Here is a 51,690-nt window from a genome sequence, read left to right on the forward strand (position 1 = left end):
TTTTGTATACAATTTGTAGTTATTTTATTTACCTACTGTTGACACCTAATTGTGTCTCCTCAAAAACCAAACCCAGTGATGAGCACCATTCACGTTTTGATTTACGAGTTCGGTGAAGAGTTGAAGAGTCTCGCAAAGTTTTCTTTAGCCTTGACCGTTTTCCTAACCTTTCCTAAAATGTTTTAAACTAAAATCAATCATTTCGTGTCTTTAGACCCAAAATCATTCATTTTGTGTCCTTAAAACCATTTATTTCGTGTCCAAGTCATAAAAGCGTCCAAACCAGATTATTTTGGTCCATAATCTCAGTCGAATTATTGCTAAGTTGGATGGGGTTTGAAAAGATATTTCTAACGATATATTATAAGCCCAATTCTGACTTATAACGAATAAGTTATGGTCAAAATACTAAATCAAGCCCAAACCGGACCTAGGTCCACCTTACCTTCGACCCAATGATCATGTGAAGGTCCAAATACCATATTCCCAATCCTAAACCAAATAGGACTCTTTTAGAAGTTTCTAGAAGGTTCTAATTTATTTTTTAAAGATCAAAGAGTTTGAAATTGAATAAAACTTCTCTTTTTTGATAATCCTTGTTCCATTCGAATTCAAATACGTTCGGATATGATTTACATAGAAAACCCATCAGAAACCAAACTCCAAATAAAATAGAAAATCCATCAGAAATCATCACGCCGCGTCAGGCATATCACACCGCGATAGAACCAATGCGACGCGATACACTCCAACGCGCCGCGATACAACTGTCGCGCTGCGTCAAAAAGCTATTCTATTCCGATTCGAATTCTGATCTTTTCTAATCGCTGGACTCTCTTTTTTCCTATAAATAGAGGTCGTTTTCCCCTGTTTCAGATCATGGATAATAATCATCAATAACCATCATCTTACTTAACTTCAATATTCTTCGCCTTAGCCTAAACACATCCTTGATACTCATCCAAATCAGTCATAATACCTCCTTCGCGAGATTCGAATACTTCAAACCATACTCGACGTTGCTGAAAGCAAGAAGGTTGAGGCATCAAAGTAAGTAATCTAATTACTAATTATTCTTTTTAGAGTAGAAATTATGTTTAGAACTTTATTTTGATTTCTAGTATCATGTTTAGGATGTTATTTTAATTCCTAATATCATGTTTAGGATGTTGATTTTTAGTATCATGTTTAGAATAATGCTTTGATGTGATTATATTAGTGACATGTTAGGATTTGTAATTTATCAGTTTAGTATCATGCCTAGGATCTTACTATTAACAATGTTTTTATGATGATGATTGTTATATTAATCATATGTTGCTTTATTATTCATGATTTATTGCTATTGCTTAATCACGCCCCTTTTTACAGGTTTAAAGGGAATTTGTACTTGAAATCACGACTAATAAGATAATTAATAATTGAATTTAGGCTTAATGCGATTTTAATTCAAGTGCACCAATAATATATTTGATTGTGCATTAGTAATCAACCAACGTAGATTAAACATGATTATGATTAATTTGATGTATGTATGTTGATCGAAAAGCGCACATGAATATCATAAGAATAAAGTAGAGGCCTATTAAGGGCGGGTTCAATTTTTTTTAGGTTGTATTTGTACAGTCATCCCCGAACATTCAGTCATGGCTGCGGACCATTATGGAGTTAGTGATCTCCGTGATCATGAATGGGGTTTAACCTTCACACCCGTGAACGGTTTACAAGTTCCTAAAAATTGTTGGTGACTCTTTTTTCTCTAGCTTCTTTTCCTTGGAATGGCGCAATGTTTAAAAGCATGAACCGTTGTAGGTCTCAAAGATGAGTTTGAAAAATTCCCTACACCTACGCACATAAAATCATTTCAAATCTTATTCGTTAATTTTCCGTATGTGGCGATTGATAATTTAAATTTAACATTGAATATTCAATCGTAATAATAAATATTAGTACAAAGTACTACTATTTTTTTTAATCTTATGCAATTAAAATTCACACATATATAAACACTACAGATTTTGTAAAATTTTCGTTTAAACAACAAAACAAACCAATTTTTGAAAAAAAAAAATAGAACGAAATAAACTATGTATGTGAATCTAACTTTTATCTACTTGTGTACACGATTAAAATGATGAATGATCTTCCACCATGCTTTGTAAATCAATTGCTAATTGTGTCATTTGATGAGTTGCATACTTAATCTCACCCCTTGCAAAATTAACATTTATAACTATGATCATCGCATTCAAGAATTTCAAACTGTTGAACTTATAAAATACATTTCTTTGCCTACAAAATTTATACACTTATTTGTGTGAGACATTAGAAGGGATGGGTTTTGTTTCGGGGTTTTCTGTGTCCTTCGGGAGAGTTATAATTCCAAGACTGGATTCCGGGTGCCTGTATTTGTAAAAAAACAGAAACTCCGGTTGGTGGGAGTTCTTCATCCAACGATCAATTGTTCTGATATAAAAAGTGCGGAATGTAAATGGGATCAGGTTCCTCTTAGGAGAGAAATGATCATCCGGCTATGGCAAACAACCTCAATATCCGAGTGTTGACTCTCAAGTGTATTCAATTCTGCAATAATGCTCTATGTGCATGTTTGTGAATTGTTGTTCCCTAGGTGGGAACATCTCCCTTTTATAGGGTCTCGAAGTATGCGCCCATTTTTAGGTTACGGAAACCTAGGACTGATTAGGCTGCCTAGGAGTTTGGGCCTTGAAGGCAGCCATTCCTAGTTAGATATCTATCTGCCACATGTCGTGCCCTGATTGGTCCACTTTGAACTCTTCACTGAGTGACACGTGGCAGACTTTGGTTGGTCCACGTGGATGACACGTGGAGGGTCTTGATTGGTCCACGTGGCGGGGTAAAATCCCCTAATCATTTTCCCCTCATAGGGGTGACGTGGCTTTGCCACGTGGTGCCTGTGATAGGTGTCACATGCGGATTGGAGGACGGTTTTTTACCGTTTTCCCTCTCATATTTTTTTTTTAAAATTTTTGAATTTCAGGGGTGCCCCTTGAGAATTCTTACTCATCTATATAAGGGTGGTGCCCTAATCATTTTTTCGAACATTCTCAAGATTTTCAGAAATAAAATCTTTGACTTTTAGAAAAGAACTTGTCTTTTTATGAGAAAAGCATCTGCCGCCCGCTACTTGACCGCCTGTTTCAACAGCCGCCCAAGACTTTTTTCAGGCGTTAACAGCACCTTCAAACTAAAGGTAACCGCCTACTTTTCTCTCGTATTTTACTTTGTTTCTTCTTTTTGAAAATGGTTTCCCAAAAGCACACGGCACGGCCTAGGTTAGTGATCATCCGTTCACCGAGGACGGCTGAATCTAGAACTAGGAGTGTCAACTGCCCCTTGCTGGACTACTCTTTGCGAACTTATCCGAGTCCGATTGTCTCTGTGTCTGTGCAGGACATCATGGCCAGAATTAAGCAAACAGTCAGGCAACAATACACGGACGACTCCTTTAGGGTGCCTCTTAGCGAAGTCTCTGACGTGCCGCCTGGCACCCCAAGTACCCCTAATGATTCAATATTACAAGAATCGGGGGAAGAATTAGAGAGTGAAGTCTCGGGTTCTATTGGCCAGGCCCCCCCCCCCGGCAGATGCTAGGTCCGACAGCTCAAACAGTGAATTTGAGCCCTGTACATCTGGTAGAGTCTCTGACGACTCTGAAGAAATGCACTCTCGGGTGGAGACAGCGAGAGAATCCCTTTCTGTGGAAAAGGGGGAGAATTGGGCCGAGCCGTCTGCTACCCGCCGAGAGGAATTTGCTTCTTACTATCATCACGTTCCCGCGGGTAGGCAGAAAGTAATAACTGATAAAATAGGGACTTTTAGGGTTGAACATGTCATGGTTCATGGTTTTATTTTGTGTGTGCCGGATGCCGAGGACACCATAGTGTGCCCAGAAGGGTCCAGCTACGGGGTCGAATGATTTGGATGTTATGAGGCGGCCATTTAGGCTGGTCTCAGGTTCCCCCTTCATCCGGAAGTAGAGAGAATTCTTAATGGATACCAGCTGGGTATCTGGCAACTGGCCCCAAACTCTTGGGTAAATATTCTGGGCTACGTTGCCTTCTGCGAAATGCTGGAGGTGGATCCTAGCTTTGAGGCATTTGCCCCATTATCTCAGCCGAACCCCAAAGGCAAGCGGGTTCGGATGGTACACTTTGTCTAGCCACAAAGGTTATATGATGACAATAGGAAAGGAGAACAAGTGGGAGGATTGGAGGAGCAAGTTCTACATTGTCTCTTCTCCTGACAAAGTGAAGAACAAACAATATAATAGGTGGAACCGGAACCCACCTCTGCTATCAGGCGGAACTGAATTGCCGCCTGTTCCCATAAAGGCCAGGGATGAGATCTTGAACAAGGGTCTCTTCAAAGTGACCATCCAGCACATTGAGGAGATTGGGGTGAAGGAGGTCATTCCCCATAGTTATATTCCCCGATATGCCTGGCTATCTGATGGGGATTATCTGGCCGCCTGTGGCCTTAGCGTTAAGAGGTCGAGAGGTAGACGACCGAATGTGTTTAGATGTTTTAGTAAGACTTGTTTTGTTTTGTCCTCCTTACTTAACCATTTGAATCTTCTTATGCAGAAAAAGCAATGGAGAAGCTCTCGGCCACCAAGAAGCCAGCAGCCTACTACCGCTCCCTTTTGGGCAAGCGGAAGGACGAGGAGTCGCCTGCGGCTCAGACGCCCAAGGTGAGTCTTTTTTCAATTTGGATAAGATTTGATTTATTTTTCCTGCCTGCTTCTTACTCATGTTGGTTTATGTGCAAGGCGTTTCATCCAAACCTTCTTTATCTTCACAGCCGGACCCGAAGCTTCAGAAGCAGACGGTCGACGATGTGATGACTCCTGGCAGGTCTAGGAAACATGTGGCGGCCCAGAGGCCTGGAAGAACCCATCCTCCCAAGTCCCCAGCCGCCCCTAAGAGTAGTCGGCCCCAAAAGGAGAAGGAGGAGGCCGAAGGTATTACAAGCTTTAATCCTTTGTCTTACCCTTGTAGGGTCAAATTCAATCAGCAGTCGACCAGTACCTCTGAAAGCAGCCGATCTATAAGTTGAATTTACACCAAGTATTTACAAAGTGTTGATTTTCCAGATGCCCCTCAAAGGTCGGATCTTCAACAGCTGGCCAAGACTATGCTGAGAGCCATCTCCCTTGAGGACAGGGAGTCGGTTAGAGGAGTCGGCACCCTCAACCTTGATGCCATCCTCGCTCTTCTCGCTGAGGTATTTTAACTTGTAATTTTTACTTTTTTGCGCGACTATTTTAGCCACCTGTACTAATGTTTTGCTCTTTGCCGAATGCAGTCTATGCTACAAATGCATGGACTTAGGAAGCCCATCCATGAGAAGACCAAAGAGGTAAAAGCTGCGAAAGCTCGCTCCGCCTCTTCTCTAGATACGACCATGTTTTAGATTGCTCAAAATGAAATATTGACGACTGACATACTGTATTCACAGGCAACCGCCAACCTGCAAGTCAAGGCTGATTTAGACGCTGCGAAAAAGGCGGGTCTCTGAGTTGGAGTAGCAGGTCAAGGACCTTAAGGCCAAGCCTGAGCTCCTCAAAGAGGCGGACGTCGAAGAAGCTGGCCTTCGCACTCGGGTGGACAAACTCAAGTCCAGGCTGCAGAACGAGGAAGTCTAACTCGCCAAAAAATATACTTCAAGGGTTGAGGAGGAAAAAGAGGCCCTGGTCAAACAAATGATGGACGACTGCAACGCCATCATGGAGATGACTTCGGGGGCTCTCTTCCTGGATGCTAGCTATGATGGCTGGAAGAATCAGTTCGCTTTCAAGAGTAAATGATAAAATCATGAACCAAGCCCAAGAGGAAGAGGAAGAGGAGGATGAGTCGTCTTATTCGACCGAGGGGTCCGATCAGGAGGAGGAGCAGGATGCTGAAAAGGAATAGGAGCCGACTGAGGAAGAGAAGGATGCGGCTGCTGATACTGAAAAGCCTCCTCGTGAAGCTTAATTCTTGGGTTGTTTTTCCTGCGGACGGATGGCCATGTACTTATTTCTTCGGCCTGAGTGTCGTATGTTTCAATGTATCTTTACTGAACAGGGGTCAGGTTTATTAACAATTCTTGCTGGTTGTACCGATTAACTCTTTTTGTTGGTCATGAGGCCGACTATGTTCATGAATTATTCGTCCATTAGGCCGGTTTAAAATTTTTTGCTAAGTATACTTGCTTTTTGTTTAAATGCTTTTTTCATTATACCGACTGTTTTTGCCCTTGGGCGGCTGTGCGCCTGGTTTTCAAAGGTAAATTGATAGACTTGGAAATTTTTGATACTTTAAGAAGTATGACTGATTTCAAAGTCAATCAATCACTTTGGTGATTGCCCCAAACCAGGCGGGCAGTCGACCATTGGACAGGCGGGTAAACGTTCAGCATTATCCGGCCTTCAGCCTCATTATAGTTCTTAAGACGAACCACGCTTAGCTGCTAAGTTTTTATACTTAGCTTATTTTGTTGATTGTAAACTAGCCTTTTGTATGATACCTAGACAATAGCAGGTGTCAAACGGGATATCTAACCAAGATAGCGACCACTAGTTATAGTACAGGCGGTAGCTTTAATTATCTTGATTTCGCCAACCTAAGTAGGAATAGTGGCCGAATACCGACTGGTGTCAATAAGACAAGCAGTTTTGTTCATACCATTTAGGTTCCATTTTAGGTTATTCAAGCCGAACGACTGTGAGTTAGCCCTTTCGGTTAATCAGTCTTTGTTACTTGATTTTGAGTGTATAGAAGAAGCAGACGGCCAATGGTCGCATGTAGTTGCTTCGCATGGTTAGCTGCTCAGTTTTGGACTTAGCGTATTTTTTCAATTAGCTGCTAAGTTTCGGACTTAGCTTATATCCTCAAATTTAGCCGTCTGTATTGTCCTAGAGCAATAACAGGCGGTATCTGACCAAGATTATAATTGGTTACCACTTGTTTGAAACAGTCGGCAGTTTTTTTTATCTTAGTCTCATTTGATCAATTCAAACGGCTGCGAGCTTATCTTTAACTAGACAGTCGGTGGGGATGTTTGTTTTCAAGTTTATAGAGCAATGTGCCACCCAAATGAGAGATGCTCTCTGCGACGAATTCACCCAAATGAGCGTCGCCGGACGCCTTCTTATGTTGGAGTAGACATATTTTTAATACATTAAGATCATCCGGCCATAGGCCTCATTAGGTTGTTCTAAAGGAACAACACATAGCTGCTAAGTTTTTTTAGATTTAGCTTATATCTACTCTTGTTGGAGTAGATGGGAATTTGTAATAAGGTCGTTTGTACATTGCGCAGGCGGCCCTTCCATTGGGAGGATGCAAACAATTAAACAAAAAGTATTGAAAACAAACGACAACTTTTTATGGATATGCTTTTATTTACAAAAATTTTACAAGTCTCAGAAGTAGTACTTTTTCAAGATGTCTACGTTCCAAGTTCTGGCTAGCTGCCTGCCGTCTGGTGTTTCCAGGCGATAGATGCCGCCTCTTACTTCTTCATAGATCCGGTAGGGGCCTTCCTAATTAGGGGTCAGCTTTCCTTGCTCATTGGCCCTACCGGTTGCCACCATTTTTCATAACACAAAGTCCCCTACTTTCAAGGGCCGCTTGTGTACTCTTTTGTTGTAGGCTCTCGTCATTCTCAGATGGTAGATCTCATGATGCAAGGCAGCATTGCCCTTGCGTTCCGGGAGTGAGTCCAATGCTAGCCGCATGGCCTCCCAGTTAGCCTCCTCATCATATAACATGACTCAAAGAGTCGGCTCATAGTGCTCAATAGGTAAAATAGCTTATGCACCATAAACCATGAGAAATGGGGTTTCACCTGTCGCCCCTTTTTCAGCCGTTCTGATGGCCCATAGAACATGCGACAATTCATCCGCCCATTGGCCGCCAGCTCTTTCAACTTTCTTTTTAATTCCATCTGAGATTAACTTGTTGAAGGCTTCTACTTGGCCGTTTGCCTAAGGGCGGCCGACTGATGTAAAACAATGAGAGATCCGTTGGTCTCCCAACCAATTCTTGAGAGCAAACATCTCAAATTGAGGACCGTTGTCATAGACCATAGACATGGGTACCCCAAACCGAGTGATAACATTTCTCCAGATGAAGGAGATGACATCCTTTGTATTAATGCCTTTGACCACCTCTGCTTCTACCCATTTGGTGAAGTAGTCGACAACAACCAAGATATACCTCCGTCTGCCTGTAGCAGGCGTATATGGACCCGGAATGTCCATGCCACATTTGGCGAATGGTACTGGGCTGTGAATGGCCATCAGATCAGTGGGCGGACGGTGTATGATTTTGCCAAATCTTTGACACTTGTCACATTTTTTCACCATTTCTATGGCGTCTGCTTCGAGGGTAGGCCAAAAGTAGCCATGCCGCCTGATCCTTTTTGCAAGGGTCCTACCGCCTATGTGGGAGGCGCAAAAGCCCGAATGCAGGTCCTCTGAAACCTCTCTTCCCCTTTCTAGGGTGACACGTTTCAACAAAGGTTGAATATAACCTTTCTTGAAAAGTTCTCCATTATGAATTTCAAAACCGGCGGCACGTTTTTTCATTGCGACCATTTCTGAGTAAGTATTCGGCAAGGTGCCGTCTGTTAAGTAAGCCCGGATGCCATCCATCCAGGTTGAGCTTCGGTCCAGTACTTCAATGGGATCTTCTTTAATACTTCTTTTTTCCATAACTTCACAAAAGACTGACCTAGGTGTATCACAAGAGGCGGATGATGCCAGCTTAGAGAGAGCATTCGCCTCATTGTTCTCTGACCTGGGCACCTGACTTAGATGAAATTCATCAAGTGTCCCAGCTTCTTCCTTGACCGCCTGCAAATATTTGATCATGGCCGGATGGGTGGCCTCATAGTCACCATGGTATTGGCTAACAATCAATTGTGAATCAGAGCAGGCGTCAACTTTTCTTGCCCCTGTCGCCTTGCACATGCGGATGTCGGCTAGTAGGGCTTCATATTCTGCCTCATTATTTGAGGCTTGGAACTTGAATCGTAGCGCATATTCATACTTATCCCCTTCAGGAGATTGACATATAACGCTTGCACCACAACCGTTCATGGTAGAGCTCTTGTCCACATATACCTTCCAAACCTGATCAAGGTTTTCAGGATTAGCCAGCCTTTTCATTTCGATAATGAAGACGACAAACGCATGTCCCTTCACTGCCTTCCTTGGTTCGAAGGAAATTTCAAGGCTTTGAATTTCAATCGCCCATTTGACCATTCGGCCGAATGATTCCATGGTTGTCATAGGCCGCTTGATAGGTTGGTCTGTGTAGACCACAACCAGATGCGCCGAGAAGTAAGGTTTTAACTTTTTGACTGACATGAAGAAAGCAGGTCCAAACTTTTCAACCATGGGGTACCGTAGTTCTGCATTTCGTAGAACATGACTGATGAAGTAGACCACGAGCTGGGTGCCGCCTCTTTCAACAAGGAGAACAACATTGAGCGCATGGTCAGAGACGGCTAGGTACATGTACAACACTTCCTTTTGCAAAGGGCTAACAAGCCTTGGCAAAGAGTCACTACTACAAATCCCTAAGTTTCTAGACGCTTTTTGCTCGATGCCAGGTAACAAGCGTTAGCATAAAATTTAGTTTCCGTATTTTTTCGACGCTAATCTGTGTCACAATTGGGTCTTAACACATAAAAGCGTCGTAAATAAACGTGCCTTAGTGCACGTGACTACAGTCCATCCCGGGACTTCAAAATTTTAGGAAAAAATAAGCGGGCTAGCTAAATCAAAAAAATTAAAAAAATAAAAAAAAATAAAAGAAACCGCCCATACAGTACAGTATACCAAAAAGTTAGATTGAAGAAATAAAAAAAATTTAAAAAAAACCCTTTAGTTCGCCATCAATACCCTAACTTTTTCTATGCTCGCTTGCGATCGATCTCATTTGATCTCCTAAACTGCTTGAAATTGTTGAATTTTCGTTCCTCTCTTCAGTATTATCTTTAATTATCGATAATCCCCTCGCTCTTGTCATCAATTTTCCGAGATCTCCTTGTTATAGGCATCAATTTCGTAGTTTTTGGTTGATATATCACTCAAATTAGGTTGCTTATGCTGAATCTCTGTTTATTCATTGCACGTTATGGGAATTGTTTTTGCTTATGGGATTTCGAAACGATCGACGCAGAGAAGTCAATAATATATATCACAGGTCATGGTCTAATTAATTAGATACTTTTTTATATAATACTTTTTATTATTGATTGGTATTTGTTTTGCTTGATTATGTTTATTGAATTGTTGATTTTTTGTATTAATTTTGTGAAATTTTAATTTTATTTAGGGTTTGTGGGTTGAAACTTTTTTATAGGTCCTGATTCTTGAAAGGCGATTGGTGTTGAGAATGCAAATTGCTAATATCAGACGATGTTTTCCTCATTTTACTAAATGTTGTACTCTTAATTGATTTATCACCCTTCATCGATAACAACAACTTCCGCAAATTAGATTGAAGCTATTTGATATTATAGTTTAGAAAATGAAAATAAAGGGGTTTTTTTTGCAGCAAAATAAACTTTATTAAATTGGAGAAATTTATAGTGAAATTAAAACAAAGTAGAGCGGTAAGAAATTGAGTAGGGTAGAAAAGAAAAATACCCAGAATCTGGCTGGGTCTCTTGGGTTCTGCTCCAGGCTGCTGCTGGTGCTTTCTGCCTGCTGCTTTTCTTATTGTGCTGCTTTAGTTTGTGTGCTTGCTGTTGGTTCTCAAGGGCTGTTATTGTTGCTATTTTCTTTGCTGCCTGTGGTGTATAGATTGCTTGCTACCTTGACTAGCTGCTGTTTCTTTCTTTGTTTTTTGGTGTTGTTTCTTTGTTGGTTGTTTATGTTAGTGAGAACAATAATCAAACATGTTTATGTTGAGAATGTTGGCCATATGTGAACAAGTAGATTACTAAAAATCGTACAAGTTTGACTTATGTAAAAATATATATAAATCTTAAGCCAATAGGCTAATATTTAGGACATATCTTAAAATTTGAAGTTGTGTTTTTGTGTTTAATAGGTGACAAAGGAGGAGCTTGTCTAAAAATTATTCTAGATTGTGATAGTTGCTGCACTTAGCGAGTTGGCCGAGGTAACTACCCTAATTCCCAAATTATGTTATATGTCGGATAATTGTATATTATATTTTCGTGTTATATGTCTGGTAGATAGGCCTCCCAAAATAGTTTTATATAATTTATGTTATTGATCATATATGAAAAATGTATTCTATTTTTTTGTGAATGCTGGCATGTATTATTATGTTTGATCACTTTATTTGCCTTTTGTCTCCAACCGTATTGATAAGATTATATAAAAGCTATAGAAGGGGAAACCTTGGTAAAGTATTTACTAACTGTGCTAAAAATCAACTAAGTCATGGAATATGTTGTTACACTCTTCTTAATTATTAAATTTATAATATTAATTACCAAATTATTGTTAGCTTATTATTGATACTCATTAATAATTATTAAATATTAATTTTATACATTTCATCGTAGATATGGATACTAGTTGGATTGATATACCAAAAGGCAAATCTGCCTATTACGAGGGTTGCATGAAATTCTTATAGATTGCTAAGGAGACTCTTATAGATGGAAAAACCACTTGCCCATGTAATAAGTGCAAGTTTAATAAATGGCATCTTTTAGAAGAAGTAGGAGGCCATATTTTATTTAACGGTTTTTATACGAATTATAGAAAATGGATTCTCCATTGTGAGGGTGAAGGGAGTAATACCTTAAAGCCCCCTAGTGATCATGGGAAGGAAGTAGATCGAGATGATATGGATGGGCTACTAAGAGCGGCTTTCGGGGTTCACGGTCCACAATCCACTAATGAATTCCAAGCCCCATCATCAAATGAAACGAATTTTGACGAGGAAGGTTCATATGACATGCATGAAGAGTTTGATTTTCATTGTGAGGTAGATGATGAAATTCCTTCAACTAACACTAATGAAGAAATGGAAAAGTATAAACGTCTTATGGAAGCTTCTAATGAGGGTCTATATGAGGGTTGTACTACTTTCTCAAAGTTATCATTTCTCTTACATCTGTTTCACCTTAAGTGTATGTTTCATTGGTCTGCCGAGTCATTTAATAAATTGATTGAACTAATAAATGATGTATTCCCTCATATTAAAGAGTTTCCATCATCTTACTATGAAGGGATGAAGATAATCAAAGACTTGGGATTAGGATATGAAAAAATCCATGCATGTCCAAATGATTGCATGTTATATTTTGGGGGAATTTGCCGATGAAATTGAGTGTCATATTTGTCATACATCAAGGTGGAAAAGTATGAAAGGGAAGGAGGATGACAAAATTGATAAAGGGAATGAATCAGTTAAGAAAGGTGAGCCAGCTAAAGTTATGCGATATTTTCCTCTCATACCTAGACTAAAGAGGCTTTACATGTCTTCTAAAACAGCAGAGGATATGAGATGATATTTTAACTGTGAGGATGATAAGATCCTAAGGCACCCTGCAGATGGTGTTGCTTGGAAAAAATTTGATGAAAAATATAAGGAATTTTCCGCCGACCCTCGTAGTGTTAGATTGGGATTAGCTAGTGATGGTTTTAATCCATATCGGCTAATGAATACTAATTGTAGTACATGGCCGGTGGTTTTAATTCCTTACAATCTTCCACCCTGGATCTGCATGAAGTCATCATCTTTCATTTTGTCCTTGATTATTCCGGGTAAATATGGTCCTAGTATTGATATTGATGTATACTTGCAACCATTAATACATGATTTGAAATTGTTGTGGAAAGGTGTAAAAGCTTTTGATGCTTATAGTGGAAAATCCTTTAACATGCGAGCAGCCTTACACTCCACAATAAATGACTTCCTAGCATATGCTATGTTGTCGGGATGGAGTACCAAAGGTTATAAAGCTTGCCCTTCTTATGATGATTCTACTTATTCATATAGATTTGGTGGTAAAATTGTCTTTCCTGGACATCGAAAATGGTTGCCAATTGATCATCCTTATCGTTGCGAAGCTCAATTATTTGATGGGAAAGAAGAGTACGGTCTTGATCCAATTCCTTTAAGTGGGACTAATGTTTTGAAGCAGCAAGAAAAGGTTAAGTATGTTTATGGAACCTCGAAAAAAGCTTCTAACAAAAGGAAAAATAGAGGTACAATAGATATTGATGATGATTATCAAGCTGATGCTGATGATGTTATATGGCGGAAGCAAAGTGCATTTTTTGAATTGGAATATTGGGAACATAATCTTTTTAGACATAGTTTAGATGTAATGCACATTGAGAAGAATGTGTGTGACAATCTATTAGGAACTCTATTAGATATGGATAAATGTAGAGATGATCCAGAAGCTAGAAAGGCTCTTGATAAGAAAAACATAAAACCTCATCTTTGGCTTCAATCTCATCCTAATCGGGCTCAAAAATATATGCCTCCAGCTGCATACACTATGTCTAATGAAGAGAAGGAACGATTTCTAAGAGTGTTAAAAAAAGTTAAAGTTCCTGATGGATATGGGTCTAATTTACAAAGATGTGTCAATTTGAAGCAACGAAAACTTATTAATATGAAAAGCCATGACAACTATATCCTTATGCAAGATATCCTTCTAGTTTCTTTAAGAGCATCAAATGCCACAAAAGTTATTGACTTGCTTGAGGAGTTGTCGTACTTTTTCAAGAAGATATATATGTTCACCCGCCATTGACATTGAAGAACTAGATTCCATTCAAAAAAACCTTGTGTTAACTCTTTGTAGAATGGAGATAGAGTTTCTACCGACATTTTTCACCATCATGGTTCATTTGCTCATTCATCTAGTGGATGAGGTAAAACTCGGCGAACCAGTTCATTATAGATGGATGTATCCCATTGAAAGGTTAATATCTATATATCTCCATATTCACTCTTATATAAGAATACTTAACACATATTAATTTTTTTTAATATACATTAACATATATAATTTTTGTTTTTAAGGTATTTAGCCTTTTTGAAATCTCACGTAAGCAACAAAGCACAACCTGAAGGATCTATAGCAGAAGGGTACCTTTTATGGGAGACAATTACATTTTGCTCAAGATATTTAGAAAGTGTTGAGACGATATTTATCAAACCAAAAAGGAATGAGGATGGTGTTGCAAACGTTTAAACTTATTTATACAATTCTGGCGGTCGTGTACTTGGAAAGAAAGATAATGTTCGTCTTGATGACAAAAGTTTAATTTAATGCAAGCGCATCGCTATGTTTTGCTTCATTCAGATGAGATGAAACCAGTGCTTGAGTAAGTAGTACTATAAGCAATTTTAGAGTATAATCATGTTTAACAAGGTAGTAACACAATTGTCCACTTTGAAAAGTGAGTTCATAGAACAAAAATGGCAACAAGAGAATCAAGTCGGAAGAAGGCAGTCGGATGAGAGTATTGAAAGCTAGTGGATAATCAATGAGTTTGCTGATTGGTTGCAAAACCAGGTTATATGCTTTAAAACGGTGAAAACTTGTCTTATTTATTTTTATAACTAATCTATGTGTAACTTTTTTTTTTAATTATAGGTCAATAATCTAGATGATAGCACAACAGAAGGAAAAATGAGAAAGTCCTTAGCCGGTGGTTTGAGTAACCGGGTAAAAAAGGATGAAAAGTGTGGTGATCAATGGTTACAAACTTGATACTATGGATCGTGAGAGATTCTGAAAGACACAAAATTCTAGAATCATGGTAGAAGCCGAAGGCCAAGAGTATTATGGAAAGGTCAAAGAAATATTGAAATTTGACTATTATGGTTCTTTCAAGGCTATAATGTTTTGATGTGAATGGGTTGATGTACATAGACGTGTCAAAACATACCCAAATGGTGGTGTTTGTGTCAATTTTTCAAAGTTGATGCACGGTCAAAATTTACATGACGATCCATTTATTTTCTCATCCCAAGCCAAGCAAGTTTTTTACATTGAAGATGAGATTAAAAAGGGATGGCTTCATGTTATTAAGACTAAGCCTAGGGACTTGTTTGATATACCAAATGATGAAGAGCTTTTAGAATAACATTGTATTTGATTCTTTAGTTTACATGATACACTTAATCATATGAGTTTGATATTTGCTTTTGGATTTATATTCTAGCCATACTCGCTTGATGTGCCTTTGACCTGCTATCGACAACCTTTCTTTTATATATTACTGACAATCTTCATTTACTAACTATTATAATGTGGCCATGTAGGTGACGAATTATCGAGTGAAAAGAGAAAGGGCTGCATCTACTGCCCCCGTGCATATATGAGTGGAGATGCATCACAGGATTCACAGCCAACCAAAAAACAAGTTAATGAGCGAATAACATCCCAAGTCCCAAAGACAACTATTAAATGGGGACCGTTTTCTCCACCAGCTGCCACTACAACAAAGGTTTTACCACCATCTTTGAATACATCAACAAGTGCACAAATGCCTGTAAAAGATAACAAAGTTAGAGCTATATGGAAAAACCCACCAACTGGAACATCAAGTTCACAAAAAGCACTAACATCAACTAATAACTCACATAAGGCACCTTCACCTAAGGTACCAGCATCATCAACCTTATCAGGTTATGGTAAAGAAAACCCACCCATACTTTCATCCATGAGCTTACCTAACATCCCACCTTCTATTACATCAAAGTCACTAAAATATCCTTCTACATCCTCTTTCAATTCTGATCAGCCCTCCTCCTCAAACTTAGTCAATTCAAATGAGAAAAGCAAAAAAGAAGATGTTCATATTGAAACTGAGGAAAAGAATTTTGAGGAAACAAAAAAAAAGCTCAAAACCAGTGAAGTCTCTACGATCAAAGTCACATCCTGATTGGCCTATGACTATAGATGATTTTGATGACAAAGAAGAGGTTTTGACAGTGGGTATGTTCACTTTTTTATTTTTGTTTTTTTTTACATATTCTTAATTCTTTTTTCTTTTTTTTGGGTTGATAGTTTTGACGTGTTAATGAATATATTATTGACCTCAATTTGCAGCTTTATTCAATTTTTAAGTCCCTTGCTTTTGAGCAGATGCTAATGGTAACATTGTATACTTAAGTGGTTCTATTCAGCCTATTGATGTTTGGAGTAATGACGGTGTCAGATTCTATGTTGAATTTAATGAGTTGTACCAACCCATTCAAAAGGTGGACATATTTTAATCCGATTCCTTGGTCACATTGCGAAGATAGAGACGTATTGTCCACTTAGAGAAGAGGATTGGCATACTATTGATGAGCATTTTAAAAAGAAGATAATTAATGAGATGAGAGTATGTATCAACTTTTTTTCTATTACTTGTCATAAGAAACTACTTTTTCATTCATGAATTTATTTATTTTTACTAACGTATAAATACTCTTATTGAAGTTACTTGTTTTTCATGTATAAGGATCGCTTTGAGATTCCCATAGGTGAACTATATAACAAAGCAGTCCTCAAGTGTGTTAATAAAAGTTGGAGGCAATATAAGCTTAAGAAGGATTACTACAAACCAACAGAGAAAACTTTAGAAGAGATGTGTAGCGCTACACCACTGCATGGGATTAGTAGTCAAAATTGGATAAAGCTACTTAAGTATTGGGATTCAGAGAAAGGGAAAGTAATTAAATTTCTTCCTATTGAGATATCACACATCTTGCTTTCTAATTAGAGTTAATTTTGGTCTAAATGCAAATTACATAATTTTATTTATGACTTTGAATATGAGTGCAGTCACTATCAGCATGTGGTAAAGCAGCAGGGGCCTCCCTAAATCAATTACATAGATTCGGTTCTAACAGTTTTGCGAACAAACAAGCTGACCATGTATGAACCATTCTTATAAATGACCATCATATGTTACAAACATATAATTTTAACTAATTGATTATGCAACTTATCTTGTTCATATTTTCATTTATACTTCTTACATTAATAATATATAGGAAGATGAGCATGGAGAAAAGATGAGCTTATTATCTCTTTGGATAAAAGCTCATACAGGCAAGGATGGAAGTTCTCTTCCAGGCACAGTGACCGAAGATTTTGTGGTAAAAGATCTAAATGTGTTTTAAAGCTTGTCATTTTATGCGGAAATGATGTTCTTTTACTATATTATTATTTGACGTTTTTTATAGGATGATGCAAAAGCTAAAGTTGAATAGTTAAGGTTGATAAACCCTTCTAAGTCCCAACAGGAACTTAAAGATGAAGCCTTTGAGCTGACCATGCATGGTGGAGAGATCCCTGATCGTCCTACAGGTTACGGACTTGGGGTTCGAAAGAGCGACATTTACGGGGTGCATGCTTTGCTAAGGAAGGACGGGTCTAGAAAAATTAAACAAAGGACTGTGGTGTTGGATAGTAATGTGAAAGAAGAAATGTCCGCTTTGCACAAAAAAATAAAGTACTTGAGAAGGAAAATGAAAAGCTAAAAGACCAAGTACAAGAGAATAATATTCTTCTTAAAACCCTTATCGGACATTTTTCTCAAATTGTTGGTGGAGTTAATGGTGGAAAAGGTTCAACAGAACTTCTTAACTGTACCAAATCAGTCTTGAGAGTGACAAACCAATATGTAATTATCTCTTTATTTTGATAAAATTCAAGAACAACAATCATTTTCATATATTGAAACTGTCAATATTCTCTTGTGTTGTCTGCCTTGTTATTGCTGGTGGCTGCTCCTGTTGAGTGTTGTTGTGTTGCCTTTGCTGGCTTGTTTGTTGCTGTACATTGCTGCCAGTTGTTGGTGTTGTGGTGCAAATCTGTGTCTGATGTTCTGCTGGTGTATTGGATGTTGTTGGTTGGCTTTGTAGTTTGGTGGTAAGGGTGCGTTTTTTGCCCTCTTTCTTTAAGTAATAAATTGCTTACTTAACAAAAAAAAAAAAAAAAAAAAGAAGCTGTCAATTTATTTTTATCTTGGACTGCAAAGTGCAGTTTTTCTCGGTTCTTGTTATGAGCTAGAATTGTTACAAAGCATGTGTAAAATAAATTGTTGCTAACTTGTTGTAGCCTATAAATTTGATATTATGAGCCTGTTCCCTATGGAACCCGCGGATCTGATATTTTGTGAGTTATGAGGCGTTGATGCTTTCATATGCTTGTCATTACATTCCTTCAGATAATTTTTTTTACCCCTGTATTTCTTCTAACAATTAAATATTATATACTTATTATTTTTTTTTTGAAGGTTATGAATGCAACAGGAGAACAAAGGAAATTTACTAAAGATGGAAATTAGCCTACTATGCACCTTCATTTGTTTATAGTTAGTTAGTAGTTAACTTATGTAGGCTTCAATCTAACTTTTTAATTTAGTTGGCAGTTGATATATGTAATAATAATAATAATGATATTTTGGACATGGCTAGATTTTTTTTTTTAGCATCCATCAGTCAGTTGATATATGTAATACATTTTGGTTTGTTGTCTTGTTTTGCCGGTTTGGTTTATTTTGGTTTGCTTATTTATGTTAGGTTGTTTGGCTTATTGGTGTTTGTAATTTTTTTCTGCTTTGCAGCCCTCTTGGTAATGCAATATTATTTACCAAAAAAAAAATTTATTTAAATTTTATAAAAAAAAAACAATCAAAAAAAGTCTAGACGCTTTTTCTTGTCAAGATATTTTGCTTTAATCAGTTTCAAAATTTTCCGCCACTATTTTTGTGTGCACATCAAAAAGCGTCTCAATTTATTGAGACTGAAAACAGCGTCAACAATATAGACGGGAAAAAGCGTCTAGAAATTTGGTGGTGGCGCTTGAATACGGATATTTTCGACGGTTAGTATATTTTAATAGACATAAATAAGCGTTGATATTCAAGACGCTTAAAAGCGTCACAAAATATTGGGACATAAAAGGGCGTCGAGATTTGTGACACGAAAAAGCGTCGCAAAATTCTCGACTCACTTTTTCTCGACGCTTTATAAAAGCGTCAAGAAAAAAAATAGCGACGCTTTTCAATGTCGTAAATAATGGAAAAAAGCGTCTCAAAAGGACGGGATTTGTAGTAGTGAGTGCAAGTGTTCCTTCAATCTCTAAAAGGCCGCCTCAGCATCCGCCCCCCATTCAAACATAGTCTTCTTTTTTATGGCTTGGAAGAAATAGAGGCACTTGTCGCCTGACCGACCGAGGAATCTCCCCAATGCCGCCAGACAACCTATCAACTTTTGAACTTCTTTTACAGTGAAGGGCGACTGCATGTCTATGACCGCCTGTATTTTTTTTGGGTTTGCCTCTATCCCCCTTTGATTAATCAGAAATCCGAGAAACTTCCCAGACTCAACACCAAAAACACACTTCTTGGGATTGAGCATGACCTGGTGCTGCCTGAGTGTGGCAAATGTTTCTCAGAGGTCAGCAAGATGATCCGCCTGTAGTTTGTATTTGACTATCATGTCATCAATGTACGCCTCTACATTACTCCCAATTTGATTAATGAAGATGTATTAATCATTCATTGGAAAGTAGTAGGCGCATTTTCCAAACCAAACGACATCACAATATAGCAGAATAACCCTTGATCAGTGACCAATGCCGTCTTCTCTTGATCTTTCTTCCACAGGGGTATCTGATGGAAACCTGAATAGGCGTCCATGAAACTCATCAAGGCATGGCCGGCTGTAAAATCGACCAAACAGTCAATCTTTGGTAGAGGATAACTGTCCTTGGGACATGCCTTGTTTAAATCTGTGTAGTCAACACACAAGCTCCAGGTACCATTCGGCTTCTTGACAAGCACAACATTAGCAACCCAATCTGGGAAGTAACATTGCCGAATGAACCCAGCATCCAGCAACTGTTTTACCTCGGCGGCTTCCGCCTAACTTCTTTCTTCACCATGGCTCCTTTTCTTTTGCCTAACCGGCTTCTTTATGGGATCCATAGAAAGTTTATGAATAGCAAGATCCGGACTTATGCCTGGCATCTCTTCTACTTCAAAGGCAAAAATGTCTTTGAATTCTTGTAACAAATTGTGCAAGTCTGCACCCAAGTTTGCTAAAGCAGTCGTCCCAACCTTAACAATTCACTCTGGCCGTGTGTCGTCCAGAGCAATATCAATGTGTTCACCAGCTGGCTGGGGATGGAGTTCATCTGATCGTTCCCCGGTCAGTGATTGCTATTGTTTTTCTTTTTTAATGGCCACCAACTAGTCGGCCTTTCTCTTTTTGTCGGCTGCTATTAGAGCAGGCGCAACATCCTTGATTTCGTTAAGGTCTTTTGGTTCATTGCTCTGGCCGAATGCGGCCACCGTAGGCTTGACGTCTGAGAGGTAGCACTCTCTAGCCGTCTTCTAATTTCCGCTTAAGGAGCCAACAGACTCATCATCCTTCTCAAACTTAAGGAGCATAAGGGATGGGATAATAACAACTTTTGATTCATTTAGAGTGGGACGACCCAATATCAAGTTATAGGCCGTCAGCTCTTCAACGACCAAGAACCGGACTACCATGTGGCGTCCTTCTACCTTCTCCCCTAGCTAGATAGGTAGATCTATCCGGCCTACCGGATGTACAACTCCACCCCCAAATCCAACTAAGGGGTGAGACACCTTGTGCATGATGCCTGGCTTGTACTTTAATTTTGCCAGACACTTGTGGCTGATGAGATCAGACGAACTGCCGGTGCCAATGAGGATTCAGCCTACCTTCTGGTTGACCACTTTGCATTCGATGACAATGGGGTCATCATGCGGCCTCCTAACCTTGCCCCTATCTTTCTCAGTGATGATAACTAAAGGGAAAGTGTCCTTGGATGCCTGCCCCTCATCAACTGAGCTGACATGCAGCCGCCTGATGTAGTCCTTGAATTGGTACCCTGGATGGTTGGGCCGCCTCCAGCAAAGTCGCCTGCTATTGTATAGATCGGTTCTTCATCAATGTCCGAACTATTAGCAAGTTGAGGCTTCTTTTTGGACGACTGCCCATGGTTAGTTTGTAGAGTAACCTTGGACCTCATAATATAAGACTTAAGCACTCCTTTGTCAGCCAGACTGTCCAACAGCTGCTTGAGACTATAGCAGTCGTTGGTGTCATGGTCAATGTCCTCATGGAAATGACAATACTTGTGTTTGTTCTGATTTTTAGTGGAACCTTTCATTGCAGCCGGCTTCTCAATGGTCACCCGGTCTTTGATCTCCATGAGGATAGAGTAACAGTCTTTGTTAAACTCGTACTTTTGGACGTACGGTTTACTTTCTTTGTTTCTCTTCTGGGACGGCTGTTCAGAGTTATCAGCCACCCAGACCTCTTTTCTCTTCTTGCTCTCTTCTTTTTTAGCCGGCTAAGCAGGCCGACTCTCTTTTTTGTCAGACTTCTTAGGGTTCGACTGCTTACTGATATTGCAGAGTTCGGTCGCTTGTATATAGGCGTCCGCCTCCATCAGTGCTTCTTAGAGAGTTGCAACCCTCTTTCTGACTAGATCGAACTTAAAGGTCGATCCGTCTTTTCGACCTTTGAAGAAGTCTATATAGACCACTTCATCAGAAAACCCTTGAATCTGAATCCTCATCAGATTGAACCGCCTGATATATAACCGTAGCCCTTCTCTATATGCCTGATGTATTGCTCCCAAGTCAAGACTTGTTTTCTTAGCAGGGATGTTCATAGAGAAGTTGGATGCAAACAAGTACACAAGCGTCTTGAAGCTGTTGATGCATCCGGCTGGCAATTTGCCGAACCATCGTTGGGCGACGCCCTTCAGTGTGGCCAGGAAGCATCGACACCATGTGGCATCATCCAACCCTTGTAAATACATAAGGTTGGTGTATGCCATAAGATGATCTTCTGGGTTGGTGGTACCATCATAGGCATCCACCAGAACATTCTTAACCTTGGCCGGTTGTGCAGCCTCGCTTATTTCCCTGGAGAATGCAGAAGGTTGTTCCCCAAGTTTTAGCAGACGGAGCTACCAGTCCAAGGGCTGGACATTTTGTGCCGCCTGCCCCCCAAAGAGGGCCAACTGCATGTAAAGTTGCCCATACGACATGTATGGCTGCTAAGGCACATACTGAGACGAATGGATTATCTGAGGGATAGAGTGGACGGACAGGCCGCTTGACTGACCCTCTCGGTTTGACTGCGAATACCTCATTGAGGTATTCTATAAGCTGTCTGGATAACTCGACGTTGAAGCCGACTCAGACAACTGTTGACTCTTCTTCTGCTGAATTAACATCCGGGCATCAGAATAAGTTTTCCTTTTGTCATCCGGCTGGACGTGCCGAATGGCCTTCCTCGTCCCTGTCTCAGGAAATCAGATCTTTGTAAGATCGATCAAGGGCCGCTTCCCCTCCTTTGATATAGGATGCAGAGTGGTTTCTTGGTCCTTGACAGCCTTGTTCCTCCCAGAATAGGAAGGCTTTTTGTCCGACTACTCCTTGTTAGAGCCAACCGACTTTTTATCGATGAGGTCCTTTATCTCCCCTTTGAAACTTGTCGTGAATCTCATGAGTTCGTCTCGGGTGATTGGGGCTGTGCCTTCGGCCACCTGGTTTTGTCCAGTCGGCTGTTTAGTTGGATCACTTGGACCAGCTTGATCATTTCCCCGTTCCTTTATTTCCAAAGGACGGGTGCGCTTGGTACTGAGTGAACCATCAGCAACTACATAGGTGTCAACATCAAAGTCGTCACCGCTGTCCTGGTCTGAGTAGACCTGGACTTTGGCCGAGGGCCGCTTCTCATTAGGAGGTGGTACAGACTCATGTGAAGCCATCTCAAAAGTACTCTCCCCACAGACGTGCCAAATGTTTCGGGGTTTTCTGTGTCCTTCGAGAGAGTTACAATTGCAAGACTGGATTCCGGGCACTTGTACCTGCAAAACAATAGAGACCCCGGTTGGTGGGAGTTCCGCCTCCGGCGATCAAGTTAGAACGTGTTCAGATGTAAAAAGTGCGGAATGTAGATGGGATCAGCTTCCTCTTAGGAGAGAAATGATCATCCGGCTATAGCAAACAACCTCAGTGTTGACTCTCAAGCGTATTCAATTCTGCAATTAATGCTCTCTTTAAATGTTTGTGAATTGTTGTTCCCCAGGTGGGAACATCTACCTTTTATAGGGTCTCGAAGTATGCGCCCAGTCTTAGGTTACGAAAACCTAGGACTAATTGGGCTGCCTAGGAGTTTGGGCCTTGAAGGTAGCCATTCCTAGTTGGATATCTGTCTGCCACGTGTCATGCCCTGGTTGGTCCACTTTGGACTCTTCACTGATTGACACGTGGCGGACTTTGGTTGGTCCACGTGGATGACACGTGGAGGGTCTTGATTGTTCTACGTGGCGGGGTAATAATCCCCTAATCAGGTTTATATACAGGATAGAAAAAATTTTGAATTTAAAGTGGTGATAAAATTTTATCATTAGATATGATAAACTTTAATACGATAATTTTTTTAATGTAGCATTTAATCTTTTAATGGGATAAATTATATAGTTTTTTTTTTTTTTTTTTTTTTTTTGCAAGATAAAAGAAATGATATTTGTTATTTTATATTATTTTTTTTATTTAATCCAAAGTTCAGTTAACTTGGAAAAAAAAACTCCTATATATATACGGTTTTTTTTTTATATATATCATTATGTATAATTTTTTTAAAATTAATTTAAATTTATATATACGGTTTTTTTTTATATATCATTTTGTATAATTTTTTTATATATAATTTAAATTTTAATATCTAAAGATTATCTTTTAGCTGTTAAAAAAAGATAATTTTTTGGTTTTTTTAAAATATTTTAAATCATAAATCACTATTCGTTTTTATTAACTATTTGGAAAAATTCTTAAATCTCATCCATCACTTTTGCTTAGGTGGCGAGTGAATTTTTTAATTCTAAAATATTTTATAAATCTAATTTTTAATTAGTCGAAATAATGCCTTTGCTTATGTGGCGCGCCGAATGCTCTCGAAAAATTTCTACTTTATTTATATAATATAATATACTCCATCCGTTCCTGAAAGTTCGACTCACTTTGCATTTTCATGGTTTCCAATGAACATCTTTGACCATTAGTAACTTCGGCTATGTATAAATAATTTTTGTAAAAAGTTGATATTTGAAAAATTTATCAGTAGGGGAATCTAATAGGACCAAACTTGTTAATTTATTTTGATTGTATAAATCATAAATGTGGTCAAAGTTATTTTATTTTGACCACATTAATAGTAAGTGAGTCGAATTTTCAGAAATGGAGGTAGTGTATTAAATTTAAATCCTTATTTTTATGTATTCCCCTTAAACTTGTGATATTAGGTATGCTATTTGCAAGAAGTGGCTTGAGTTGTTCATATCAGATGATATGAACTATTGGAAATCAATTGAAAGTAGTTATCACAATTTTGAAATTTTAAATTCACCATATTTTTTTAAAATATAAAAACATCAAGTGGTTTGTAATCTTTTGAGATTTAGATTTTGAGATTTGTAATATTCTTGTTTGAACAATTATCAATTGATCAACTTGTCACAATTCAAGCTTTTAGTTTCACCATGCTCTAATGATTTGAAATTTTTTTTGGTACTAAATGGGGTGTGATACACAAAAACGACCCAATCAAATAACGAGTTAAGTTAGTGTTACCCGTTTAGTAAACATGTTGTGTTCGGTGATTCTAACTCGATTATTACATGGGCCGTATTCGTATTTAGTGATTTCCAATCCATTAATATGATATACATGTAACGAATACAAGACAACACAACTTGTTTGCCACCTCTATTAGTACATCATACGGAGTATGATACTTTATATATATACAAATGTGAGATTTGAGAGTAACATTAGAACTCCAATAAAATATTGGAGTATGTTCCGTATAATACACAAATGATACCATTGAAATAAAAAATTTCACGTAAAAAAAGCACTAAAAAATGCTATTCAAAAGCTAATGTCGAACACATATTTAGACTTAGACGGGGTATGAAATAGGATTTTTTACGAAACTAAGCGTTATTAGTAAACTATTTACGAATATAGACGCGTGGCCAAACTATTTACGAAATTGAGCTTCTGAGGTAAAACGCTGCCTCGGTCAGCGTTTTTCCTCATTTTTATTTATTTAATTTGTTTTGAATTATGTATTTTGTGAAATAAAAAATAAAAAATAAAAAAAAAAACTGAATTACACAAAAACGCTGTCTCAGTCAGCGTTTTTGTGTTAGGCTATAACAGGCCTTAAAACGCTGACTCAGGCAGCGTTTCATTAATATGAAAACACGCTGCCTCAGTCAGCGGTTTTTCTTGGTATATTCTTCCAGGCAGACGCAACGTATTCACTCTTCCTCAAAACTAAAAACTCAAACTCTCTCTTCCACAAAGCTCTGTCGTTGCCGTCGCTGCCGCTGCCGCCGCCGCCTGCCACTGTCGCTGCCGCCTACTGCCTGCTGCCGCCGCGCCTCTCCTCTTCTTTATAATCACATTTTTGGTACTTCTCACTTATTTGTTTTTAAAATTTTAAAACCTAGGTTAGTTTGATAATTATATAGTACATTGTTTTAATTTGATAATGTTGTTGATTATTCTAAGTTAGTTTGATGTAAATTGATAATTATGTTGATAATTCTAAGTTAGTTTGTTGTAATTTGATAATAGTTTAGTATAAAAGCCCTAAATTGATGTTAGTTTAGTAAGAAAGTTTATGATGAAATTGTGGGAATGTTTGGTAAAAATGTTGAAAATGTTGATGAAATTGTTGATGAAATTGTTGTTTTAATTTGATAAAATAGCCTACATTGTCGTTTAATTACGAAAATTATGTTATGTAGAATACGTTGGTTGTTAGTGTGAATATGTTCGTTGTGTACTTTGTTTTGGTTGTTATGTGAATATGGTTAATTATGTTTGTAGTGTGAATTTCTTGGTTGTTATTGTGCGAATTGGTGGAGATTCATGCAATTAAGATGTGTTTTTGGTTGTTGTATAGAATATGGCTGCACAAAACGCAGCTTTGTTATGCCGATGGGGGGGGTGAATTTGTGTCTGATGGACCGAATGTCCAGTATAGTGGTGGAAATATGGAACCATTGCCACTTGGACCAGACATGACTTTCAACGATCTGATGAACGAGGTTCATAGCATTATTGTCTTAAACCGAATGAATATACAACTTAACATTCAAATGAGGTTTGAGACTAATAATGCGGTTCAAGTGTTACCTTGTTCTAACGATAGACATTTGAAAGCTTTGAGGAGCGCTGTTTTAATGAGGGGTTATCCACATGAGATATATGTAGAAATAGTGTCTGCGTGTACGCAACAAAGTACTCGACCAGATCAACAAGCTACCTATTTTTCCGGTTACACAGAGTCCTTCTGAATGCCCTCACAAGACATTCCATCATCTGAATATGGGATGGGGTCCTTCAGCAGACTGCTTCATGACGATCGGTTCCAGATGCCGTTGAGTTCTCATATAGCTTCACCTGTATATGGTGGAACATCCACGACAATGTTTGGCCAATCTGGGCCTTCGACATCGAACACAGTTATATCTTCTCCCATGCAACTCCAAAGTTATTCACCTACGCAGCATGATGATCATACATCACCGTCTCAACCATTGGTGAATCATCTTGAAAATCTACAACATATGGTGAATAACGAGTTGTCTCAGTATGATGCGCTCCGGGAAACAAATGATGAGGCTGAGAGCGAAGAGGAGGAACCAATTCTGGATAACATGGATGTTGATTCTACAGACATGGAAGGTGGGGAGGCCATGGTTAGAACTCCTATTCCTTGGTTAAGTCAAGTAAATGAGAATTATGAGGTTGATCAATATTGGGCCGAATCAGGTAGTCATACAACATTTGTGATCCGGGGGGAGTTTGAGAAGGGTATGTTCTTTGAATCTAAGAAACTGCTTCAGGAAATGGTGAAGAAGTATTCTATACAAAGGAACCAATTCTACACCACAGTGACCTCGAATGAGAAGGTCCTTCATCTGCGGTGCAAGAAGAATTGTGGTTGGTCGCTACGAGGCACCAAAAAAAGTGAGCACTCAGATACCTTTACCATAGTCACATACAAAGGCCCGCACCGGGACACCTGTGTCACTGAAGTGTTATCTACAGATCATGCACACTTGGATTCATCCTTAATTTTCGATTTTGTGAAGTCTTTTGTGCAGAAAGATCCATGCTTGAAATTTGAATTTATACTGGAACTCATATCCAAGTATTTTCAGTTCGACGTTACTTATTGAAGAGCATGGTATGCTAGGGAGAAAGCCATAGCTGAAGTATTTGGAGATTGGGAGAGTTCTTATGGCCGACTTCCGCACTTCATGGAAGCACTCAAACAGTCAAACCCGGGAATCGTTGTTGTATGGAAACACAAAGCTCTGGTAGACGATGTTTATTACAGCAACATGGAAGTGTTTGAACGAGTATTTTGGACCTTCGGCCCTTGTGTTGAAGGTTTTAAACATTGTATGTCTGTCATCTGTATCGATGGGACGCATTTGTACGGGAAATTTAAAGGAACATTGTTGGTTGCTACAGGTGTGGATGCAAACTTCCAAGTATTTCCGCTTGCATTTGCGTTAGTCGAAGGGGAAAACATTTCCAGCTGGTCTTGGTTTCTGGGCTGCATTCGGGTTCATGTCACTCAACGGGATGGCCTCTGTGTTATATCTGATCGACATGCTGGGATCATTGCAGTAATGAATGACCCTAACGTTGGATTCACCGAGCCGCGAGCCTATCACAGGTTTTATGTTCGGCACTTGGCTTCTAACTTGAAGACTCACGTGCGAAGAAACGACATGAGAGATATGTTCAAGGTTGCTGCGTACCAAAGGCAGGAAAGAAAACTGGTAGCTGATATGAGTTTGATCGGTCAGGCGTGTACCAAGGCCATACAATATATTGTCCAAGTGCCCTTGCCTATGTGGTCTTTGTTTCACGATGTTGGTCGCAGATATGGGATATGTACTACGAACTTCTCAGAAACATTTAACAATGTGTTGAAGGGTGCTCGATTTCTACCTATCATGTCCCTTGTGGAATTTACATTCCACAGAGTCAATAAGTATTTCACTGATAGAAGGGAATTATCTCAGACTAGATCTGAACAGGGACTTGCATACTCCCCCAAAGTCACATCCATTATGGAGAAAAACATTGCAAAGGCTAGATATCACAAAGTGGAAGCGTATAACCGTCGACTGCATATATATCAAGTTGAAACAAAGAGGGGAGATAGAATTGGTAGAAAAGGAGGCCATAGACATACTGTTAACTTTCAGTTAAGAACGTGCACATGCAATAAACCACGGATCTTCCACCTCCCATGTTCTCATGTTCTAGCAGTTTGTGTGAAGTATTCGATATCAGAGCGGCCATGGGTGGACCGGGTACTGCAATCAGAGGCCTACGCAAACACATACGCTCCCCAATTCAGCCAGGACCGGACGATATTAGGGGCGACGGATTGAGGACCGGCTGGATACGCGACACTTTTCGTGTGTTGCCTGATGGTGCTGATGAGGCCACTATTGCGAGACATGATCGAGCGTACCTTTTTCTGCTCATCTCGGGTGTGTTGTTCGGTGGCAAGAGTGGCAGCCATTTACAGATCATTTACCTGCAGCTGGTAGACCACGACTGGGAGCATATTCGTGGCTACAGCTGGGGCAGTGCTTGTCTGGCGATGTTGTATCGCCATCTGTGTAGAGCATCCCGCCGGGGTTCTCGTGAGATCAGCGGACCGTTATTTTTGCTTCAGGTAACCTACCTATCTGTTAACAATTTAATTCAGAAAGTTCTTACTTAGTTTACAATTAACCTAGTTTTGTGTGTTTGATGTCCAGTATTGGTCTTGGGAGCACATCCATGTAGGCAGGCCAGGTAGGCCTGCTATACATCGTCAGGGGCAGCAGGATCAGGACCAGCAGTATGAGCGGTACATTCCTCCACCACGGCCTTCCGCTGACGAGGCGTACGCTTGCAGATGGGCGGTCCCCAAGCTGACATATGCGCATGCGGCGAGGGGCCTGCCGTACTACCGAGACGCCCTTGATCGACTGACCGAGGATCAGGTGAAATCTTTAATTTGTTTATGAAATTGTTATTTATTATGTATACTCTTAACATATTTAATATGCACTAACCTGTTTATTATGTTACTTTTTATGTGTTATCGCAGATGACACGGGACCCATATGAAGCTGATTTAGTTGCTGCCATGCCTCCACATCTGCTAGATCATCAGGCGCAGTGGCGTTCTAGGGTCCCCCTGATCTGTTTTGAGGTCGTCGTGGGTCACCTACCAGATCGAGTCATGCGACAGTTTGGACTACGACAGACTGTCCCCCAGCAGTGTGACACTAGTGCCCGGCTGCACCGCATTGACCGTCGGGGAAAGAGCGACAGGAACTGGCGGACGGAGCATGCCCAGTACATTGACTTGTGGCATCGACGGTTGGAGTTCGTCGTCACTGGTGACCCCATCCACGGCGTTATGGATCCATACGATCCATACATGGAGTGGTACATGCGGATTACACGACGTTTCATCAACCCCAGCTACACACCGCCATCCGCACATTACCATCCATCCTTTGACGTGATCAGGGGATATGTAAGTGTATTTGATTAACTTATTTTTATCAATTTTAAATTTGTATATAATTCAACTAACTCATCCTTAATTACTGCAGGCGTTGGATATGACGGCGATGGTTGACGCACTGTCGGACGTCCTTCCAGGCATACCTGAGCCGCCCAGAGCACAGGTCGAGCGGGTGCGAGATATGGGCATGGCTACCTTGCAGAGATATGGTCACGCCTATCTCGTCCACCCCCGGGACGATCATGGCGGCCACTCTAGTCACTCACAGTTCGAGGCTGGCCAGAGTAGCTGTGGGGGTGATCCTTCGTCATTCACGGGCGCAGAGGAGTACGACATTCGCAGTTCCGCGCCCCTACGTCATCCTGATGACCCATCTTCCAGCCAGCTGACTCCGCCAGTACGCCCGAACCCATTTACCACGGTCCGTCACTACACCCGTCGTCAAAGGCCGAGAGTGGACATACAGGATAGAGAGCCGTTATACCAAATTGATGAGTTAGAATAGGATAGAATTATCTGATTTATTTGCTGTAATGACCTTCTCTAGTTTGTTGTACATAACACTTACATTACATTATTATTTTAATAATTATTTGAATGAATTTATGTCTTGTTTGAATTTCAAATTCCTTATTTGTCCACGTTTGACTCATTTCATTCAAAATAAATTGTGGATGTGGAGGTGGTGGATGTGGAGGAGGATGGGTGGTGGAGGTGGTGGAGGATGTGGAGGAGGAGGGTGGTGGTGGTGGTGGATGTGGAGGAGGAGGAGGGTGGTGGTGGTGGTGGATGTGGAGGAGGAGGGTGGTGGTGGTGGTGATGGTGGTGGAGGATGTGGAGGAGGAGGGTGGTGGAGGATGTGGAGGAGGAGGGTGGTGGTGTTGGTGGATGTGCACTGGCTGCTGTTGGGGGCCTGCTGTTGCTGCCTTCAGCCAGCAGATAAAACGCTGACTGAGGCAGCGTTTTATGCTTAGGTGTAAAACGCTGACTCAGTCAGCGTTTTTCTCTGTTATGTATACAAAAAAAACGTTGACTGAGTCAGCGTTTTACTGTATTTCCAATTTTTTTTTAAAAAATTTGTATTTCACATAATACGAAATTTTATAAAAAAAAATAATAACCAAAAGTAAAACGCTGACCGAGGCAGCGTTTTATGTCAGAAACTCAGTTTTGTAAATAGTTTGACCACGCGTCTAGATTGGTAAATAGTTTACTAATAAGGCTTACTTTCGTAAAAAATCCTATGAAATATGGAGTAATGGGATTATGGATATAGAATATGTGTCACTTCCAGCAAGGACCCATCATAAAGTCAAAAAAAGAAGACAATAATTACAACTACTAAACCACACACAAGACACAAGTCACACAACAAATCTGAAACTCAATATACTCGTTTTTAATACGGAGTATGCTTTTACCAAATGTGTTCTTCAAAATGAAATTACGAGTAAACAAACAAATCAAACCGCATCCCAAAAAAATAAAACAAACTCAAATTTCTAATCAAAATTTCTGAAATTAGCGCAAAACACAAATTAAGCGGTAGCACCGCTTCCTACAAAGCAGCAAATTATTACCAGTGTAAATAAATACACCATTATAAATGGCGATTACATTTCAATTTCAATCAGATATGCGTTTCTCTCTCCAATTCTCCTCATTCTTCCGCCGCCTTTCGCCGCCGTTTACCGCCGATTATCGCCGCCGGCTATCACCGGCTACTGCCGGTAATCATCACCGTCTTTCGCTGCGGTTGACTGTTAAAGCTTTCTCAAACGACGCCGTTGAGAAGGTTGTTGATAAACCCTCGATTTGTACTGCTGATGAGCTTCATTATGTTCATGTTGCTAATTCTGATTGGCGTCTTGCTCTTTGGCGTTATCATCCTAATCCTCAGGTTTAACTTTTTTTTTTTTTTGGTTTCTTTTTTTTGTTCAAATTTGAGATTTATTTTAATTAGGGTTTTGATTGTGATTTTTGGGTGTTTGATTTTGGTGAATGTGCAGGCTACTGCAAGGAATCATCCTCTTTTGTTATTGTCTGGTGTTGGGACCAATGCTATTGGCTATGATCTATCTCCCGAGGTACTTGGATTTTCATGTTTTTCTTTTTTTAGGTTTTTATTGTTATTTTATGATTTGGTTTATCAATGTCGTTGGAATTTAAGTGTTTAATTGATCAATGTTTTAATTAGTGCTGCGAATTGACAGAGTAATTGGTGCAACTTATTATGTTATTAGTTGTTGATAGGATTGTGAAATATAACAATGATTGAGGTGTTGAGTTGTCCTGATTATTGGTAAGTTATCTGGAAATTTTTGGGTATTCCGTGTATGAGTTGTCGCTGGTGATAATATTGTTAGTGTATCGTGGGGTTTTTCTTTTATACTTCGTAATATATAGTGGTAATGACTAATGAATTGTTTTTTTAATTAACTTTTTTTAAGTTAGTGTTTAGCAGCTCCAAGTGAAGTGCTAGAAATGGAATTTTGAGTTGGTCCATGCCATTTATGGAAAGTGAAGTGATATGTGTGTCAAATACATAGGGATGACTCATAAGGAAAATGTGTCTAAGTAAAGTAAGAGATTCTATGAGTGATGAGCATGGATGTGTTCAAAATTATACATGTATTCAATTCAATTAAACATTGTAGCATTACAAGACTTTATATAGGCATGTACATCATAACTACTAATTAAAATTAAGGAAACATAAACCGATTTAGTGGGTAAACATGGATCCACAAAGCTACTATATTAAGTCAACTTATGATAATAGGCCTTCTTACTTTAACAAACTACCAATACACTACGCTGCTCCGTAGAGCTTGGCACTACTTCGAATCAGAAATTGCTATAAGAAGAAAGTAGTAATTTTTGCATTTTAAATTTCTGCTATAATTTCATAATTTTGCTTTCTTTTTCCCAACATGATGGGCTAGATTTATTCTTCTTGCTTGGGTCATATCCCTGGTTAAAAAGGATTGTCTAGGACATTTTCCTAGCCTCAAATTTAAATGAGGAAGTATTTGGGACTTAGTTTGAGCTAAGCTTGTTATCTTAAAGTTGGTGAAGTTATTTGGCATTCATCGACAGGGCTAGGTATTATATGAAATACTAAATAATTTTTATATTCTTCATTTTGCCAAAATGTCTATAGTCTCTTTTCAGTTTTCCTTGAACAAATGTCATTTTGTTCTTAAGCTTCTGACCCTGTTATCTTATTAATCTACAGCGGTGCATTCTCATTGAAAACCAAAGAGTAATTTATTTGATTTTTTGCTTTTCTTCTAATTTATTACAACCTTAAGTTAAAAGAGAGTCAGTGACTCTGTCTCTAGCTTGTAACCTTCTACTTATTGAAACTAGTTTAATTCTTTGACTAATTTCACTTCCTTTAAATCATTTGAGAGGTTAGCTTTCTGGCTGGTCTCTATATTGCTTGCCTTGTAGTCTCTAGATTAACACCATATGCACCAATTGAAAGTGGATTCTGTGAAGAATGTACTGTGAAGGTATTAATATATCCCCTTCATATATGCATGGTGTGAAGTATCTAAGCTGTCCATATTAAAAAAAGCTATGATGCATCAAGATAGACTTAATTTCATTGTATTTCTGTGTTTACTTGGTTTTTATGCTTTACATAAGGACTTATTTAGTCTACATAAGCTCTACACAAATAACTTTTGGCATTTAAGTGGGGGGTAACCTTAAAGCAATTTTATAAAAAAAATATCTTAAAAGTTAAAACTGTTGTTTTTATCCCCACAGTAACACCACAGCCATTTTCTGTCCCCTCTTGATAACATTTGCGGTGAATATCAAATATGGTTGTCCTTTATAAGCATTATGGCACTCCGATTTTGATAGGGTTCAGGTTAACATGATCCAAATCAAGAATTGGGGCATAGGCGTTTAGGTTAATGTATCCATAGTCAAGAATGCCTTAATGTGAACTGGGAGTGCCATAAAAGGAGTAAAACATTGGAGTTTTGCTGCAAATATGGCTGGGATAGAATGGAATGGAAAGGTGGCCGTAGGGCAGTAAGGGGCACTTTTATGTTTTTCCCTTCTCTCTTAAGGGTGTTAAGGAGGATAATATTCATTAGTAATATGTATATATTATTGTTCATTCATATGCTAGCTTAGAGAGTTCTATGTCATTTTCTTTTGCATGATTAAAACGTCAGTCTTGTTTTTGAAATTCTGCTTTAATTTATAGAGCCTACTTTTCTTGGGATCATGTTGTTAAATAAAGGCTTGTTAATTGGCAAGTGAATAAGATGGGATATGGTCTCTGGTGGTCTTAAAACTATTTAGGTGGCTTTGTTTTTATTTTATCTTTTATGATTATTTTTTTGTGGCAGTCTTCATTTGCTCGCTACATGTCTGGACAAGGATTTGATACATGGATTCTGGAAGTTAGAGGGGCTGGATTGAGCATGCCTGCTACACACTCTAAAGATGTTGAACAGTCGGCCCATGAAATTTCTAGTAAGATGGAGTCAGCAGCTGAAAAGGCAAAAGAAGCTGCGGCTCACTCAAGGCAGTCCACAGCTGTTGAGGATGGGCAGTAGCTGATGCAGACGTCCCAGTTAATAATGGAGCTCCATTGACAGTTGCGACAATGTGGGATGAATCAGAACTTGTTACAAAATTGACAGAAACATTCATGCATTTGTCTCAGAGGCTCTCTGGCTTTCTTAGTGAAGGTCAATCAAAAGTTATGTCTGCAAGACTATTTGATCAACTTCAGAAACTCTTGGAAGATTCTTATTTACTTGAGCACTTCAATGACATAAAGGAAAAGCTTTCGAGCTTGTTAGAAACTAGTGACAACTCTTCTGTAGCTAATCAAGTATCAGATCTAAGCCAAAGGCTAGTGAATATCTTTGAAGAAAGCCAACGCTCAGTCTCGCCTCCACTCTTTGATTTGCAGACCCGTTTCTTCACAACCATAGAAGAATTTCAGAAACAGCTTGATGTGATGGTGAAGTATGATTGGGATTTTGATCATTATTTGGAGGAGGATATTCCTGCTGTGGTGAGGTGACCTTTCTTCTTAATATTTGGTTAAAAACAGATTCTATATATTTAATAGTTTTAACTTTTGTTAATCCTACTTTCATCTGATTTCTGATCTTCTTCAACTCTCCCTCACCCTTCATGCTATGACAATGATAAAAATCTTTTTATATGTGAGCTAACATGATATATGTATGATCTCTCATTCCAAAAATTTATGCCTGTAATTAGCTTCATGCTCCTTCTAATATTGTACTCTCACACTTTGTGTCTTGGTGATGCAGATGGATTATATAAGATCTCAAAGCAAACCCAAGGATGATAAATTGTTTGCCATTGGACACTCAATGGGTGGTATACTGTTGTATGGGATGCTGTCCAAATATGGTAAGTTATGGCATTTTGTAGTACATGTTTTGTGACTATTGATTACTTGGTTTCACATCTTGAAGTCTATTTTACTGCATGAAAGTGTCAGAGTTTGAGTTAAGTACCTTACAAAAATCTAAAGACAGGAATCAAGGGGGAACCGAGGGAGAGATCTATTGGCAAGAACAAAGAAAAGAAAGTAAATTTTAGAGAAATCATAACAGTAAGAATGAGATTGAGATATGTGAATACTTTTCATGCTTTTTTCGTGATTTTGCCAGATTGCATTTCTGAATTTAACCAGAGACAACACTTACAGAATTGTGAAATCTGTAAAACATTGATCAAGTAGTTACTACTCAGTACTACAATACCTTGCCAAAATCGAAAATCATAACTTTGTGGCTTTAGCTCACCCAAACTTCAATCTATTTTTGGAAATTTCTTAAACTAAAAGCCATGAAGTTGGTTTTGACACCAAAATTTTGTTGTGCAATGGGTCCCAAGAGCTTTTCTTGTAAATTTGACTCAAAATCTTCATTTATAAAGATGGTGTTTCAGGGATTGTTTTTGGGTTAAGTGGAAATACTAAGAGAGAAGAAAGGGTCTCCCATAATGAGATAAAGATAAGCACAGAGCACCAAACCACGATTTATTTGCCAAAAAGCAAGTAGACAGAAGGCCCTTGAAATATTAAAAATTAAGAATTAACCTCCATTAAAGCATGCTTAAGTAAATAAGAATTTACCTCCATTTTCTAAAATGTGTTATCAGTAAACATTAAGTTGCATAAATGAGGAGTCTTGTGAAATTTTAAACAAAGTCATAAAAACGAGAGCAGTCTCCTCTTATCAATCCTCAACTTCAACCGAAGCTAATGATTCTCTTTCATCTTTACACTTTTATAGGGTGGTTTTCCAATGATTCCTTAAGCTTAAGCAACCCTTGATTACATTTAGGCCTTTAAGCTTTAAAGAAAGGATATAGCTGTATGATTACTTGGAAATATTCTTGTGCAACACATGGCTGTGCTGGGTGCATCACTTAATTTGTTGTACTGCAACAATTGTGGGGCTGCGGGAATGTACAATAGTGCTTAATAAGCCTTGGTGGACTATGTCTGTCATGGACCCAAGTCAACCGTGGATGGTGTATACGAGGCGCAAGAAAGGGCGGCAGCAGCAGCAGCAAGCATAGGGAAGGCATTTCTTTGCAAAGTGACAAAAGCAATTAAGAGGAATTGAGGAAAGAAGGGCAACCATCTTTAGCTATGCTCATTTATGGTTTTTTCTAAATTAGTAAAGTAGTCACATGTACTCTCCCTAAGGTCAGCCTTGACCATTATTAGTATTAGTATTGTAGTATGAACTTGTAGAAGATTATCCAGAAATTTGTGAGGAAACTCTAGGGAGTTGCAACCTAAAGTTGCTAGGAGATTGGCAGCCTCAAGTTGTTACTTGTATCCCCTGTTTTCGTATTAATCAATCGGTTGCTAAGCCTTCCATTTCCTTTGTGTGTTAATTACAACCTAATTAGCTAGTCTATAACATCTTCTGGCCTCAAAAGTACAGTTTTCCTTTGCTACTTTTACTTCCGGTTCTCTCACAAACATTCGTGCTCCTAATCTTTGGCATTTATTGGTAATTCTTGACCTAAGACAAGTCCTAAGAGATCAAAGTGCAAGATAAAGTTTAGTTTAACTCTTGAAGTTGCTCTTGACACCCCATGAATTCTCCATGAGATTATAGTTTTGTTTTTGAGCCTTCCAAATCCAAAATTGGGGTTGGTCATCAAATTTCCTGCACGTGCCTAATTAAAATTGTACTGGTGTAAAGGGTCTATGAGATCAGTTTGTAGCTGGGCACATCCTTTAATGCCAAGTGCACATACATATGCATAATAAGCTGATCTATGAGATCAGTTTGTAGCTGGGCACATCCTTTAAGGTGTTCATTAATAAGCTACAAACACATCCTTTTAAGGACCAGTGCACATACATATGTGTTTAATAAGCTACAAACACATCCTTTAGCTTATTAATGTGTTTAACCTTATTATTATATCATTTTTTATTCTATACTTCAAGGTGGTGTTCCTGCAATTCCTTCTCAAACATACACATCTCTAATTGACCAATCTTCTTTATATGACCCCCCTAAAAACTCATCATTCTAATCCTTAAACTTACACCAGCCTAATACTTATCGATTTTCCCTTTTGACATTAGAGGTACACTATGACTGCAAATTGCTGTAACAATGCCCGTCGTTGCTGTTCTCCTTTTAAGCTATCCTGACTAACTATTAAGAGCTGCATGTTGGTTACTAATTATCACTATTATTACTTTTGGTTAGTCACTATTTGGCCGTTGTTTAAATCAGGATATGAAGGTAGAGATCCTAGATTAGCAGCTGTTGTAACATTGGCGTCTTCACTTGACTACACAACTTCGAAATCAACACTTAAGATGCTCCTACCACTTGTAAGTAGAATACTAGTCAATTCTGCTTTTTTATGGTCCTTTCCTTCTCTTACAAGTGATATAAAATATTTTATTTATTTGTATCTATTGTTTTTTCAGGCAAATCCTGCACAAGTCCTTAATGTCCCTGTTGTTCCACTAGGAGCCATGCTATCAGCTGCTTACCCTTTTACATCAAGTCCTCCATATGTCTTGTCTTGGCTAAATAATTTAATATCAGCGGAGGACATGATGGATCCAGAGTTGCTAAAGAAGCTTGTTTTGAACAATTTCTGTACGCACAAATACCTTTTATTCTTTTGAATGTTGGTTTGTATTTTATTCTGCAGTATGTAATGAGGAAGAATAGTACATGTGGCACTCACAACTCAACATATAACAAACACCTTTTTTTTTCCTCTTTTGCTTGTATTAAGTGTTCATCAACTTTTTTTGTCTAGACTCTGCACTATATGGATTGCTATTCTGTTGATTAGGTGCACATATATTATTAGCCCAACTTTTATAGTTGTTTCTTGTTGAATTCCCATCTGTTTTTTCCCTATCCTTTCCGAAGTTAAAACTGCTTTCTTATTGGAGATGTGGATTGACAACCATTTAATGCTTTATATTTTACTGTTTCTGTGCTTGTATCAAGTGTTAATAATCAACTTCTGTGTGCAATCTAACCTAGTTGGATTGCTTCTATTATACTATTGTTTTTGTTGATGTTCCCATTTATGCTGTTTTTCAAGTCTTTAGAACTGCTATATTTGCGTCTTGTACATTTGTCATTATGTTATAATTGATGTTCAAGCAGCTATACTTGCTAGTGTTCATAAGAATGTCTTTAACTGTAAGCTGAAATTTTGCTTGAATGTCAACTATCAACTCTTCACCATAAATTTTTCCTGAAGTATCTTCTTCTAACTCCATGATAATACCCCCAGGTACTATATCAGCTAAACTTTTACTACAACTAACAACAACTCTTCGAGAGGGTGGACTGCGTGACCGTAGTGGCACCTTCTTCTACAAGGAGCATTTGCCCAAAATTACTACCCCAGTGTTGGCTTTCGCTGGAGATCATGATCTCATTTGCCCACCTGAAGCCGTTTATGGTATTCCTTACTTTTTTTATAATTAATTTCTTAGCATCTTAGTCCGTGTTTAATGTTTGACTTTTAGCTGTTGTGACATCATGACGTTGATTTTGACTATTTATTTATTTTTTTGTTAAAAATCTTGTTAGTTTTGGTTTATAACATAAAATAAAGATGCTCCTGACATCCGTAAGTGAAAATGTTATAATAAGTGACCTCCAAAGTATTGTCCTGTCTTCGCACTTTCTCACTAATACTCCCTCACTAATTTATGTCAATGCTTTATTAATTAAGAGGTGGTCATTGCCATTTAAGAGGTAACATTAACATTGATTAGGTCTTGAGAATACATACATACATACATACTGGTGATGAATGGAGGCTGGTGTAAATGTTGTCTTCGAGATACTGTTACTGCGTGGTAGTTAAGCTAGCTTACTGTGTAATTTTTTTTTGTAAGGACACCGTTAAGGGGTGGGTTTGAGCAGACAAAATAAATAATCTTCTAAGGGTGGTTTATTTTAACTTATTATTAAGTAGCATACTTTGGGGTGGTTTTGGACTGAACTTTCTTTTACTAATTTTGTTTAGATAAGTTGCTTTGTATATTATTAATGATACTCAAACTCGAATACGTGGATCCTTGAAATTGGCTTTATTGTGAATTAAATTTTGTTTTATTATTAAAAACAAGGAAGTCTCCTTACAAGATTACGAATCAATACTCCCTCCGTCCAAAAATAGCAGTCTTATTTACCCAAAATTTGCCCCAAAATAAAAAAGGAAAAATCTCCATTATTGTTTTCTCTTATTGTTCACCTTTAATTAACCAAACCTCAGCACCCTTTTTTATTTTTTTTTAAAATTCAATTTTAGTCAATCAAACCCTACTTGTTAAGTTGTTTTTAGTTCTTTTTTTAAGCATTCAAATTTCACCATCTTGCTTTGTGATATTTACCTTTAATCAACTAGTCCCCAATTTTTTTTTACTATTCACATTGCCTATAATCAATCAAACCCCACTATACTCTTCTTTATTCACCTTCCTAAACACGTGTGCAGTAGGCAAATGTCATTTGGGACACAGGGACTTTGTTGCAGCCCCTTTTAGGAAATTAAAAACCTATGCTCTCCCACCCCTTTAAGTTTTTTCTACTAGATAGCACAAAGAAAGGAATATGTTATTTTATCCAACCAAAACTCAAGAGGAAAAGTGATATAGTTTTAGTTTAGTGATTTTCAATTGTTTGTCCAAGATCTAATTTTGACACTTTTTATGGAACAGAAACTGTGAAGTTTATCCCTGAAAACATGGTTACTTATAAAGTTGTTGGACAGCCCGGAGGTCCACATTATGCGCACTATGATTTGGTTGGAGGAAGACTGGTTAGGATATTCTGACCTTTCTTTTGTAAATTTTTTACTCAATATCGTCGAAAGCCAAGCTTGATACAGTTACCAGCATTTATTTTTATCTTCTTCTGCTTCAGTCTTTTGTGGCTTGCTGTGAGTGTCCCCAACCTCCTCCCCCTTCCACATAAGTTTTTAAAATTTAATGCTTATTCTTGTTTTTGCAGGCTGTAGAAGAAATATATCCTCGTATAATTGAGTTTCTGAGCTGTAATGACTAGAGATTTGGATTAAAAGGACGAGACCCTCTCTCAAAATGAATTTTTTTTTTTTTTTTCTTTTTGTGGCTACAAAGAGCAAAGCAGCTGCATCTCACATCACCAACTCAAGCTATATTCGCGCGGTGCTTAGTTAATTTATGATTTTGCAAATGGAACGCAGAGTAAAGTTGCCCAAGGCAAGCAGCCAAGCATCTCTCCTTTTTACCGAGGATGTCAAGAGTTGCTATCAGGCTGGGTTTGGTCTGCTATCCAAGCTTTCGGTTCCCATACTTTTGGTCAGAATTGTACATGTGTATAAGGTTTTCATATTCTTGACTCCAAAGTTTATAGTTCGTATATAGAATCGAAGATGCTGGTTAAAGGTGTATTGCTGCAGGTTTGTATTATTTTCTTTACAAGCTGTATAGACTTTGTTGTAAAATGTCCCTGTCGTTTTCTTTACGTGGAGTGATGGATTTTGGATGTCATTCTATTTCTCAGTATCAAACCAAAAATTAAGGAAAGCAAGGAGCCAAAACTGAAAAGGAAATCTTAGATCTATATATTTTGGAGTTGATGTTTATATGGTCTTCTTTTTTTATTTATTTGGATAAGATGAGACGTACTGTTTGTGAAATAGATGTGTGTTATCCTGTCTTTATCTTGGGATGCAGATGGTGTGTGATTTTGTTTGTTGGGGGGAGGAGGGAACTCCAATACTTGGTGATAAATTACTTGGTTAAGGCTTATTTTTGAAGAAATTAGCTTTAAATAAATAAACTAGATTGTAAGGTTATATTCTATATATAATTAAATTTAACTTAATAAGCTGAATAGAAATTAATTTTTAAGACTTAACTGAAATTTATGTAATTTGATTAAAGCATATCGTTATAGTGAATTAAACTTGTTGGAACTTTATTGAAACATAGTGAAATTTGTTTTAACTTATCCGAATTTATATAAAAACATACATTGAATAGAATATACGGAGTACCTTTAATTGTTTTTGGTCCGAGCAGCGCTTGGGAAATTCGTGCCGTATGATTATATGAAGGTTTATTGAGTGATGAATGAATAAAGAGATTTCTTTTCCAACATCAGTTATGTTTGTTCTCCAATTATATGCTTAAATGGACTATTGGTGCTACAATCTTTATTTATTTTGTTGATGCTGAAGAGGGATTACAATGGCATTGCACTTAAACATCAAGAGTACTTTTTTAAAAAACATTATAAGAAATCAAGAGTTTTGTTTTTTTAAATACCTCAAATCGTTTTATCATCGTGCCCTTGAGGCTTTGTCCCTGTAATGTTGTAAGACACTAACAGTCTTAACACTATCAAATTAGTCATTTTAGTTTAAGGTTTTCCCTCATATCGAGGAAGAGGTTACCGTGTCAATCACTGTGTCTAGTATTTATATTTTTTGGGTGTAAAGAGAGCTCCCAATAAAAGGCAATAATGTAGACGAGATTTAATCTCTGATGTTAGAGTAGGCAACCACCTAAATTGTTATACTTTGCTTCGCTTATGACTTTGAATTACTTCGTATTATACTGGGCTCCATCCTCCATCCCTAATAATATGGTTTCAACAATAAACATGTAACAAAATCCAACCCTTTTAAAATCCATTCAACATAGGTACAACTACAGACTACTGAGTACAAGTGGTCAACTTTAGCACCAACAAAAAATGTCTCCCTTCAGTTAAACAAATTAAATTCAGAAAGCATCAGAATATTATGGGCATATAGATAAATTTAGTAAATTACAATAATTAAAGTAATTTCCTCATAAATAATGCAAGTCATGCAGCAACAGCAGAAAACCAACAACAGTGTTATCTCAGAGTTTGTTTTGTCATCTTTAGAAATTTACCTTCAGAAAGATAAATTTTTTGTACCAATTTTAGGCTGCAAAATCTAACCATTTCTGTCAAGATTCATTTCTTCCCATCCCTTGTTATTTTCCCCTATTTTTTTTTTATTTTTTTTTATGTTGTTCTGCTTTTTTTCAGAAGATAGATGATCACAAAAATGGGTAACATTTCCAATGTGGGAACAAAATTTCTATGTCGTCTTGGTAGGTTCCCACATTGAGTTAGTACTCTTATCGTATTCTTTGTTACATGTTATGTTTTCGTATATAATGTGTTCGGTATCTGTCTAGTATTACTCATAAAATTCATTGAAACATCAGTAGCTTGATATAAGACTCGAGTGCGGGTAAAAGAGTGTTAAATGGAATCGAACATGGCTGGTTTTCTTTTGAACGCATCAACTCTTGATCTTGGGCTTAGCTTGAATACACTTCACACCCAAGCTTGTCATCATGCTGATCAGAGTATGTGTTCTCACACACTTTATTTTCAATTATGTTTATTTTTGTTACATGGTCTGCACAAATCTAGGCATGTCATTCAATTTGGCTGCTAGATAACCGTTCCAAGATTAATTTTTTTTTTTTGTTGTAATTGGCCTGTGAAGTTGTTTGGAGTAGATCCTTTCTTAGGACAAAAGTACTCCTTCCGTAAATTTTGTTATTCTCATTTACACGACACAAGGTGAGTTTCCCACCAACTACATTTGCTTGAGAGTAGGTGGATTTCCCTTACCTCCCCCCTCTACTCTTAAACGTTGACCTGAAGAGAAAAAAGTGAAAATAATAGAATCATCAAAGCGAGCCTAATGCTTTATCTGAAACTGATGCAGGCAACCAAAGATTGCAAATGGATTCGACAATAGTCCCTGGGGGTTACAATAATGATCCGATGCAGTGGTCGTACCCAAGTTACTTGGTACGCCTCAAAAGTCCTAATTGCTCAGAATCAAACCCTGATAATTCTATTCAAGAACTGGAGGGAGTCCAGAGCAAAGAACGATGGACTTATGTTAAGGTCAACATGGATGGCGTTATCGTAGGCAGGAAAATCTGCCTCGTCGATCATGCTGGCTATGCTGACCTTGCTCTTCAACTAGAGAACATGTTTGGTAAGCTCGCTCACAAATGCATTACTTAACAAACATATGACTAGAATAGGAGAAAATCATGCACAATTTTCTTATCAGTATGGCCTTAATTATGAGTTCATCAGGTGGGTTAACAGCATATGGCTTACGCTTGTTTCAACGTGGATCGGAATTTATGCTCTTCTACAAGGACAGAGAGGAGAAGTGGAGGTCTGCTGGAGATGTTCCATGGAAGTAAGTTTACTTCATTAGCTAAAAGTCATCTAATATTCAAAAATTAACATGAATTCAGTTATTCAGTGTAAAGCTTTAGTGTACTGACCATCATTTCACTATACATTGTGGTTGCAGGGAGTTTGTAGATTGTGCAAAGAGGTTAAGGATATTGCGAAAGAACAAAGTGCTGCTCTCTTAAATCCAAACAATGCCTGTTCTATAACGTAAACGCACGAAACTCGGTTGAGCCTGCTATCAGGACTTAGATATGAGTTAGGATTTAGATTCACTAGCTTTCAAATTGTAATGAACTCAAGTAAAATAGCTTTTGATCAAGATTACATTACCCCACTTTATTATTCCTTACTAATGTCATCATTAAATACCGATATTTTTAGTGAACTGCTAAATGACTACTGTACTCCATTAATATATCTATCTTTTGATCAAGATTACATTACCCCACTTTATTATTCCTTACTAATGTCATCATTAAATCTTCTTAATTGAGATAATGTTGATTATATATGGACTATGGTGTGAGGTCAGTGAGGCCTGTGAATAATTTATTTCACAACAAATTCTTGATTATAATATGACTTATTATCCTCAATAATGTCATCATTAGTTAAATCTTCTTGCAACGCCTTTCATAATTTTTGGGTTATCAAGATTGTATTGTGTATGGCACAAACAGCGCGTCTTGTGTGCGGCTGACCACATCATGTAACCGTTTGTATAAGAGCAAATAATCCTTACAACATTGATTAAGTAACCCTATAACACTGACAAAGTAACCCCTATAACTCTAATGAAATAACCCTTGAAAACTGATCGGGTAACCCTATAACACTCACAAAGTAATAATCCCCACATAAGAATTTGTGTGGCACAAATTATATTGGTACAATGTCTTAACGGAGAGGATGTGTACGCATCCCTACCTTTTAAAAAAAATTAAGAAGCTCTTATGAATAGTGTTTGGACAATTATATCATCTAAAAGGTCTTTTTAATTATTTGTCCCCATTAATGTTAATTGCCCTTTTTTTTTTTAACTCTTAAAATAGTGTGCGGATTTTCATACTCCTAAAATTAATTGTTTACACGACAAAGTTTGTGACATAAGGTGAAATCGAAAGAGGTCTTTGAACATGACTAGCTATGATGCACACATCACGCGTTAGCTGCCCTAGTTTTATAGAAGATTCTGGATAAATCAAGAAAGGTCAGTCATTAATCCTGATTTCTATAGATATACAAGTATGTATCATGCAAGCTCATTGAACATTCTACTACTTCCGTTTCATATTTTTTGCAACTTTCGGGTATTATTTGTGAGATATAAAATATTTCAAATTGCAAAAAATATGAAATAGAGGTAATAATAAATACTTGGAATTGGAAACAACTAGAAGGATTGGTTCATGAAAATTCTAGAACGTTATAGTTGTAAGAACGATGAAAGAAGTTCTAAAATCTTCAAGCCATTTCTTTCATCCGCCATTTTCAACTATATATATTAGTATTAGGCATTTAATTACAGGTTTAACATGCTAGAAGCCATACCCATAATACAAATCTTTCTACATATAAGCCCTCATGTATACTATTCACCTATTTTTCAAATGTACTATTTACTCTTAGCCAAAGTTGTTAATTGTACTCCCTCCGTTTTTAAATACTTACTTCATTTATTCATGTGCGGAGTTTTAGGAGAAATTGGAGAATGTATTAAAATATGGAGGTAGTGGGGTAGGTAAAAGAATAAAAAATTGTAAAAAAGCAAAAATAATTAAGAGAATTGGAGGAGAGAGAATATAAAATTAATAAAATATGATTTATGTTGGTCCATTAGTTGAGAGAAATAAATTAAATATTGTAAAAACTTAAGTATCGTGTGAATTGAAAACAAATCATCTAGGCTCATTAAAATACTATTCAAGTTTTGACCCATTTTAAATTATATAAGTTAAAAGAGAAAAAACCACATATCCTAAACTAATTAAATCTCAATCTTCCTAGTCCAACACTTTGTTTCAATTGCTTTTTCAATGTGTCACGTTTGCCCTATTACCTGATTAAAACATAAACAAAACTATTATGTATAAATTTATAAATCCTATATTATTTCGGCAAATTTAATGAATAATGTAACTAGAAACAAAGTTAGTGATGCAGATGGAAATAATCCTAATTTAAATATTGAAAAAAATTAAATAAGGTATTTTTTTAAAATGATTTTATGAGCAGATGAGTATCCCTTACTTTCCTACAAATTCATCAATATCATGATTTTTTTTTTTTTTTTGACAAACGCAAATGAAAGCGAACAAATTAAAGTTACGACAAGAAAGGAAAGTTAGTACGGCATTGTTTGGGTATTTTGCTTTTTGGACCTGATCTCTGAGAACTTTTAATATAGAGCATCTCTGGAAACCCGCTCCTGCTTCCCTTATCTCCTTGAGAATCCAAGTTATCGATACCTCCTTACCCGTCTTATCCTGAAGGTTGTTCAACAAAGAGCTAGAATCAGATAGAATAAGGATCCCATTTTTACCCTTCATTCTAGCCCACCTTATTGCCTCCAAGCAAGCCCAAGCCTCGCATTGGATAGCTGACGCTGCTGCTCCCTGTTTTCCGCCCTTCTCCAGCGCATGGCCATGCGAATTAGGCTTAACCGCCCACCCTATCCCTGCTCTCGTTGTATTCTTATCCCAGGAGCCATCAACTTCGACGATGAAGTCATCAAAACCAACCTTCTCCTTTCCTAAATTTTTATCTATGTCAACCTTCTTATATTATGTATGTACTGCCATAAAGTATCATAAATAATGCAGTATATTACTCTTTTTTCAAGTTATTGAATTTATTCTGAACATTATTTTCCATTGCACTCATCTGCTCATAAAATTTGAATTACATATTCTTAATTATACATTAACTAGATTTAAACTCGTATAATGTATAGGTCTCTATTAATAGCTTATTGATGGATTAAAAAATGAAGTGCTTGAAATAATGATGAATGATGTAAATATTACAAACTTCTACCATTAGAAGCTTATCCAATTAAGGTTTACAAATATATACACGCTATAGGGTATTTTGTAAAAAAAAAAAAAAAAAAATTTACGTAAATTTTAAATAACACGTTACAGTGTTAGGTCGAACAAGGAAACCAAGTCTAAAATTTGGGCTTAGTGGATAATCGGCCATAAAGAGTAGAAAGGAAATAAGTCTTACCCTAATTAGATAATGTGATTGTATAATTAAGGGTATGGGGAAAAATAAAACAGACATTCATCTTTCATAAAGAAACAACATATTATTTTTCCCTTCCTCTCTCCACAACCGGTTAGAAGTTCTCCATAGAAGAGGAGATTAATCTCTCCCGTCCAACTAGCATTGGTGAAGGTTCGATCTACACTTGTGGACCAGTCATAGAGGAGCAACAATAGGGCTCTAATCTCCGCTAGAAGGTTGAAGAAAGCTTGGTAATTCACACATCAAAGATTAATTCTAAACTATTATGTGATCGTTTATTTGTATATGCATGAGATCTTGTTTAGATACGTATGAATATAATTCATGAAATTAAATTTCGCTAAAAGTACCTAAAACCCTACAATATATGGGGATATAACGTGGCTGCTAATGAGGGGGAGTATTTCCTTTTTAGTTATGGCTTACATAGCATGTTGAAAGAAGAGTTTTAAGGCTCCACATACATCATACTCTTTTAAATAATAATAACTAGCCTTTTGGCCCATTTGATGTACAAGCTATTATGTTTATGTATATGCTATTATTCTTGTAGTGTATTGCTTGTTAATGGATGTTATGCGTAAATAATACTTTGTATAATAAGAAAAAGTTAAATCAATGATGAATGTAATACGTTCATATAATGTGTACTAATTATTAGCTTACATTTTTCTAATGAGGAAAATGAAACACTTTATGTTGTTACTTAAATTATGCAAGTTAAGAAATGTATAAATTCTTTAATGTTTTATTTAATTAAGTTAGTGGGAATGTGAAATAGATAATATTGACTAATTACTTCTAATGAATTAACTTTAAGAATAATTATTTTAATATAAATGTTATATAAAATAGAAAAAAATTAAAGAAGTTAAATGGTGAGTATGACATGTGACGCTAGTGCTTTGTTTTATTATATAATAAAGTATAGGCAATTAGGGATTTAGGTACAAACTCCAATTTGATAGTCGTTCATATTTTATATGTAAGAAAAAAATATATTTATAAGAGGTGTTATTAAATTTTTACAAATACATAATTGGAGAGATCAGATCAAAGTCAAGTATGAAAAGGTTAAATATTAAGAACTTTCATAAACATATATATGTAGTTATACCTTTACAATAACTAGGTTTTGTATGCACCCGATGCTTGCGTGAGTTTGGTTGAATAATGGATTAATTTTGGCGAAATACTCTAATTAAGTGGTGAAATGATAGTAAAATAAAATCATGTAAATGGTAAAATTACCTTTATATGCAAGGGATGTGTGGTAAAATAACATTTGGATTATTAATATTTTACTATTATTATACTTCAAGCTTGAAAATTTATTGCAATAAAAAAATGTAGTTATTAATATATTCGTGGTTAAATATCAAAATCTTTAAAGAAAATTCTATCAAAATCTTTAACCAAAATTCTCATTAATATATACAGATTAGAAATAAAATACAGTGAGGTAAGATATTATTTGATTCATCTTATTGCTTACTTTAATATAATCGAATTTGTATAATTTTTGTGAATACTTAATTTAATATTTAATTTTGAACCAAAGTATTTAATTTTGTGAATGCTTACTTTAATATAATCGAAGTATTTAATTTTGAACCAGAGTAGTGTGCCAAATTATATTGAACACTTCATTTTAGTACAAAGGGTGTAAAATAAAAATAAAAAAATACTCTCATAGGCCAGCACTTGTTGACATCATGCAACTCCGAGGCCTTCCAAAGGGAGGTTAGTGAAGTATGAGTAAATGCATAACAAGGGGCAATAGTGTAATTACACGTAAATGCATATTTTGAATATATGATAGGTTATGTAAATAATCTATTTATGTATATATTGTTTTGTAATTATTCTTGATAATTATATCTTGTATTATGGTAATTATCTTGTGTAGTTTCCTAGTTAACCTAGAATACTTTTGTATATATTGGTTAATCGTTAATGAGAAAGGCACGACAAATATTCTCATATTCTTTCATGGTATCACGAGTCTAGGTTTTCTAAAATCCTAATTCTCTCTTCCGCTCTCCCTTCTTCTCCATTTTCATATTTGGTTTTTCCTCCATGGCCGAAACTCAGAAATTACACCCGGCTACCCTAGTCACAAATATCAAGACTAGCATTCCCATTGTACTTGATTATGATGGCACCCAATACAACAATTGGTCTACCCTTTTCCAACTTCACTGTCGTGCAAATTTGATCATAGACCACATTATTAAACCAGTTGTTGATCCTAAAGAAAAGGCTGCCGAGGAACCTTCTGACAAAGCTCTATGGAAAAGGCTTAATGATATTGTTCGTCAATGGATTTACAATACTATATCCAATGACCTTCTCAATTTCATTATTGATCCCGACGACAAGGCAATCGATGCTTGGAATCGTTTAGAGAATTTTTTTCCACAACAACAAGTCTGCCCGAGCTTTACATCTTGATGCACAATTCACAAACACCAAGCTCGAACAATTCGATAGTGTTAAACCCTATTGCACTCGCCTTAAAACCCTAGCTGATAGTTTGAGGAATGTAGGAGACAAGGTCTCGGACAATATATAGGATGGCGCTTCAACTTTTAAAAGGGCTCTCGGAGGAGTACAAGCCCTTTCGGACCTCTGTACGACATCTCAACCCTTTTCCGTCCTTTGACACTTTGCGATCGATGCTTGAACTTGAGGAGCAAGGCAATGCACCCGACGTCGTCACAGATTCTCATGAGGAGGCTCTTGTTTCTCAATCTTCCCCAACGGTTCAAAGACAAAAAGGAGAAGCCGCACCAAATTCTACCAATAATCGTGGTGCTAATCCGCGTAGTATAGTAGTGGTCGCAAGAATAATAAGGGCAAAGGGGGTGGCGGAAAGGGCAAGTTCACCGCCGGGAATGGTGGTCGGAACACACAGCAAGAATCAGGTCGATTTCCGACAAATAGGTTCCGACGGATATGTAATTCCATCGGAAAAACTGAAATTTTCGACGGATTTATATTCCGACGAATTTCAAATTTCCGTCGGAATGTAAATTCATCGGAAAATATGCATTTTTCGGCGGATTTTTATTCCGTCAGAAATTTCCGACGGAATTTTTGTCGAAATATAATTTTTTTAAAAAAAAAAAAACAACAAAAAACCCATTTAAAAGAAGAAACCCTAATGCGGCTCCCCCCCACACCTTTTTTCTTTCCGCCTCTTTCTTTCCCTTTTCTCTTTCTCTCTCCTTCCCCTTCTCCTTCTCTTCCGGATCTTCTCCTTCTCTCTCCTCTTCTCTTTGCTCTTCTTTTTTCTCTTTTCTCTTCACTATCTCGCCTCTTCCTTCACTCCTCCTTTCCCCTTTTTCTAACCACTACAACAACAACCACCACCACCGCCTCTTTCTTCTCTCCTATTCTTCCGCTCTTTCTATCTCACACCACCACCGCAACCACAACGACCACCAACATCAACCGCAAACAACAGCGCACCGCCCAACAACAGCCACCGCCGCAACAACACCACCGCGAAACAGCATCCACCGTCGCGAGCATCTCAAGGTTTTTTGTAGATCTAGTTTTAACTTAGGTTCAATTGTAGATCTTGTTTTAATTTAGGAAAAGTGTAGATCTTGTTTCATTTTTTGAACATTTATGATTATAGTTAATTATTTATGTAATTATAATGTAAGTTTATAAATTTATTAGATAATTGTAATGATCATAGTTAATTTTCGTTTTTTTCTTTTACTAAAATTCCGAACAAATATGTATATCTACTGGTTTGGATTTTTTGTGGTAATTATCGCTTTTATTGGGTTGATTTTTTCTTTTCCTTGGGTAAATTTCGTTTGTTTTGTTTTTTTTTTGTGGTGTTTTGAGGTGGTGTGAGGTGGGGAATAGTGGTGTTTTGAGGTGGTGTGTGGTGGGGTGGGGCTGGTGGTGGTAGGGTCTGTTATGGTGAAGGTGCAAGTGTGGGGCTGGTTGCAATGGGGTTGGTGGCAGTGGTGCCGCCAAATTTTTTTTTATTTTTTTAAAGCATTTTTCAATGGAAATTCCGTCGGAAATTTTTCGACGAACTTCCCGGGCCGGAGAATCTTGTCCGTTGACTGAAATTTCGTCGGAATGTTGGTTTCGTCTGAGTTTCCGTCAGAAAAGGTCATTTTTCCTACAAAACCTCTTTCGACAACCGCTTTCGACGGAAAAAGGGTGTTTTCGACGGAATTTTCTGTCAGTAATCGCCTGTTTTCTAGTAGTGACAACCTGCCACATTAGTAGTAGGGCAGCCCTTCGCAGCCACAACAACAACAGGGGTGGATGTTCCCTCTTCCATATTAGGGCTACTGGAATCAAGCTCCTTGGGCAACCCCACCTTGTCCATACCCAAGTCAGGGCCCAAGCCCAAATCCTTGGCCAGTAAGGACGAATCACTCAGCTGGCGTCCTTGGGCCGCGTCTTCAGTAGGCATACTTCGATACCGTCTAACACCAAATAACATTGATTAAGCAATGCATACAATGTCTTTGGTGGATCCTAACTACTACATCGATACCGGTGCTACATCACACATGATGACAAACTCTCAAGGTAACTTGTCGTCATATTTTCCTTTGAGCAAAAATAGTCAAAATGCATGCAATTATTGTTGGTGATGGTAGTAAGGTTCTGATTACACGTTATGCTAACAAAAGCTTGAACCAAAACAAACTCCAACTCAAAAATGTTCTTCACGTCCCAAAACTAGTCAAAAATCTCATTTCTGTTAGAAAATTCACTTCTGATAATAATGTTTCTATTGAGTTTGATCCGTTTGGGTTTTCTGTGAAGGACTTGCAGACGGTGAGCAAAATAGTGAGATGTAATAGTTGTGGCGATCTCTATCCTTTCTTCACTGATCGTTGAGTCATCTCCTCTTCCATTCTGTCAGGTTTTGCAGATGTTTCACCTAGTGTGTGGCATTCCCATTTAGGTCATCTGGGAAATGCAATTCTTAGTTCTTTACGTCGTAGTAATCTCATAAG

The 51,690-nt window shown here is 37.7% G+C and overlaps 6 protein-coding genes and 1 pseudogene across 8 annotated transcripts; all 7 read left to right on the forward strand.

Annotated features, from left to right (window-relative positions):
• Positions 1 to 9,893: 9,893 nt before the first annotated feature.
• On the forward strand, positions 9,894 to 17,742 carry LOC110694228. 3 transcript variants are annotated; one of them, XM_021871407.1, is made up of 8 exons: positions 9,894 to 10,238; positions 11,091 to 11,162; positions 15,306 to 15,981; positions 16,096 to 16,372; positions 16,493 to 16,702; positions 16,816 to 16,908; positions 17,028 to 17,132; positions 17,220 to 17,742. In XM_021871407.1, the coding sequence occupies exons 4-8, from the start codon at positions 16,367 to 16,369 to the stop codon at positions 17,244 to 17,246; spliced, it is 441 nt and encodes a 146-aa protein (XP_021727099.1). In that variant the 5' UTR covers positions 9,894 to 10,238; positions 11,091 to 11,162; positions 15,306 to 15,981; positions 16,096 to 16,366; the 3' UTR covers positions 17,247 to 17,742. The 3 variants fall into 3 exon arrangements, with proteins under 3 accessions (XP_021727099.1, XP_021727097.1, XP_021727098.1); XM_021871405.1 differs by having other exon boundaries at positions 16,096 to 16,702; XM_021871406.1 differs by lacking the exons at positions 9,894 to 10,238; positions 11,091 to 11,162; positions 15,306 to 15,981 and having other exon boundaries at positions 16,034 to 16,702.
• Positions 17,743 to 27,369: 9,627 nt separating this feature from the next.
• Positions 27,370 to 28,521, forward strand: LOC110694285. The gene has a single exon (XM_021871462.1). The coding sequence runs from the start codon at positions 27,370 to 27,372 to the stop codon at positions 28,519 to 28,521; it is 1,152 nt and encodes a 383-aa protein (XP_021727154.1).
• An 81-nt stretch (positions 28,522 to 28,602) lies between these two features.
• LOC110694547 (serine/threonine-protein phosphatase 7 long form homolog) lies at positions 28,603 to 29,227 on the forward strand. Its single transcript, XM_021871726.1, has 2 exons — positions 28,603 to 28,811; positions 28,897 to 29,227. The coding sequence occupies exons 1-2, from the start codon at positions 28,737 to 28,739 to the stop codon at positions 29,146 to 29,148; spliced, it is 327 nt and encodes a 108-aa protein (XP_021727418.1). The 5' UTR covers positions 28,603 to 28,736; the 3' UTR covers positions 29,149 to 29,227.
• Positions 29,228 to 29,231: 4 nt separating this feature from the next.
• Positions 29,232 to 30,162, forward strand: LOC110694286. The gene is made up of 2 exons (XM_021871463.1): positions 29,232 to 29,666; positions 29,746 to 30,162. Exons 1-2 carry the CDS (start codon positions 29,232 to 29,234, stop codon positions 30,160 to 30,162), a joined length of 852 nt encoding a protein of 283 aa, XP_021727155.1.
• An 847-nt stretch (positions 30,163 to 31,009) lies between these two features.
• On the forward strand, positions 31,010 to 40,814 carry LOC110694230 (annotated as a pseudogene).
• Positions 40,815 to 41,593: 779 nt separating this feature from the next.
• LOC110694548 (auxin-responsive protein IAA32-like) lies at positions 41,594 to 43,884 on the forward strand. Its single transcript, XM_021871727.1, has 4 exons — positions 41,594 to 42,579; positions 42,948 to 43,226; positions 43,331 to 43,439; positions 43,557 to 43,884. The coding sequence occupies exons 1-4, from the start codon at positions 42,477 to 42,479 to the stop codon at positions 43,618 to 43,620; spliced, it is 555 nt and encodes a 184-aa protein (XP_021727419.1). The 5' UTR covers positions 41,594 to 42,476; the 3' UTR covers positions 43,621 to 43,884.
• A 4,882-nt stretch (positions 43,885 to 48,766) lies between these two features.
• LOC110694287 lies at positions 48,767 to 49,141 on the forward strand. The gene has a single exon (XM_021871464.1). The coding sequence runs from the start codon at positions 48,767 to 48,769 to the stop codon at positions 49,139 to 49,141; it is 375 nt and encodes a 124-aa protein (XP_021727156.1).
• Positions 49,142 to 51,690: the final 2,549 nt, after the last annotated feature.

The sequence above is a fragment of the Chenopodium quinoa genome, unplaced genomic scaffold (genome assembly GCF_001683475.1).
Source record: "Chenopodium quinoa cultivar QQ74 unplaced genomic scaffold, ASM168347v1, whole genome shotgun sequence".
In the NCBI taxonomy this organism is placed as follows: Eukaryota; Viridiplantae; Streptophyta; class Magnoliopsida; order Caryophyllales; family Amaranthaceae; genus Chenopodium; species Chenopodium quinoa.

Excerpts from the sequence above, each read along its gene's own strand:
- LOC110694548 (XM_021871727.1), top strand. The coding sequence starts at position 42,477 with ATGGAATCGAACATGGCTGGTTTTCTTTTGAACGCATCAACTCTTGAT. Across the intron at positions 43,227-43,330 it reads TCAACTAGAGAACATGTTTG|GTGGGTTAACAGCATATGGC; the intron begins GTAAGCTCGCTC and ends TGAGTTCATCAG. Across the intron at positions 43,440-43,556 it reads GCTGGAGATGTTCCATGGAA|GGAGTTTGTAGATTGTGCAA; the intron begins GTAAGTTTACTT and ends TTGTGGTTGCAG.
- LOC110694285 (XM_021871462.1), top strand. The coding sequence starts at position 27,370 with ATGGAAGCACTCAAACAGTCAAACCCGGGAATCGTTGTTGTATGGAAA.
- LOC110694547 (XM_021871726.1), top strand. The coding sequence starts at position 28,737 with ATGTTGTATCGCCATCTGTGTAGAGCATCCCGCCGGGGTTCTCGTGAG. Across the intron at positions 28,812-28,896 it reads GACCGTTATTTTTGCTTCAG|TATTGGTCTTGGGAGCACAT; the intron begins GTAACCTACCTA and ends TTTGATGTCCAG.
- LOC110694287 (XM_021871464.1), top strand. The coding sequence starts at position 48,767 with ATGGCCGAAACTCAGAAATTACACCCGGCTACCCTAGTCACAAATATC.
- LOC110694228 (XM_021871405.1), top strand. The coding sequence starts at position 16,484 with ATGTATAAGGATCGCTTTGAGATTCCCATAGGTGAACTATATAACAAA. Across the intron at positions 16,703-16,815 it reads GGGATTCAGAGAAAGGGAAA|TCACTATCAGCATGTGGTAA; the intron begins GTAATTAAATTT and ends ATATGAGTGCAG. Across the intron at positions 17,133-17,219 it reads CAGTGACCGAAGATTTTGTG|GATGATGCAAAAGCTAAAGT; the intron begins GTAAAAGATCTA and ends CGTTTTTTATAG.
- LOC110694286 (XM_021871463.1), top strand. The coding sequence starts at position 29,232 with ATGACACGGGACCCATATGAAGCTGATTTAGTTGCTGCCATGCCTCCA. Across the intron at positions 29,667-29,745 it reads TTGACGTGATCAGGGGATAT|GCGTTGGATATGACGGCGAT; the intron begins GTAAGTGTATTT and ends TAATTACTGCAG.